Source organism: Prionailurus viverrinus, chromosome B1, assembly GCF_022837055.1.
Source record: "Prionailurus viverrinus isolate Anna chromosome B1, UM_Priviv_1.0, whole genome shotgun sequence".
NCBI lineage: Eukaryota > Metazoa > Chordata > Mammalia > Carnivora > Felidae > Prionailurus > Prionailurus viverrinus.
In genome coordinates, this window is record NC_062564.1 from 40182597 (window position 1) to 40254685 (window position 72089).

Genomic DNA, 72089 nt, shown 5'->3' on the forward strand with positions numbered 1-72089 from the left:
CAAAAAGCATAAAAAGAAGCATAAAAAGAAGAAGTAACCCCTGAAGAAAAATTGTTAATACAGACAACAGAAGACTTTAAAGTAACTATAATTAGTATCCCTCCAAGTTATTATAGAAGATATGACATCCAAAAATAAGAATTAGAGTTCTTGGAAATCAAATATTCATCCATTAGCAAATATCCATCCATGATTCATCCATTAACAAACAAAACCTCACCTTGGTAGGTGGGCTGCATAGCAGAGAAGACAATGACTGACTATCAAATTAGTTAGGGGTACCATCAAGCTGACAATGTAAACAATTAAACAAGTAAAAAGTAATGAGAGAAGAGTTAATAAATTAATAAACATGGAAGACAGATCCTGGAATACCAAAATCCTTCTATTAGAAATTTCAAAAAGAGAGGAGAGAGAGAATAGAGGATAGGAAATAATAAAAGAGGTTAGAGAAGAAAATTTTCATGAGTTGAATAAAAACATTAATCATCAAGTGCCAAGATAAAAACAGAGAGGGAAAAAGAGAATGAGAGAGAGAGAGAGAGAGAGAGAGAGCCCTGTATTTAGACACATACAGCATTCAGGTGACATTTTTTCTTTTTTATTTCAGGTGACATTTCTAAAGTCCAAAGATAGTAAGAAAAGTCCAAGAGTTTCATCAAGGTAAAAATAGGAATCTATAGGAACAAGGAATAAGAATCAACTTTCATAAGCCATACAGAGAAAGACAGATACCATATGTTTTCACTCTTATGTGGATCCTGAGAAACTTAACAGAAACCCATGGGGGAGAGGGGAAGGAAAAAAAAAAAAAAGAGGTTAGAGTGGGAGAGAGCCAAAGCATAAGAGACTCTTAAAAACTGAGAACAAACTGAGGGTTGATGGGGGGGTGGGAGGGAGGGAAGGGTAGGTGATGGGCATTGAAGAGGGCATCTTTTGGCATGAGCGCTGGGTGTTGTATGGAAACCAATTTGACAATAAATTTCATATATTAAAAAAAAGAATAAACTTTCACAAAAAGAATCTAGAACATGGGATATTGTAGAATAATATCTTCACAATTCTGAGGATGAAAGATTTTGAACTCAAAATTCCATGCTCAACCCATGAGAGCAGAATACATTACAATTTCAGAAGTGCAAGGATTCAGAAAGGTAACCACTCTCAAAAGTTTCTGAAAGAATTGCTTGGAGATGTATTCCTCTGAGATAATGAAATAAATCAGGTAAAGAGGAAAACAGGAGAAAAAAAGTGGCAAACCAAGAAATGAGTAAACCAATTACTTGTTTATAATGTGGTTGTGGACAAAATGTATTGTCAATAAATTATTCAGAGGAAAGAGACACATAACATAAAAAATTAATAACCTGGAATTAGAATTTTGGATGATTTAGCAAAACATAAAAGGTGATAAAAGAAGAGGGGAAGGGAAAGTGCTAAAGGAACTGTTTCATTTCAAGAGTGGTGGCTATGGGCATTAAATTCTAACACCAATTAAAGAAATTTGAATATGTTTATTAATAAATTAATAGAAATGGATGCATAACTTTCAATCCAGTAAAGAGGAAGGAATAGACAAATACAGTCAGAGCTGAAAAGGAACAACAACAAAAAAAAGGACAAGAAAACATTACACAGAAAACACAAAACAAAATGGCATGGATAAGACTAACCATCTGGGTGGTAACAATACATGTGAAAGGTTAAACCCCAAGTCTCAGCTGTAAATTGTTTATGAGAAACATGCCCCAAACCAAATAGTCCAGAATGGATTAAGATTTAAATCTTGGAAAAAAGAACAATTACTTCAAGTTAAAATCAGAATTTGGCAGCAACAATTTTGGAGGGCAAAAAGCATCTGAACAGACTCTTCCTGATGAATCTTCGAGAGGGAGTTGGCAAGTTGGGTGACGAGTGCTCCCAGAGGGGCAGGGAGACACATGGAAACAAAGGAGGGCATCTTGGCAATGATTTTTTTTTTAATTCAACACCAAAAGCAAAGGCAACAAAAGCAAAAATAAGCAAGTGGGATTGCATCAAACTAAACTTCTCCACAGCAAAGAAAACCATGAGCAAAATGGAAAGACAGCCTACGAAATAGGAGAAAATATTTGGAAACCATGTATCTGATAAGAGGTTAGTATGCAAACTAACAAACTATACAAAAATTTCATATAACTCAACAGTAAAAAACCAAATGACCCAATTTAAAAATGGGTAAAGGATCTGAATAGACATGCTTCCAAAGAAGACATACAGATGGCCAGCAGGTACATTAAAAGGTGCTCAACATCAGGGAAATGCAAATCAAAACCACAGTGAGATATCACCTCACAGCTGTGTGAATGCCTGCCATAAGAAAGATGTGAAATAACAAATGTTGGCAAGGATGTAGAGAAGAGGAAACCCCTTTTCACGGTTGGTGGGAATTTAAGTTGGTACAGCCACTACAAAAAAAGTTACGGAGGTTTTTCAAGAAATGAAAACTAGAACTCCATGTGATCCATCCACTTCTGGGTGTATGCAAAGGAAACGAAATCATTTTCTCAAAGAAATATCTGCACTCCCATGTTCACTGCAGCATTATCCACAATAGCCAATGTATGAAAACAACCTGTGTCTGTTGATGGATGAGTGGATCAAGAAAATGTGATTACACACACACACACACACACACACACACACACAGAGGAATATAATTCAGCCTTAAATTCTGTCATTTACAACAACATAGATGAATGCAGAGGGCATTGTGCTAAGAAGAGAAACATCAGACAGAGAAAGACAAATACTGCATGGTTTCACTTACATGTGGACACTTAGAAAAGTGGTTGTTAGGGACTGATGGGGAGGGAAAATAGGGAGAGATTGGGAACAGTGTATAAGCTTTCAGTTATAAAATAAATAAGGTCTGGAGATCTTATGTAAAACATGGTGACTAGTTGATAACACTACATTGTATAATTAAAATTTGCTGAGAGTAGAACTTAAATGTTCTGAAGAAGAAGGAGGAGGAGGAAGAGAGAAGGAGGAGGAGGGAGAGGAGGGAGGAGGGGGCAGAGGGAGGAGGAGGAGGAAGAGAAAGAAAGGAAGAAAAGCAGAATGGAAAGCCTTGAGAGTACTGTTGAAATGGATTAGACAGGCTGTGAGGACATAAAAACCCATTATCAGAGAATGTTCAGTACTTCTATTTTCTAGGAAAAGATAATGCATTTTAATGACTGCACTCTTGGCAACGGATAACAGTGTTTCTATTGTAAGTTATTTTGATATGGCCCTTAGAGCAAGTCACAACTCACAGTAGGTTTTAGTTTTACCATCAGAAAAACTATACAGTGTTATGAATAAGCCACGAATACCACCTGCCTTAAAGGTTACCACATTCAAGAGACTGTTTTTAACAAATACCACATTTGTTGGGGGGAAGGGGAGGGGCTTTAGTTAACAGGCGTCTTGGAATCTTCACAATAACAAGTGATCTGTGCCAGACCTGTTGGACCAGTGTGATTCCCCAGAGGGTTGTTGAGATTTGCTCATACACATTGCTACAAAGGCATAACACACGGCACCAGTTTGCAAACTCAGGCAAAACCACCAAGGACACCAGTAGATTCAGGAGACCCAGGTGTGTGCACACAAACAACTTGACTCAGAGACTGCCTTGAATTCCTGGTGTGCATCCTTGGTCCTGCTTCCTGGGGGCATTAGTCCAGCAGCCCTAGCATGTCCTGGCTGTGATGTCAGACCTGGACCATATGATTCCATGAACGTTGGAGAAGCCAAGGCAGGGACCTGAGGGGGTTCTGCTTTACTTAAACCCAACTCCCTCCAGTGGCAATCATGAATTTACTGTGGGCAAACCCACATTTACCGGTGTTCAGTTTCCCTGAGGATGGCACTGACCCTTCCAAAAAGCTCATGCATTTGGGTACTGTATGTACATGCTAGCTGGATGTCAGTTCTAAGGTGTGATTTTGTCTTTATGGTATTTTAGATTGCTCTGGAGATGTGTTCCTAGTGGGAACTATGTAGCCACATCTTCAAAGCAGGAGTGAATATCAGAACAGAGCCTGTAACTGACACTATCAGAAAGAGCCACAGAAAGATTCGGTCCAGAACTTGGGCTACGAATTTCCAGTCTTGTACTACCTGCAAAAGAGAAAAAGATGCCTTCCATTCAATATGCAGGGCAACTGTTCTGAATTCATTTCAAGGGATTGAAAAACAGTAATATTTGGATTTACAGCACTTCATTTTTCAAATTCACCTAACACATCCCCTGCAACGTAGGCTCAGATTCTCCCCCGTGACTTCCGTAATAACAGTGCCCAAAGGAAACAGCCTGTGAACATTTTCATCAACAAAGAAGACATAAAATAGAAACAACTGAATCATTTATGCATTTGTAGAACAATATTGATCCAAATGGGAAAGGACTGATTTTTCCACAAATAAAAAGCCAGTATCTCTTACTAGGATCTTCCTGACCTCATATATGAAATGAATCATAAGCTTATAAATTAAGAATTTTCATGGCCAAATATTATAAGCCTTCTTTTCTTCCACTCCACATGTGGGTATGGCTGCTATTATCTCTGGAATGCCAGAAAACTGCGTGGAGAAGTGACCATGAGATGACAGGAATCTGCAAGGGAGAGGGAAGATCTAGTCCCTTTGGAGGAAGGGAAGTTGGGGGAGAGTGGGGAATAAGCCACTAAGAGCAAGGTCAAAGCAGCAACAAGTTGAGAGGCCAAGGAGGTCTGAAGGACAGGTGCCAGTTTTCCTCTTTTGAAGGAAAAGAAATGTCACATTTCTACTGTATGGGGTTTTTTGAAGATGGACTAGAACAGGACTTATAGAGAGGGGACATAGGTACTGATGTAGAACCAGAATGCATTCTGCACACATAGAGGTTTAGGAATAAAACCTTGGGGAAAAACACAAAAAAGATGTGTTTAAAGTGTCGATCTTAAGTGGTGGGATTATTAATTATTTTAAATCTGTTTATACTTTTTGTATTTTCCAAATTCTGTACCCTGATCATGTGTTACTTTTATCATTTTTAAAAAAGCTAGTTGAGTCTTTGAATTCAAATTTTTAAAAGATAGAGAAACAACAACGAACAACCCTTAAGAATAGCTAAAGAGGCACCTGGGTGGCTAGTCGGTTAAGCCTCCAACTCTTGATTTTGGCTCAGGTCATGATCTCATGGTTGTGAGACTGAGCCCTACATCCGGCTCTACTCTGAGCATGGAGCCTACTTAAGCTTCTCTCTCTCCCTCTACCCCTCCCCTGTTTGTGCTCACTTGCAAGCATGTGCTCTCTCTCTCTCTAAAAAAAAAAAAAAAAAAAAAAAAAGAATAGCTGAAATGTTAGTTCTACAGCAATGGGTGAAAAACACAACAAATAGTAAGAGAATATGCTAGGTAGTATCTAGATGAAGTATAGACACATGTTTCCTTAAAAAATGTCTTCCATAATTTTGTTTATGGGATCAGGCTCTTAGCACTAATTTGCACTTATTTTAGAGTAAAATAATTGAACCCTACAAATTGTCTTAAAATTTGTTTTAAGCATCAGGTAAGATCTGAATCCAGAACTGTTTTGAGTATGAAATCCACACTCGTGCCACACTTTTTTTTTTAATGTTAGCCAAATAACCACACCCTTTTCCCTCACCAAAATATCTGTTGGAACACTGTATATTTACATTAATCCCGAAGTCTAATTCTGTTCTTTTATTTCCAAATACTATGGCTAGAAATAACCACCATTGAACTAAAAATGAGAGGTAAATTACCAGAGACCAGGATAACCAATTTAAAATGTAAAATTAAATTATTTTAAATAGGGGCGCCTGGGTGGCTCTGTCGGTTGAACGTCCGACTTCGGCTCAGGTCATGATCTCACAGTTCATGAGTTCAGGCCCCGAGTTGGGCTCCTTGATATCAGCACAGAGCCTGCTTCAGATCCTTTGTCCCCCTCTCTCTATCCCTCCCCTGCTCACTCTCTCTCTCTCAAAAATAAACATAAAACATTATTTTAAATAGAGTCAAGTCTAATTATAAGGGATGGTGCTTAATCTATACTTGCTTCTTTTTTGCCCATTCTGTTTCTGTGAACTGCTTCCTAAAGATCCATACTAAAATTTTTATTCATGTCAGGGCTTGTTTTACATTTTACACGTGAAATGCAGATAGCTAATAATGTCACATTTTAAAAATGACAGTATTTTATTGTAAATAGATGTGAGAATATTGGTTCTTGCACATTTCAATGGCAGCAGTGTAATGAATACCAGCGTACTCACCTGGTTGATAAAATGCTCTTTCTTCACATGCCTTGAAATGTATCTAATGGAATTAGCAGCCTTTTCCAAGAAAGCAACAAGAACTTTTTCTCCATCACTAATCTGTCTTTGTTTCCTTTTTTCTAGAACTTTACCTTTCACCACTGGTTGGCTCTCATCTTTGTCTGGGAAAGAGTAGCGATCCATGTGGTCCTTCATACAAAGCAATTTAGGAAGTTTTTGTAGAAAGAGTCTCTTAACCCAGGGGGCCATGGGATGGTAAGTCGAAGAAGATCTGTGGTGAACATTAATCACGAAAACAGTAACAATAATCGACAGGGTAACGAAAATCATTATGAACAGCAGGTACTCCCCAATGAGAGGAATGACTTTTGAGGAAGATGGGATTATCTCCTCAATTACTAGAAGAAAAACTGTCAGGGAAACCAGAACAGAGGTTGATAGCGAAAGCTTTTCTCCTTCATCAGAAGGCAAATAGAACACGAGCACTGTCAGAAAAGACAGCCCCAGGCAGGGGATTATCAGGAAGAGGGTGTAGAACAGGGGTAGGCGGCGCAGAACAAAAGAGTAAGTGATGAACGGATAGGAGTAGGTGCCATCTCTCCTGTTGCCCTTCATCCCTTTGGCATTGAGTATTTCCCATTCTCCATTATCGAAGAAGTCTTTTCTGTCAACATTTTCATTTATCAAAACGAGATCAACCATGGTACCATCGTAAGTCCAGGATCCAAACTTCATGGAGCAGTTCTGCCGGTCGAATGGAAAAAACGTGACGTCCATGGTGCATGAACTTTTGTAACTGGCTGGAGGGGTCCAAATGACGGTGCCATTAGATCTCACTATGACTTTGGTCATGAGGGAGCCTTCGAAACGTCCATCTGCACTGTGGTAAAAGCAGTTGGACACTAATGAGTTGGGGTTTTGCCCACTCCTCTACTATTTGTATTTATTACTTTACTATTACGGTGTCAAACAATATTTCAAAAAGAATCAGTTCTCTTCTTAAATCTATACATTTCTCTTAATCATTTTGCCAGAATCAGGCTTTGCCATCTCTAGTCCCAATCTAACCAGTGTATGTTTCTTCTGCGATACTTACTTTTCAAAGAGAACTATGTCAGGAAGCCAGAGAGATTCTGATGGAACTTTAATTGAACGAATTCCACCATATTCATCAGGGTTCCAACGTAACTTGTGGTCTGTCCACTCCTGCATTAAATTAGCATACCGAAATTTTAGTCTGAAAATTCAGTGTATTAGACTTTGGAATCTTCAAGTTTATGTGAATTTACTAATCCAGTGCTTTATTTAAAACAGGGAAATTCATCCATTTTAGATCTTATGATCTTATCTGTAGCTCAAGATACAGGTTGAGCCCAACTGGCCTCTGATCTTGCCCAGGCCCACACAGCCCTCCTACCTGGGATTTCCAAAATTGCCATATCTACTTCCCAATGGAGAGTCTGAGCAACAAACACCATTGATTGGTGATCTATTTTTTCAGCCTATTTTCTCTTAAGAAACAAAAGAAAAGCAATGATAGATCTAACTCAGTCTATTCTAGAAGAGTTGGCCCAGGAATATTTTAATCTCATGAAAATGGATACAAACAATTTTTAATATCGCTCGAGTCTTGGACAAACATCCACCCAGTATGTTAATATGAAACATCCAGTATGCACTGATTAGTCTTGATAACATAACTGTATCCCAATGAAAATATATTTTCCAAGAATTTCCTTTTAAGTTCTAATCTGAATTTATTTTGTGACCACTCAATTACAGTTTTAAATTATATTCCTAATATTGTTAGCCTCCAGATACTTACATATTTTTCCTCACATACTTACATATTTTTCCTCATAATACAATGAAATCATTTAGCATGCTTTACAGGAGCTAATGGACCCAGATTAACAAACCTGACCATTAATTGATTGGCTTATGAAGGTCAAGAGGATGATGTATGGATGATCCAATTACAGCAGAAGTGGACTTTCTTAAAAAGATTTTGGATCCAGAATCTTATGAAATCTGACCTGAAAATTAAATTCTTCTATCCCATTGTCCCTCATGTAGACAGTTGAGTAATGATGTAGGATAATATGAAACGACATTTCAGAAAGTTTCAAGGGTGTGCCTGCCCAGTGTGAGGCTTCCTGGAGCCCAGTGATGTCAATGTTGTCATTAAAAAATCAGGAGACAGCAGATGGGCAACTTCACTAGATGGTAACATATTGAAATATGCATGATGCCTGAAAAAGTATGAGACTGTACACTCCAGGTGAGACATTGTCTATCTGAGACAATATTTGTGAGGCTTGATCCTTGGAAAACAAATTTAAAAGGATATGGCTCATTAAAAAGCTACAAGCTAAAGGATAAAAGATTGTGTGACTATTTATGGAAACCCATGTATATGAAGATTGACAGTTTAAGAGCCCAAACTAATAAAGTATTTACCATGTTTACTTGGTACTCACAGGCTTCTCTCTTTTTACTCTTCCTCTGCCTGTTTTGAAAAGCAGGTGCATTTTCCTTCCTATGAATAATTTGTCTCCTGCTAAGGAGACTTGTACCACCAGCAGCAGGTCTGAATCTCAGAAATGTTCAAGGGAACCCAGAGTAGCATTTTTTGTTTTCCTCTCACTTGGCTTACTTCTCAAAAATTTACGTACAATAAAATTCACCCTTTTTGTGTATGGTGTTCTATGCAAACAGTTGTATAATCACTGATGCCATCAAGACACAAGAATGGCTCTGTTGCCCAAAAAGTGTTCCTCGTGTTGCTCCTTTGTAATCCACTCTCCCATTCCCAACCCCTGGAAACCACAGATCTAGTTTCTGATCCTATAATGTTGCCTGTGGTCATATAAATGAAATCATACAGGAGAGAGCCTTTCAATACAGATTGCTTTTATTGACCATAATGTATTTGGGATTCTTCTATGTTATATTAGTGCTTTGTTCATTTTTTGTGTGTGTGATTTGTTCATTTTTATTAGTGAGTAGTATTCCCTTGTATGAAAATACCACAATTTATTATCCTTCTCCAGGAAGGGTATTTGGATTCTTCCAGTTTAAAAAAATTTTTTTTTAAATGTTTATTTATTTTTGAGAGAGACAGAGACAAAGGGTGAGTGGGGGAGGGGCAGAGGGCGAGAGGGAGACACAGAATCTGAAGCAGGCTCCAGACTCTGAGATGTCAGCACAGAGCCTGACATGGGGCTTGAACTCACAAACTGTGAGATCATGACCTGAGCCAAAGTTGTATGCTTAACCGATTGAGCCACTCAGGAGCCCCTGGATTCTTCCAGTTTTTAATGATTACAAATTAAGTCCCTATAAATATTTTGTGCAGTTTTTTGAGTGAAAAACATTCTTTCTTTCTCTTGGTTAAATACCCAGGAGTGGGATGGTTGGGCCATATAATAAGAGTATCCATTTTTAAAAATATTTATTTATTTTTGAGAGAGAGAGAGTGGGAGAGGGTCAAAGAGAGAGGGGGATAGAGGCTCAGAAGCGAGCTATGCCCTGACAGCAGAGAGCCTGATGCAGGGCTCAAAACCATTAGCTATGAGATGGTGACCTGAGCCAAAGTTGTATGCTTAACGGACTGAGCCACCCAGGTGTCCTAGTAAGTGTATGTTTAACTTTATATGAAACTGCCAAACTGTGTTTCAGAGTGACTGTATCATTTAACATTCCCACTAGCAATGTATGAGAGTTCTAGTTCTTTAGTCTTCTCCAGTACTTGGTATTGCCTCAGTTTTTATTTTGATTATAATAGTTATGAAATGGTATCTCATTATGGTTCTTAATATGCATTTTCCTAATGACTAATGATGTTGAACATCTCTTAGTGTGCTTATTTGTCACCCATATATCTTATTTGGTGAAGTGGCTGTTAAATCTTTGGCATATTTTTTAATCAAGCTGTTTGTTTTCTTATTACTGAGTTTTTAGACTTCTTTTATATATTCTGGATAAGAGCCCTTCATCAAATATTTGATTTGCAAATATTTTCCCACAGTCTGTGGTTTCTTAATTCTCTAAACAGTGTCTTTCATAAGACGGATGTTCTACACTTTGATGAAGCTTATTTTACCAATTTTATTTTTTAGGAATTATGTCATATCTAAGAAATATTTGTCTAACTCACAAAGATTTCTCCTATATTTTCTTCTAGAAATTTTGCAGTTTTTTGGGTTTTACATTTAGATCTAAATCCTTATTTGGGGTTAATTTTTTTTATTGTGATGTGAATATAGAATGAGGTTTTTGAGTTTTTTCACATATGGATGTCCAATTGCTTCTGCACCTTTTGTTGAAAAGATTAAACATTCTCTATTGAATTACCTTTGCACATTTGTCAAAAATCAATTAACTGTATATGTGCGTGGGTCTATTTATGAGTTCTTTGTTCCATTTCATTAATCTGTGTCTCTCCTTTCCCTGGTACTACACTCTCTTAATCTCCATTGCTTTCTAGTAAGTTTTGAAATCATATAATGTGAGTCCTCCAACTGTATTCTCCTTTTTCAAAATTGTTTTGGCTATTTGAATTCCTTTGCTTTTCCATATAAATCTTTAAATCAGGGGCACCTGAATGGCTGGCTCAGTCAGTTAAGCAACCCACTCAGGTCAGGTCATAATCTCACAGTTCGTGAGTTCAAGCCCTGCATTGGACTCTCTGCTGTTAGCACGGAGCCCACTTCAGATCCTCTGTCCCCCTCTCTTTCTGCCTCTCCTCCACTCATTCTCTCTCTCTCTTTCTTTCTCTCAAAATAAATAAATAAACTTAAAAAAATTTAAATCAGTTTGTTGCTATCAACAAGAAAAATCCTTCTGAAATTTTAATTATGATTGACTTGAATCTATAGATTGATTGGGGGAGAACAGACATCATAATATGAGTTTTCTGATCCAGGGATATCATTTCTCTCTCCATTTATTTGGGTCTTCTTTGATGTTTTTAAATCAGTGTTTTGTAGTTTCAACTTACAGACCCCATACATATTTAGACTTATACCTAAGTATTTCATTTTTTTGGTTGGTTTTTTTGTTTTCTGTTTTTTAAGAGAGATATATAGCTGATAGCTATAAAGCTTATTGACTCTGTACTCAGGCTAAAACTAGCTTTATTCCATCTTTTCCTCTGGTAAAAAAAGAAAATGAAGATAATAAAAACAGAAAAGTTGGCCTTACTGGTAAAATATCTGACAAAAGGTGGAGGAATTATACAAATAAGCATGTTACACAGTGTTCAAGTTCGGTGACAAACGGGGAGAGAAATTATGGAATGAAGATGAACTGTAATAACAGAAGCCTTTGGCTGACTTCTACTTATGCAAGGCTTTGTTCGAGGAGGAAGTGGCATGTCAAGAGATCTTCACAGAAAGAGGAGAACAATGAACTAAGAAATAAAGTCGATATGTATTGCCTGCTGCCTCCAATTCACCTGCCCTTCTCCCGGTAAGAGCACCCCCCATTTCCTCATGGAGAACCACCTCACTGCACTGTCACCCACCAGCTGGGGGTGGATCTGACTCTTCTTTCTGGCCCAGAAATGGGGCTGTACCTCACACCTGCCCACTGTGATCAGGGACAGCAGGTAACCAAGTTGGAAACAATGATATACCATGCATCCTCTGGAACCACTGGAAAAGAGGCTGGCCTTTCTCTTTCTTGAAAGAGAACTTGAACTTGAACACAGGAAGCACTTTGAGGCTGGAGCTCATATGGCCACCTTGCTGCCATTAGAGGAGGGTTGAGATGAGAATGGGGTCAACCCAGAGGACGAGGAGCCCAGAGACACACAGAGGGAACGCTGGGCCCCAGGAATATTGCTTGAGTCCCTGGATCAAGCTGCATGTAAAGCTAGGCTTGTCCCTGGACTTTCCAGGTTGTGAAAGCCAATACGTTCTATTTTTGCTTATGCCAGTTTGGGTTGCGCTCTCTGTCACTTGCAACTAAAAGGTTCTCAGGTGATCCCTGGAGAATCTGAGCAGGTCTCAGGCAGGCAGTGAGTCCCAGGGACAGACACAAAGAGACAGATTGGCTGGGACTGTGCTTTTACGTGCTAGCTCCATCTTGAGCGGACGATGTTGGTGAGCTCAGCCACCAAGTCCAATCTCACTCTTCCTCCATTTGGAGCATAAAGATTGCTGGGAACAAACTTGCCTGCTTCTTGGATCCAGGTTCCTCTCTCCTCCAGGCACAGCTGTCTTTTCTTATGCCCGCTTCCACTTTGCAGAGAAGGTGGATAGCTACAATTCTGGGGCCCCTGCCTTCATGCAAACCCCACCAAACAAATAACTGGTTTTACAAACCATTCTAAGGGAACTGGGGCATGCCCTAGGGTGAGGGACTTTTCAGTCAGAAGGGTTTGTGTTGCTTAACTGGACCTCCAACCGCAAGATAAACATCTGTGGCCAGAGATAACAGAGTGGTAGTGGTTCATTGGGCTCACAGTTTGCAGGGAATTAATGCATTCCACAAGTACCCAAGGCTGAACACACCACTGCCATGTGCTCCCAGCCTGGGGCTGCCTCACACAAGAAGGCACTGCCGTTTGGGTATAATGATAGCGAACCACAGGATGGACAGGGGAGGTAGTTCTGAGCAGACCACCTTTAAAGCTGAGACCAAAAGGGAGGAAGCAGCCGTGAGTGGTGGTGTGGGTTAGGGAGAAGTAGGAGGGCGTGGGCTCCCACCTGGGGTAGGGGTGAACGAACGATGAGTAAGGGATGCGTTGAATCCTCAGGGAGCACATAAAGCGATCTACAGTGATTTAGGTTTTGTTTCTGACCAGTAAGGAGAAAGGGACTAGCTGGGACTCTTGGTGAATGCTGCTTACCTTGGAGTATCTGGAAGAGAAAGAGCACTGGACTAGAGTCAGAAGCCCTGAATCCTCCACTTGTACTGTCCTGTACTGTTTGTACCCCTTACGGGGTGTCCTTCTGTAACCAGACCTGGGGAATCAGAATGTTCTCCCTGACACATCCATCTGGAGAGCTTCCCTGGATTTCTACCAAAATGTGTGTCCATCCCGATGCTGACAGTGCCCCATGCCCCAGGAAGAAGAAGACATGTGCTGAGTCAGCAGTGTCAGGGTGAGGATTCAGAGCCCCCTACCCCCCCCCCCCCCCCCCACCCTCCGTCCTCTATCTTGCTAGAGAGGTCTGAGGCTTTCTGGTCACTTCCTGCTCTGTCTGAAATCCTGGGGGCAACTGGAGACTAATCTCCTGTCTCTCCCTTCTTATAGTAAGGGCTTAGAAATAATATCCTATGTTCATATAGCACGACCTGGCCAAGATTCTAAAAGCCCTTTACAAACATCAGCTCTACCTTGAAGTAGTCAGTTCCCAGGCTGAGAGCTGTGTCATTGCAGAAAACGGGAGAGCACGGGGTATGTCAGGGCCAAATATCAAAGTTAATCTGTGACTAAGAAAAAAATGGAAAAAAACTTTCTTAATTCTGAACAGTGCAATTTCAAATCCATATCATGTACATTCCCTTGTCCTTTCTTACATACATTATCTGAAATAGCAGTCATAAATATCTAGCTAGTATCCAGCACCAAATTTCATTTAAATGTAAGTCAAAGACATTTTTTTAATGTTTATTTATTTTTGAGAGAGAGAGAGAGAGAGAGAGAGAGAGAGCAGGGGAGGCACAGAGAGAGAGGGAGACACAGAATCCGAAGCAGGGTCCAGGCTCTGAGCTGTCAGCACAGAGCCCGACACGGGGCTTAAACTCACAGACCACAAGATTGTGACCTGAGCTGAAGTTGGACACTTAACTGACTGACACACCCAGGTGCTCCTAAAGACTTTTTTACTACAGAAATAATCTCCTAGTTATTCTTAGTTTAATACTAAGACCAGGAGGTAGTAAGGAACAAATAATGCCTTGATTTGTAGCCCCTGAGGCATCCCTGGGATCTTCAATTATCTTAAAGTCAGGTGTGAAATTCTTTTTTATTTATTTATTTATTTATTTGTTTGTTTTGAGAGAAAGAGAGAGAGAGAGAGACAGACAGACAGCATGAGTGGAGGAGGGGAAGAGAGAGAGAGAGAGAAACCCAAGCTGGCACTGTCAGCGCAGAGCTTGACATGGGGCTTGAACTCACAAACTGTGAGATCATGACCTGAGCCAAAATCAAGAGTCAGATTCTCAACCGACTGAGCCACCCAGGTGTGAAATTCTTAAAACCAAGCTAATGTTGATTCATTTATCCTTAAAGATAACAACATGACACATTATGTGTCCCACATTCCCATTATATCCATGAGGTGTTAAGGCTAAGAAACAGGATTTGTCATTAAGGATGAAAAAGCCTACAAAGGTGGCAGCAAGAAATGAAATTTATTGAGTCCCTACTACACGCCAGAGAAGGTACCAGTCACATTCACACATATGATCTCATTTAACCTCTTAACAACCCAGGAACTAGGCATTGCCTCTATTTTACAGATGAAGAGATTGAGGGTCAGAGAGACAAAATGACTTGCCCAAGTTTACAGAGCAGGATTTCTGATTCCTAACTCCTAATTCCTGCTCAGTTCTTACTCAGGGTCCACTTGACCAAGAAGACCAAGCTTGCCTCCTTTGCTAAAGCCAGAGTGAGGCTGTAGAGAAAAAAGGAAAAGAAGATGTTGAGGAAAGAAGGTCAGAGATAAATCCACAGACTTGAAAACATGCCATTGCAAGTTGTGGAAAATGATCAGACTTTGGGAAGATCTCCCTGACCTTTACAGCAAGGCTGTCCCTTCGATAGCAGGTTGGTTTCCGATTTCTTCTCAAAGACTAGCTCCAGGGATCTATCCCATAAAGCCTTCATGTGTTTGCTAAACTTTTTGTTGATCTAAAACAGGAATCAGCTGTTGGAGAAACAAGGCTAGTTTGAGATGTTGGCCTTGGCAGACATTCAGGTGGTTTTATTTTCCTCTGGAAGACAAGGGGGGTAGAACAGAAAACTCTTCTCAGCTACTCACTCAGAATCTTACTGTCCTATTGGTGCGTATGCCCAACAGTGACTAGCCCAGCATGTTACACTGTGCCCAGTGCATAGTAGGTGCTCAGTAAATGCTTCTTGGGTGAGTGAATTTGACATCTGTTGTCATAGTAATTATTCACATGATAATATTTAGGCCAAGGGCTCAACTCTTTATCAGTAAAGAAAGGGTGGTTTCATTTTTCCATTACCTTTAAGGTGCTTGCAGTGCAGTTTTCCTAAACTTGGCACTAAGTACTTTCTTGTGTAGTCTTAGTGAGTTGGTGTTAATAATCTATTTATGATTTATAGGGTTTTGATTACTCTCTGGAAGTAGGAAGGAGGGAGACAAATGAGTTTCCAAAATAAAATCAATAAAATAAAAATAGCTCCCCATAGAGGACTTTCTCAGGATGTCGCTAAATTTGTGCTTGACAAAGGTCTTTGGTTGAGAGGATGGAGGAAAAATGTCTAAATATACCAGAGGAAAGTAACGGAAATAGCAGACAAGACAGAAGAACTGCATTTAAAAAAAAACAAAAACAAAAGAACAAGCATTTCAGTTGTGGAAGCTGCCCTGAGATGTGATTTTCTCCTAAGTAGGTAGAATTTTATTCTCTCTGTGATATGAATCAGGGAGCATCTTTCCATGTCCGAGAGGGACAGGAGAAAAGGAGAGGCTTTTATCACTTTTGTCTTTATTTTGAGCGAGGTATACGGGGGTGACTGGAGAGAGTTTCCTGTCAGTTTGCTCTGGTGTGAGATTGGGGTAGTTCTGTGCTTGGGAAAAGCTCATGACTTCTGCACCTTTCTGGCTTGCAGAACTTCTATAGATCCTGTAAGACCTAACTTAAATATTTCCTCCCTTGGAAGCTCCCCCTGATTTTCTCCCTGTCTCACTGTCATTTGTGTAATGACATAGTACTTATGTAGATTTTCCTTATGGTGTTTATCATATTACAGTCATTATTTTTTACACAACTAACACTATGTCCTCTCCTTGAAGGCAGGGCTGTATTTTACTCTTCTTCTTCCCAGGGATCTAGCAGCGTGGCTGACATCTGGCAGGCTCTCAATAGACCCTGTGGAATGAATGGCAGATCGAGTGAATCTTTACTTCATTCTCTCCTAAATGCCCTTCTAGACCATCAGATGTCCCAGCGGTTGAGACATGGAAAGCCAAGGACTAGGAACTAGTCTCCCCAGGAGCAGCGCTAAGAGAAGAACTGGACATCTTCCATCAGCTCCCTCGTCTGAGGCAAGGGAGGATTTCTCCACGTTAGCCAGACTTCACTTAACAATGCCTAACCTTGGCCAAGTCAGTTCAATTCATCCTAGAACCTACCTCATAGGCGGCTGTGAGAATTACAGGAGTTCATTCCTATGACAACCCAAGCAGAACAACCCAGCACTTAGGAAGTGCTCAATAAATCTTAGGTATGATTATTAGCTACTCTGAAACTGAGATCTGTGTGTAACACCAATAGTAGCTTTTTTTTTTTAACATCATTTTTATCTTGTTTTTAACGTCTCTTTTCTTTTATCCTTTATCTTTCTTTTACCTTTTTAAAGAGCTAGGGGAGCCTGGTTGGCTCAGTCGGTGGAGTGTACAACTCTTGATCTCAAGTTGTGGGTTCGAGCCCCATGTTGGGTGTACAGATCACTTAAAAATAAAATCTTAAAAAAAAAGTGGGGCGCCGGTGTGACTTAGTTGGTTAAGCATCCAACTATTGATTTCGGCTCAGGTCATCAGACAGGTTTGTGATTTTGGGCCCTGTGTTGGGCTCCTTGTCAGGCTCTGTGCTGACAGAGCAGAGCCTGCTTAGGATTCTCTCTCTCCCTCTCTCTCTGCCCCTCCCCTACTCACACATGTGCACTTGTGCTCTCCCTCTTTCTCTCTCTCAAAATAAATAAACTGTAATAAATAAATAAGAATTTAAAAATTAAAAAATAAAAATGTAGATCACAGCCTGATGGAGTTAAGTGCCTCCTATTCCATGCAGCCTCCCTGCCTGCCACCATGCTGTAGAATTCATCTTTCCTTTTTGCTCCCATAGTGTTTGTGCCATACGTGGCATGTACATGACATTGCACTCCCAATCCAATCTGTGCGAGCAGGATAGCTATGATAATATTCTCTGTGGTTCAGGGGCGCCTGGGTGGCGCAGTCGGTTAAGCGTCCGACTTCAGCCAGGTCACGATCTCGCGGTCCGTGAGTTCGAGCCCCACGTCAGGCTCTGGGCTGATGGCTCGGAGCCTGGAGCCTGTTTCCGATTCTGTGTGTCTCCCTCTCTCTCTGCCCCTCCCCCGTTCATGCTCTGTCTCTCTCTGTCCCAAAAATAAATAAAAAACGTTGAAAAAAAAATTAAAAAAAAAATTCTCTGTGGTTCAATGAAATGCACAGAGGTTTCTCATACTTTGGCTTTTCCCACGATTTAGAAGCAGGGCTTAATGTTTAGTGCAGAGGCTGGATATAGCAGAGAAGACCGCAACTGGGGAAACCGAGATTCCAGCCAGATCAATCACTAGAACCTTCTGTCTCTGTAGGCAGGGGTAATGTGATACCTGCCTTGCTAATTCCGAGTGGTTGAGAAATGTAAATGAGAGAAGAGAGATGACAACCTTTTGCAAATTAAATGCAATGAAAGTCCATTATTCTCTGGCTAACATTAAATAGACAAGAAATAGCAAGTACTGGCGAGGATGTGGAAAAAAGGGAACCCTCATGCACTGTTGGTAGAAATGTAAACTAGTGCAGCCACTGTGGAAAACAGTGTGGAGGTTCCTCAAAAAATTAAAAATAGAAGTATCAGATGATCAGGTATTTACCCAAAGAAAATGAAAACACTAATTTAAAAAGATATATGCACCCCTATGTTTATTGCAACATTATTTACAATGGCCAAGATATGGAAACCCAAAGGTCAATCAATAAATGAATAGATAAAGAAGGTGTGGTATATATACACAATGTAATATTACTCAGCCATAAAAAAGAATGAGGTCTTGCTACATGGTGGACTTGAGAGTATAATGCTAAGTGAAATAAATCAGATGGAGAGAGACAAATACCATGTGATTTCACTTATATGTGGAATCTAAAAAACGAACAAACAAAAAAGCTGAAACAGATCCAGATCCAGAGAACAAAGTGATGGTTGCCTGAGGGGAAGGGGTGGGGGGGGGGGGGTTAGGCAAAAAGGGTGAAGCAGTGTAGGAGATACAGACTTCCAGTTATGGAATGAATAAGTCACGGGGATAAAAAGTACAGCATGGGGGATATGGTCAATGGTACTGTAATAGTTTTGCATGGTGACAGACGGTAGCTGCATTTGTGAACATAGCATAAGGTATAGGCTTGTCGGATTACGATGCTGTACACCTGAAACTAATGTGACACTGTGTGCCACTATACTTTATTGAGAAAAAGTCTAGTATTATTGCGACTTCTAAAAAATGGAACCTAAGTGAGCAGGCTGGCTTTTGTGAGTGTCAGCTTGCCCCACTCCTACGATTTCTCTTGCTCTGTTTTGGGTATTGGAGATTTTTAGGTTTTGACTCTGTGTTGACCTGGAAGCATCAGGTCACGATGATGCTGGTGGCCTAACTTTGCTGGAAGTCATTTCCAAAGTCGTGGCTAAGGTCAGAGGAGCTGTGACTTCTTGTTGTCTCTCACTGAAATGAGCTCATGTTTTCAAAACCTCAAGAAAAGTGAAAAGTACCAATATTAAAGGCTAAGAGCCCCTGGACCACTGTTTTATGTGAAAGATTAATAAAAGTTTAATCTCAAGGAGCAGTTGGAGGAGGGCATGTGTGTGAAGCAGTGAGAGGTTTTTTTGTTTTATTTCTGTTAACTTCTTAAACCTATCTGCATAGGTACATAGAAAAAATATGCTTATTTAAATCGTATTTTTTTAATGGAAGTCAAAAGACAGCTGGAGTAGCCATACTTATATCAAACTAGACTTTAAATTAAAGGCTGTAACAAGAGATAAAGAAGGTCATTATATAATAATTACAGGATCTATCCATCAAGAAGAACTAACAATTATAAATGTCTATGCGCCGAATACAGGAGCCCCCAAATATATAAAACAATTACTCACAAACATAAGGAACCTTATTGACAAGAATGTGGTAATTGCAGGGAACTTTAATACCCCACTTACAACAATGGATAGATCATCTAGACACACGGTCAATAAAGAAACAAAGGCCCTGAATGATACATTGGATCAGATGGACTTGACAGATATATTTAGAACTCTGCATCCCAAAGCAACAGAATATACTTTCTTCTCGAGTGCACATGGAACATTCTCCAAGATAGATCACATACTGGGTCACAAAACAGCCCTGCATAAATATACAAGAATTGATATCATACCATGCATACTTTCGGACCACAATGCAATGAAGCTTGAAATCAACCACAGGAAAAAGTCTGGAAAACCTCCAAAAGCATGGAGGTTAAAGAACACCCTACTAAAGACTGAATGGGTCAACCAGGCAATTAGAGAAAAAATTTAAAAATATATGGAAACAAACAAAAATGAAAATACAACAATCCAAACACTTTGGGATGCAGCAAAGGCAGTCCTGAGAGGAAAATACATTGCAATCCAGGCCTATCTCCAGAAACAAGAAAAATCCCAAATACAAAATCTAACGGCACACCTAAAGGAAATAGAAGCAGAGCAGCAAATACACCCTAAACCCAGCAGCAGAAGAGAAATAATAAAGATCAGAGCAGAAATAAACAATATAGAATTTAAAAAAAACTGTAGAGCACATCAATGAAACAAAGAGTTGGGTTTTTTAAAAAATTTTTTTAACGTTTATTTATTCTTGAGACAGAGAGAGACAGAGCATGAATGGGGGAGTGGCAGAGAGAGAGGGAGACACAGAATCCAAAGCAGGCTCCAGGCTCTGAGCCATCAGCCCAGAGCCCGACGCGGGGCTCTAACTCACAGACTGCAAGATCGTGACCTGAGTTGAAGTCGGACACTTAACTGACTGAGCCACCCAGGCACCCCAAGAGTTGGTTTTTTGAAAAAATAAACAAAATTGACAAACCTCTAGCCAGGCTTCTCAAAAAGAAAAGGGAGATGACCCAAATAGATAAAATCATGAATGAAAATGGAATTATTACAACCAATCCCTCAGAAATACAAGCAATTATCAGGGAATACTATGAAAAATTATATGCCAACAAACTGGACAACCTGGAAGAAATGGACAAATTCCTAAACACTCACACACTTCCAAAACTCAAACAGGAGGAAATAGAAAGCTTGAACAGACCCATAACCAGCGAAGAAATTGAATCAGTTATCAAAAATCTCCCAAGAAATAAGAGTCCAGGACCAGATGGCTTCCCAGGGGAATTCTACCAGACATTTAAAGCAGAGATAATACCTATCCTTCTCAAGCTATTCCAAAAAATAGAAAGGGAAGCAAAACTTCCAGAATCATTCTATGAAGCCAGTATTACTTTGATTCCTAAACCAGACAGAGATCCAGTAAAAAAAGAGAACTACAGGCCAATATCCCTGATGAATATGGATACAAAAATTCTCAATAAGATACTAGCAAATCAAATTCAACAGCTTATAAAAAGAATTATTCACCATGATCAAGTGGGATTCATTCCTGGGATGCAGGGCTGGTTCAACATTCACAAATCAACCAACGTGATACATCACATTAATAAAAGAAAAGATAAGAACCATTTGATCCTGTCAATCGATGCAGAAAAAGCATTTGACAAAATTCAGCATCCTTTCTTAATAAAAACCCTCGAGAAAGTCGGGATAGAAGGAACATACTTAAGCATCATGAAAGCCATTTATGAAAAGCCCACAGCTAATATCATCCTCAATGGGGAAAAACTAAGAGCTTTCCCCCTGAGATCAGGAACACGACAGGGATGTCCACTCTCACCGCTGTTGTTTAACATAGTGTTGGAAGTGCTAGCATCAGCAATCAGACAACAAAAGGAAATCAAAGGCATCAAAATTGGCAAAGATGAATTCAAGCTTTCACTTTTTGCAGATGACATGATAATATACATGAAGAACCCGATAGACTCCACCAAAAGTCTGCTAGAACTGATACATGAATTCAGCAAAGTTGCAGGATAGAAAATCAATGTACAGAAATCAGTTGCATTCTTATACACTAATAATGAAGCAACAGAAAGACAAATAAAGAAACTGATCCCATTCACAGTTGCACCAAGAAGCATAAAATACCTAGGAATAAATCTAACCAAAGATGTAAAAGATCTGTATGCTGAAAACTATAGAAAGCTTATGAAGGAAATTGAAGAAGATATAAAGAAATGGAAAAACATTCCGTGCTCATGGATTGGAAGAATAAATATTGTTAAAATGTCAATACTACCCAAAGCTATCTACACATTCAAGCAATCCCAATCAAAATTGCACCAGCATTCTTCTCGAAGCTAGAACAAGCAATCCTAAAATTCATATGGAACCACAAAAGGCCCCGAATAGCCAAAGGAATTTTGAAGAAGAAGACCAAAGCAGGAGGCATCACAATCCCAGACTTTAGCCTCTACTACAAAGTTGTTATCATCAAGACAGCATGGCATTGGCACAAAAACAGACACATAGACCAATGGAATAGAATAGAAACCCCAGAACTAGACCCACAAAAGTATGGCCAACTCATCTTTGACAAAGCAGGAAAGAATATCCAATGGAAAAAAGACAGTCTCTTTAACAAATGGTGCTGGGAGAACTGGACAGCAACATGCAGAAGAATGAAACTAGACCACTTTCTTACACCATTCACAAAAATAAACTCAAAATGGATAAAGGACCTGAATGTGAGACAGGAAACCATCAAAACACTAGAGGAGAAAGCAGGAAAAGACCTCTCTGACCTCAGCCGCAGCAATTTCTTACTTGACACATCCCCCAAAGGCAAGGGAATTAAAAGCAAAAATGAACTATTGGGACCTCATGAAGATAAAAAGCTTCTGCACAGCAAAGGAAACAATCAACAAGACTAAAAGGCAACCAATGGAATGGGAAAAGATATTTGCAAATGACATATCAGACAAAGGGCTAGTATCCAAAATCTATAAAGAGCTCACCAAACTCCACACCCAAAAAACAAATAATCCAGTGAAGAAATGGGCAGAAAACATGAATAGACACTTCTCTAAAGAAGACATCCAGATGGCCAACAGGCACATGAAAAGACGCTCAACATCGCTCCTCATCAGGGAAATACAAATCAAAACCACACTCAAATATCACCTCATGCCAGTCAGAGTGGCCAAAATGAACAAATCAGGAGACTATAGATGCTGGAGAGGATGTGGAGAAACAGGAACCCTCTTGCACTGTTGGTGGGAATGCAAATTGGTGCAGCCACTCTGGAAAACAGTGTGGAGGTTCCTCAAAAAATTAAAAATAGACCTACCCTATGACCCAGCAATAGCACTGCTAGGACTTTACCCAAGGGGTACAGGAGTACTGATGCATAGGGGCACTTGTACCCCAATGTTTATAGCAGCACTCTCAACAATAGCCAAATTATGGAAAGAGCCTAAATGTCCATCAACTGATGAATGGATAAAAAAATTGTGGTTTATATACACAATGGAGTACTACGTGGCAATGAGAAAGTATGAAATATGGCCCTTTGTAGCAATGTGGATGGAACTGGAGAGTGTGATGCTAAGTGAAATAAGCCATACAGAGAAAGACAGATACCATATGTTTTCACTCTTATGTGGATCCTGAGAAACTTAACAGAAACCCATGGGGGAGGGGAAGGAAAAAAAATGAGGTTAGAGTGGGAGAGAGCCAAAGCATAAGAGACCCTTAAAAACTGAGAATAAACTGAGGGGTGATGGGGGGGTGGGAGGGAGGGAAGGGTAGGTGATCGGCATTGAGAGGGCATCTTTTGGGATGAGCACTGGGTGTTGTATGGAAATCAATTTGACAATAAATTTCATATATTAAAAAAAAATTTATGATTTAGAAAGTTTTAAAAATAAATAAATAAATAAATAATATTTTTATATCCACATTACTGGCTTATTATTTTCTCCTGGATTTAAAATTCTTTTTTCATGTTTATTTATTTATTTTGAGAGAGAAAGAGAGAAGCAGAGCACAAGCAGAGGAGGGGCAGAGAGAGAGGGAGAGAGAGAAAATCCCAAGCAGGCTCCGAGCTGCCAGCACACAGCCTGGCTCAGGGCTCAAACTCACAAACCGTGAGATCATGACCTGAGCCGAAGTCAAGAGCCAGGTGCTTAACTGATTGAACCACCCAGGCGCCCCTCTTCTGGCCATTTTTTATTTGCATGTAAAATAATACGCAGATTCGTTTCATAACTTGCTAACATACCTACCAGTTTAAAAATTGGAAGACTAGAGACTAGTAAAAATGGTAGTAATTCTGTAGCTCTGACTAAAGTTTTTGGGTGGGAGATATGTAATGACACTAAATGAAGACAAGGGAATCTTCCTACAATCTCCACCCACTGTTCCTATAAACCATTAGCAGAACTGAACAATGTCTCCTGAACTTGAATAGGTAATTAACTTACTTTAATATAAACAAACAAAAAATATTATGTATGTATGTTAACATCAAGTGAGATATTTAGGACATCCTCACCAGGAAGATTTGAAGTCTGGGAAAATAAGCCATAGCTGGACATTCAGTGAAAAACGAGTAATTGCTAATAACAATAACAACAAAAAACAACCAATGAAACCAAACTTCTCACCTCCTTTCAAAGAAGTGTCAGTATTTTGTCCTTTATGTCACATATGCAAAAGTAGGCTTTGAAGGGTAGTTATTCCCTGACAACTTTGGGTCAAGCCCCTCTGAACAGATGCTTAGGAAACAGGCTGTAATCAAGCTAAAAGCAATCATCTAAGCAGAGAGCTAAAAATAATTCAAAATGCCTTTTTTAGGGGTGTCTGGGGGGCTCAGTCGGTTAGGCCTCCGACTCTTGATCTCAGCTCAGGTCTTAATCTCCTGGTCGTGAGTTCAAGCAGGGGTGAGGGAGTGCCTTGGTGGCTAAGTCTTAAGTGTCTATTTCTGCTTGGATCATGATCTCGGAGTTGTGAGATTGAGCCTCACGTCTCCATGCTGGGTGTGGAGCCTGCTTTCTCTCTCTCTCTCTCTCTCTCTCTCTCTCTCCCCTCCTTGTGTTCCCTCTTTTAAAAACAAATGCCTTTTGGGGCACGTGGGTGGCTCAGTCAGTTAAGCGTCCGACTTCAGCTCAGGTCATGATCTTGTGGTTCATGAGTTCGAGCCCCATGTCAGGCTCCGTGCTGACAGCTCAGAGCCTGAAGCCTGCTTGGGATTCTGTGTCTCCCTCTCTCTCTGCCCCTGCCCCACTCATGCTCTGTCTCTCTCACTCTCAAAAACAAACATTAAAAAATTAAAAACAAAAAACAAATGCCTTTTTAGTTATACCAGGAAAATATGTATTCATTATTTTGTTTCAGGCTTTACTTTGTTCTGAAATTCACTTTGTTCTGTCCTACCTGTTTTCTCTTTCTAGAAAGGGAGCGAGAGGAAACATTAGGGGAAGAGTCATCCTGTGGAGGACCAGTGGGGATGAAGGACAGTTTAAGATCCCTGGTTGCCTGCTCCAGTTGCAGTGCCCTAAACGGAGGGGGGAGGGGTGCAGGAAGCAGGGGGGTGGGGTGAGGGAACTGCGCTCTGCAATCTTTCCCCACTTACTCCAAGTAGCCAGGGAGTGGGCCCAGGCCTCCGTGTCAGAGTCTGCTTGGGGCATGCTTTTGAGCCTCCAGGACCAGCTCTCCCACTCTTGCAAAAGGAAATGAAAAGTAATAGACCCTTCCTAACCATTCCCAGATATCTTACTGAGGAACCCAATATGCTGTGTAAGATAATTATTTTTCAAATATTATTTAGAGTCTTTCTAAATAGAAAAGAATGTAAATAATTAGGTTAGCAGATATCATGCTTGGATTGACAGTTACCTGTTTGAGCCACACATTTGTTGTCATCAGTTGATTCTTTTCATCCTAAGAAAATGGCAATTAGAAAAATGTAAATTCAAATTAAGTGAAGTCTTTGAGATTTATTTTGTCAGAAAGACCTCCCTTTGCTTAAAATAAAAAATAATAATTAAAGCAAATAGCAGCTCATTATGGTGATCACATAACCCAGGGGTGCCTGTGTGTCTTAGTTGGTTGAGTGTCTGACTCTTGATTTCAGCTCAGGTCATGATTCCAGGGTCGTGGGACCAAGTCCTGCATCAGGCTCTGTGCTGTGTGTGGAGTCTGCTTGGGATTCTCTCTTTTTCTCCCTCTGCCCCTCTTCCTGACTTGCTCTCTCTCTCTCTCTCTCAAATAAAAAAAATTTTTTTAATTGCATAACCCAGAGAGTATGGTAAGGCCGCAAAGTAAAAATGAATATTAGTTAAATCAGAGATCGGTTTTGCATGATTTTCTAGAAGGAATCCTTGGGCATTGAGTCAGCTGAGGTAGGTGAGTGTGCAACTGGTAGGGCAGGGGATTTAGGAAACAGGAGACGATTATTCTGGGACTTCGGGGACCGCACCAGAATGACTTTGCAGAACTGGCTTAACGTTCACTGGTTTCCCAGGAACGAAATCATGTCAGAAGTGGGAGCCCAACAGGAAAATGAGCAGAGAATGTTAAGGTCCGGGTGGTGTCAGGGGAACAGGTGGAATCCTGAGGGGATTCAGGAGGGTGATGAGTCACCAGGCGCTCACGGGGGTGCTGGCAGCATCTGCCCTCTCTCCCTGTAGACACCCCTGCCAGCCCTCACGCAGTTCGGGTGACACCGAATCAGCCCAGGGGACACTAATGAGCCCTTGGCTCAGTTCTCTCTTCTCTCCATCTCCTCTGTTCTCCCTGGGTGCTCATCCTGGTTCTCAGCAAACCCGCCAGGGACAATGTCTGTCTTAACAACCATATCCATCCCCCAGCAAAGAGGTGCACACTCATAGTGCCGCAATGAAAATTTACTCCCCAGCACTTCTCATTCCTTCCTTGGGTCATTTCACTGGCCTCTTGGGGCAGATTTTCTCTCACAGTAAGTTATTTTTAAAATTGAAATGGTAGACATGGGGAAAGAAAACAAAATAAAGTCTTAGATTCACAAACAGGTTAAGGAATGCATGTTCTTTTTAGCTTAGTGCCAAGGATTACTCACCACATCCACGAGCTGAGATATTTTCAATCCAAAATATACTTTTATGGTGTCATTAGAATTTAATACAGGACGAACCCATTTCTGATAACCTTGGAATAAGCGTCTGAGGAGGGCGTCTTCATTTTCAGCAATTGAACTGAATCCTGCAGCAGCTGTAAGATCATGAGCGAAACCTGAATTAATGGGAAAAGTATAATGGCTGGTTTAGCATCCTGTGGCCTGAACCTTCAGGTGTTCAGCAAAGGCAGCTTTGCATATACAGGGGTTCCCTAACCATTCCCCATGCCCACAACACATGGCTGAAAGTAGATTCTATGCTTTACCCAGAGCTTTGCTCTCTCATGGGATTTTCCCACCATGAGGTCAGCACCTTGATCCCCAAACAATCACCCACAGCCACCCCCTTACCCTTGACCTCACATCTCACCTGAGATGCCACCTCCTTACAGACATGGTCTCTGCCCCTGTGCTATCGTCCACTACTGCACCCTCTCTGGCTCCATCATGTCCTTACCACAATGTGTTGTATACCTGTCATCATCTGTCCTTCCCTTGAGCTCCATGATGGCAGACATGGTATCCATTTTATTTGATGATGTTTATCCAGCACCTAGACTAGTGCCAGCCCACAGCACATACTTATTTTATTTTATATCTATTTAATGAATAATCCAATGACAGGAATATGTCAGGGCCATTTTTCATGCATTTGGCACGTATCCATTGAGCACACATATCCACTGAGCACCTACCACATCCCCTGTGCTGTTCTTTTTCCTTCCTCCTGAGGAAGTCTTCCCTTACAAAGACCTTCCCTGGTCAAGAACCAGGTTCTAACACTCCTCTCTGCCCCTACATGTCTGAGAGCCCAAGAAACACCCCAACTTCAAGCTTTGACCCTCAGGCTGAAGAAATGGTCTAGGAAAGCAGTCTAGAGATACGTTTTGTTTCTTTTCAGTGTTATGCTATCAAACATAAAACATGGCAGCTTTATTGTTGCTGTTTTTTTTTTAAGTTTACTTATTTACTTTGAGAGAGAATGAGCATGGGAGAAGCAGAGAGCGAGGGGGAGAAAGAATCCCAAGCAGGTGCCATGCTCAGTGCAGAGCCCCACAGGGGGCTCAAACTCATGAACCATGAGATCAAAAGTTGGATGCTTAATGGACTGTGCCATCCAGGTGCTGTTATTATTGCTGTTTTAGATATAGCCCCTTTCTTCATATATCCAGTGCCCTATTAATCTCCTACAACAACTCATTCTGCGCTGTATGGCTTACCGTAGGAAACCTTTTCTTCTGCTGAGTGACACATGATGGGCAATGATCATGTACCAGACACCCCGAAGTTTACCCAGTAAAACCCAAAGATTCTTAGCAGGAAGAAGAGCAAACATTCCTAGAATGTACACGAGAACTTCACTTTACTAAGGGAGTAGCAATTCAAAATGCACCCTTTTGTTTAAAAAATTGAACCATAAATAGCCTACAGTAGTATATTAATTTCAGGTATACAACATAATGATTGAACAATTATGTACAATACTCAGTGCTCATCATAGTAAGTGCAATTACGATTTGTCACCAAACAATGTTATTACTGTCTTATTGACTATATTCCCTATGCTGTACTTTTCATCTCTGTGACTTAATTTATTTTTTATTTATTGTTGTAACTGGAAGTTTGAAACCCACTCGTAATGCTCCTAGGGGTAAACAGAGGTGTCAATAAGATGGGTTACATACTCGGGCTGCTCCCACCCCTTTCTCTTATGTTCCAAAAAGTATATGAAAATGCAAATGAGTGATGGAGAGAGCTTATGTTTGTACTTAGTTATCTGAAAAGCTAACTGTTCTCAGGGAGCCTGGGCGGCTCAGTCGGTTAAGCATTGGACTCTTGATTTCGGCTCAGGTCGTGATCTCACATGATCTTTGTGCACAGCACAAAGCCTCTTTGGGATTCTCTCTCTCCGTCTCTCTCTGCCCCTTCCCCCTTCCCTCCCCCTCGCTCTCTCAAAATAAAAAAATAAACTGGAAAAAAAAAGCTAACTGTTCTCAAACTTTGATACTTCAGTTCTTAACAAGCAGAGCAGCACGAAGGAGCAGGTCAGCTGGGTGGCTGCCAGGACAGCACTCTGCAAAACCTTACTGGAAGTGGAGGGAAGGTAGGAGTTGAAATTCCCCGAAGCCTCCTGAGGGATGGAGTGTTCACCTGCTCAGGCTAAACTTCACGAATTCCCTACCCCACATCTGGTCTTAACTTCCTTCAAAATACATCATAACTCTGATTCTTTCCCACCATCTCCACTGGTACCACCTGAGTCACAAGTTCCATCATCTCTCTTGGATTCTTGTGCTCCTTCTTCCTGCCTTCCACTCTTGCCCCTTTTACAGTTCATTTCCTGCTCAGCAGATGGAACCAGATCTTAAAGGCAGAAGAGGTTTATGTAACTTCCTGCCCAAATCCTACAAATGGCTTCCCATCAAACGCAGACAGACATCTCACATCCTTGCCATGGTTTCCCAGGCTCTTGTATAGCCCCTACCCTCTCCCACTCTGCCCTCACCCCTCCTCCCCAGAGCTTCAGGTCCATCTGCTCTTCCAAGAACATGCCTGTAGGCTTCTGTTTGGGGAAGACTCTTGCCCTGAAGAGGAATCCATGCTCATTCCTTCATTTTGTCCCATCTTTGCTCAAATGTCATCTCCTTGAAAGGTCCTTCTGGGTTACACAATCTAAAATCCCTCCTCACACTTTATCCCCTTAATGATGCTTTATCTTGCATGGGAGCACTGGAACATATTATATGTTTCTTTGTCTATTGTCTGTCTGCCCCATTGGAAAATGCCAGCTTCATGAAACCTTTCTTACTTCTGTCTCCCAGCTCCATGGGGCCTGGCACATCATGGCTGCTGAGCACACCCTTGTGCAGCAACATAGTGAGCTACTTTGCTGAGTGGTGTTTGGAGAATTTGGGCCAGAGCTGAATTTATCTGGAGGGGAGAGAAGCAGGGAGGTCACAGCTGTCCTCCCTCGGCCTCCCCTGGCAGGAGAATATTGTTGGGTGGGCACCATGACAGTGACTGCTGGTTCCCTGCTCAACAGCCACTTACCCTTTCTTTTTCAGTAACGGATGCTATGTTTATTCAGAATTGAATGGTGCCAGGTTAAAATGTTCCCTTCTCAGGCCCCTTACAGCTAGGGATGGCCATACGACATATACATGCCACTTAAATCCAAACAGAAGCCACAGGGTGAGGTTTGTAGGAAATACTGTTGAAGAGGATGGACTTGGTCCAATATGCACATTTCACCTTTCATCTTTCACCCTTTGCTCCCTTTTCTTCCTGCCTAGAGGTAGAACATGGCATCTAGGGATATGGCCACCCAGGCATCTCACAAGCCTGATGAAAGCTACACACATAAGATGGCGAATAGAAGGGCAGACAGAGCGCGGGACCCTGATAGCACTATAGGACCATCAACCAGCCCAGGACCGCTCGCCTCCAAATTTCTTGGTGTGTGAGAAAAACAACCTTCCCTTTTGGATAGGCTCTTATGGCCATTGTTACACGAATCTGAGTGTAGTCCTAGTGGCCAAGAACCCAACGGCACTGCCCTTCCCTAAAAGCCCTTGTGTCCCAGTTCAGCCCAGTGAGAACAATTTACTTAAGACACCACCTCACAATGGATGGAGACACTCCAGGAAGGGTGAGAACAACTGAATAACGTCTGAACCAACGCACACACACACACACACACACACATACACGGACTTCTTAGCTTGGACAACTCTAAGCCATTATAATTCTGAGAACAGAAATTGTACTTTTGAACTCCCTTTCCTGGAAGGAAAATCTTACTGTCAGTTTGCAGGGAGGTAGACTTACACATTATGACCTTGACAATCCCCAGCTGTTGCCACCCTCAAAGCTGTACCCTCTGTAAGAATGATTAGATCCTGCTCTTTGTCGGGATCTAAAGGGAAATAAGCAGATTTGCTCTTTGAGGGAACTTCGTATGTTTTGACCCATGTTGCCAATGTCAGAGGGTGAGCTGTTGTCTGAATCAAGGCACAAAAAGCATAAATCTGTACTGGCCGTTATGGACTAAATACTTGTATGCCTTCAAATTCCTGTGTTGAAGTCCTAACCCCCAATGTGACTATATTTGGAGACAGAGCCTATAAGGAGGTATCTAAGGCTAAATGAAGTCATCAGTGTGGGGCCCTAAATCAATAGGACTGGTGTCCTTATAAGAAGCGGAAGAGACATGAGAGCGCTCTCTCTCCCCATGCAAGCACGAGGAAAAGCCAGGTAAAGACACTGCCAGAAGACAGCTATTTACAAGCCAGGAAGAGAATTCTCACAGAGACCATTTTTGCTGACACCTTGATCATGGACTTCTAGGCTCCAGAACCGTGAGAAAATAAATTGCTGTTCAGCCACACAGTCTGTGGTATTTTGTTATGGCAGACTGAGCTGACTAGACCCAAACAGATCTTACAAAAAAAAAAAAAAGCCAAAGTTTTAATGCTTTCTGCCTAAATCTTCAACCTTCCTGAACTTCCCCAAATAAAAGTTGAGGTCATTGATGTTACTGAAGCAGATGTAGACGATAGCTCTGGAAATTTTCTAGTTTGTCCTTGCAAAATAGAACATTATAACGAAAGGAAATTGTTTCCACTGTTGATTCTTTGAGACTAGCGACTCAAGAAATACTTTGTGATATTTGGGGAAAGAACAAATGAAGGAGTTAACACACAAAAGCTCCAATGGCACTTTCTGTGCACAGAGGGAGGAGGAGGCAGAGTGACCCCAGCTCACTGATCTAGAGGATGTAGAATCGCAGATGTTCTCAGGATTTCTAGGACAAGGGGTATCTGTTTTAAGGAATATCTGGATCCCTGAAAATCTGTGTGTAAACCAGTTTTGTAAATGGACTTGTATTTTAAATAAATTAGACAAGATCAATATTCTAAGATACATCTCAGCAATGCACTGACAAGTCAACAAACTGCTCTTGGAAGCTGAGTGACTCCCTGAGTGGGTGCTTGCATTTCCCAAAGCCCGCTTTATGAAGGAGGGATGGGAGAACATTTGTATTCATAAATAATACCAGCACTAAATAAGAAGGACAAGTGAAATGATGACGAAGTGAAGACAATGGAGCTAGAAAGGACTTTGAAGATGTTCTAAGTCCCTCATTCTACAGATGAAGATCCTGGGGTGCCAAGAGGGGCAGTGACTTACTCAGGGTCAACCTAGTTAATGAGTGGCAGATGTGTTCATGTCTTTGAACATAAATTTGTTGTTATTGCTTTTTTTTTGTTACTGTGTTGTTGTTAGCATTGTATTTACCAAAATACTTTACTTTAAAGCGATCTATTGCCAGGAAGAATGATATTCTAAAACCAGGTCGCAGATAATATTTGTTTGATGGTGTAGACAGACACTCAATGTTGGTGATGGTATTCCATAATCCAACTCAATCTCCCTCTACTGCAGTTGGGACCTGGCAGCTGGCTTGGCCCTGGTGTCCCTTGAATGGGCACTGAGGTCACTCTCCTTAGAGATGAACACCCAATGCTTTATAGTGGGAGCAATCCTGCTTCAGACTTGACCATGGTCCCCTCCCTTTCTTTGCATTAAGTCTTGCTTTGCACCCCTTACACACACACACCCCCCCACAGACTCATACTCAAACACACACACTTAGTCTAATGCACATCTTCAGAGGATGTGTGCTGCCTGTTACAGCTTGTCACCATTTCTTTTGGTAAAAAGGAATTTCATTGCTCCCTTAAATCCTGATTCTCCCCCTTTATTTTTCTCCTCTCCCTATTTAATCTTTGTCTCATTTTCTTTGTCAAAATATTTCTCTTGGGACGATGTAAGCAACTCTGCAGGTGGAAGGCAAGAAGAGGGAGAGCACATGCAAGTGATCAGACAGGTGGGGAGCTCTCTGCCTGATTCCAGTAATTTCCTCCATGTGGAACTCAGGCTGGGAAAGTGCTCTAGGAGGGCACTCTGCTCTTGGCTCTGGACATGGAGTCTCTTGCCAAACTCGTCACTCGTTAGAACAAGAATCCAACAAATATTTATTTAACATTGAGAGCCACTGGACTCAGATTTAGATATATGAGTTTTGGTCTTGTTTCCAAACCAGGCAATCTTCATTAAGCAAGGCATTTAAATTCTCCCAATAACAATAAAATGGTGGATGATTGGTAAGCCCCTACCAACTCACACATGCTTTATGTCCATGAAACACCCATAAAATATGACCTATTAATGCCCAATATTTACTATTCTGAAGACACAAAAAAGAGCCAATGTTTAAGATGTGCCATTGATTGGAGGACATCGCTCCTGGCTGCCATTTACTGCAACAGAAGAGGCATCTGGGTAAAGATAACTGAAGCTATGAAGGGATTAGACAGGACTCACTACCCATGAGGAGGTTAGGGCTCTCTCAACCCCTATAAGTGGAATCATGAGAGATTTGGATGAGGTATCCAGTTCCAACTTGAGGCAAAGAAATTTTCTTTGAAACTTATAACTTGACATTCTGGCCTCTTTATTCTTCTTGACCATGTTTCTTTTCCTTTCTTCAGGCTCTCAGACTTTCTGGTCTCTCCTCACCCAATTATCAAAACCCACGTTCTGGGACATCTGGGTGGCTCAGTCAGTTGAGTGTCCAACTCTTGATTTCAGCTCAGGTCATGATCTCATGGTTCATGAGATCAAGCCCTGCATCGGGCTGTCTGCTGTCAGTGCTGAGCCCACTTTGGATCCTCTGTTTCCATCGCTCTCTGCCCCTGCCTTACTCATGCTTTCTCTCTCTCTCTCTCAAAAATCAACATTAAAAAAAAAACACTTTCTGCAAAGTTTTGACAAGTTCATGCACGCTGAGGTATAAATAACTGATAAGACTTAATCAGTGAAAATTCACATGCTTATTTATGGTTTTATTGAAGACAACATCATTGTTTATTCTTAGCTAAGAGAGTAAAAAAGTTATTAAGACTTTTAAACCTTAGCAAATATGGTTGGGAGAGACACATTTTTTTTGTTTTGACACTTTTTGGTATATTTTGGTTTTGTCCTTCTATTGTCACCAGCCTGTCCAAAAAAATCATACCACAAATAGGCTGGCTTCTGCTGTCAACACATAGAGCTCAGCCTCAGGGTGAAATCAAATAATAAATATTGAATGGATTCTTGCTAGCGTGAGAATTTATTAGAATGATTTTGTTTTTCCCCCTCTCTCAATCCCATGCTGGAATCATTCCTAGGATACAGGACACCCTCAGTAAATATTTATTGAATGAATAAACACATGTCACCATGTGGTAAGAATGATGGGAAGATGAGTAAGAGACAGTCCCCTGTTTCTGGGAGCAGACACAAACCCACAAAGCATGAATTCGCAACAGAAGAGATGTCACATGCCCATACACAATTATTCTTTCCACCAAAGCCAGAAATATAAAAATGAGGGGTTGCCCCTTGTGATTTGGAAAAGGTAGTTTTGTGTAACAAAAAGAAGCCATTTCCTTTGCAATGAAAAGTAAAGTTACAAAACTTAAGGAAAGGTGCTACTGATCTGAAAATAGAAATAGATGCCAATGGATCTCGAAATATCCACAAATGTGAGAGTTACTACAAGTTATTACATAGATTGATTATAGATCTGTGACAGACATCTATAGCACAGTATAAATTCCCAAACTCTTGCAGCCTATGCAATGGAGAATGAGTACCAGTCTCCCCTCTAATTCCAGTTTTCTTATGTAACCATCATTGTGTGAGGAAGAGGATCATAGGTGAACTAAGAGGGTTTACGCCAACTCCCCCCACTTACCAGTGAGCGACTTCCCTAGGGAAAGAATGGTAAGAACCCATTCTTTCACAGTAAATAGGATAGTGCATTAAAGAAGAAAAAACATCAGACACATGTGTATTAATTGTATGCTAAAACACACAGAAGTTGATGATTATTTTTACGACTGACCAACTGCATTTCAGACTTTGCAGGAACCAAATTTAGTGATATTTGAAAGTGGGTGTGATGCCCTCTGCACTTAAAAACTACTGGTTTTGAGTCCCCAGTATGAGGAAAGGCTACATTTTTAAAGATATGATAATGTTCAGGTATGTTCGTGCCTAGATTTGCAATCTAGGATTTATTCAATCTAGGATTTATTTCAGAACTTGGGCAGATCTCAGTGCCTCTGGCTCTCCATCTGAAAATAGCAGTAGTCAAGCATGGCAAAAATACTAGCGAGAAATGAATACAAATTGCTAATGGGGCAACAGTGTGTTCTTGCCATCTGGCTCCTGGCTCTAAATGGTTTCCGCTGCAATGGGAAAAGATTTGTGTTCTGAAGTTACATAAAAAGGGAACTGATTCCCAAACCCAGATAACTGGCAGGTGCAAATGACCATCTCCCCTAAACTTTTCAGTTATTTTCTTCCTCTTTCCATTTCTCTTCTGTCTGTCTGTCTCTCCCTCTCTCCTTTTACGTGCCCTCTTCCTTTATTAAGAATTCCCCTACTTTCAGGTAGATAGTAGTCACAGAAAACTCACACATGTTCATAGACATTTGATGCATACTTTTGCTTCATTGTGATATACAAACATACTAAATATATCTACACACAAATTAAACTTTGTAGATAGGTCTACAGGATAGATGGGATAAAATATACACACAGATATAGTGATTATTAGTAGATATGATATAAAAATGTTGATGTAGTAAATTGCTGTGCCAAATATTTTAACAATTCTGAGTAGCATCCAGGGCATTGGGTAACATTTTTCCTGCTTTTATATCTTCCAACCAAGTTCATGATTCAAAAGCAAAAGCACAGTAAATGACAACAGCGTAAACATTATGGAATTCATAGGTGTGATGATTTCTTTAGCAATATACAGATTTCCTAGAATTACTCATTGGAGCCACATTTTAAAAGTTATCCTAAGATACCTATACATTACATTTTATCATCCTAACATTATGAATACCGTATTTCCACCTCCCTGGCTTAAATAGTTTTGCGGTGATGAAGTTTTAATTTACTCTAACTTGAGCTTACCTGAGGGAATGACACCAAGGACAATGAGCAGCAGGATGAAGGCTGGCAGCATCATGATGTCAGGCTAGGAAAGATAATTTCTTCCTTTATAACAATATAGCATTTCCATCAGAAAGGGAGGTTTTGAAAAGAAAATGCAGTAGTTCAAAATCCGAAGTGGAACCCGAGGGGGAGACACCTGAAGTGGGAATAAGACCGTCTCACACCATCTCACGTCAGTGTGATGGTTCTTAAACTACACTTCATTGATTTCCAGTGAGCTGTCAGAGCGTGTAAGTCTAAAACGTATCTCTGGGTCCTAACTCCTGACTTATTAATCTGCTCTCTCACAAGGAGATGCAGGGCAAAAGGGAAAGGATGAGGCTGGACCACTTCTGAATGTTCTGTGGTATTTTGCTCACGGTTGGAGATCTGAGCAAAGGAGAAAAACTACATTTTATCACATGCGTCACGGAAGTTAGTGAGAAGTTTCTCATACATATTATTCCTCTATTGTCTCTTTATTTTGGACTTGGAGCTTAGGAATAATGACTATGAGGGGGTTAAGAGGTATAAAATTCCAGTTATAAGTCACGGGGAGGTAATGTACAGCATGGTGACTATAGTTTGTAATACTATTGCATATTTGAGAGTTGCTAGAAGAGTAGATCTTAGAAGTTCTCATCACAAGAAAAAAGATTCGTAACTATGTGTGCTGATGGATGGCAACTAGCCTTATTGTGACCACTTGCAATATGTCCAAATATCGACACCTGAAACTGATATAATGTTGGATGTCTATTATACCTCAATTGACAAAAAAGAATAATGAATATATCCTGTGCCTCTCATGACTAATGTGTTCTAATGTCAGAGGATCCTCTGACGTTCCCTTGGGCCCACCAGATCCACCTTATCTTCTACAGGAGAGAGTGTGGTCGGAGCTTGGTCTGGTTGTTTCCCTAATGGAACTTGGAGGCTGATAATGCCACTCTTTCTTTGATTCACCTTCTTCACAGTAGATCAGATTTTCATCTAGTTCAGTGGTGTCCACACCCAGAGGACCCCTCATAAATTCAAATCTAATGAATGGACAACTGTAAGTTAGGGCTGGATACAGGAGAGGGCCAGGTGGGAGCAGGTACCTGGATGGGGACCAGGTGATGGAGTCCCAGGCTCCAGGGCACTGAGGAACTCCACTTGGGCAATACCGAGTCCATCTTTGGCCCTCCATCTTGTTTTTGCCTCTGGGAACAGGTGGCAACATGTTAGATAACTAGTAAAGAGCCCTTCTGGGCACAGCTGACACCGTCTTAGGTAACTAATAGAGGGTCCCTCTGGGGCACAGCTGGAGCTATATTAGATAACTATTAGCCCCTGTGGCGGGCTGGTGTGCCACCTGAGATAACTACCCTGTGGCCACACCACCGTGCCCCTCACTCCATAAAATCTGGGGATTAAGGTCTGGATGGCTGCACAGAATAGGAGTGGAGATAGCTTCATAGTGCCCTGGATGGTTGGTCCATTCGCTCTCCTGATTGTCCTTGCCAGTAAGCTACACTGAAGAAAAAACTGTGCAAACGGTATGGCGTGGCTTGCTTCAGTTTTCAGTACGAAAGTGCCTCTCAGTCTGTAGGATACATTACTGACCGTCCTCCACTTTCTAACACTGATTTCATCCAATTAAAAATTTTCTTGATGTTCTCTTACTAAGCCCCCACTATGTGCCATCAGCAATTATCAAACCCCAGGCCCTGCTCAGTAATATGTAATCAAAACAGCCCTGGCTGAGGAGGTAGGACTCTGCTCCTCTCTGAGAACCCCTGAGGACGAGGCTCTGTTCTTTTGTTCCTGTATCTCCACTTTCTCTCCAGTGCCTATCACAGGAAATGCTTGAGAGTGTTGCTTGGAAGAAAGGAGGAAGAAGGAAGCAATCAGACATTGATTTCCTTTGCATCTGATTTCCTATCCATTGTGTTCCAGGTCTGCTGTGAATTTACAACTGTCTCGGGTGTAAATTAGCCACTAACCCAGAGGTGCAGGAAGTGTCACCTTTCTTTATTTCAATGAATCAAATAAAATGAAGCTTGCCCTTCCACTGAGCAGGCAGAAAAAAATCAGTCTCAGTCATTACAGGAGCTCCCTCCTCTCATCTAGGGTAGCGAAAGAAATGGGAAGGCTTATGTGGTCCCCAAAATACAGGGCGGGCCCTGCAGACTCTAGTCATCTGGACCACGGCAGGTGGGTCGGTGGCCGGCCCACATGGTCCTCTGGAAGTGGCAGTTGTGCTCCCCTCGGCTCGGTTCTGCCAGAACCGGAGGTCTGGGTGATAGAACGCCCCCTTTCTGAGCCTCCACACGGCCACTGCCACCTGAGGACGGCCACCTCCATCGGTGCCACCATGGCAGCGTGGTCCTGGCTGCTGCAGGGATAGCCAGCCTCTGGCCCCTTCTGCAGTTTTTTGCAAAGTTCTCACCCTTCTCCCCTACAGCTTCCCCTGTACTCATCTTGTCTCCCTCCCACTCTAGAAACCTCAAATAATCTTCTCAGTGAGTTTAGACTTTTAGTGAAAGCAGACATCAAATAAACAGGAAGAGAAGTTGTCTTTATGCAGCTTCTGCTGTGAGTCCCTGGAAACATAAGGAGCCCTGGAAAATATAGGAAAGAAACACACAAAGAACAAAACACAAATCCTTATCTCAAAAAATCATCCCATTTTGAACATGTGTGCATGTTCCCTCACCTGTCCTATAAACAGCAATAAACATGAGCTGACAGCTGCCTGGGCTTTGGTGTTGGGTCTATCAAATCAGAAATAATCAGAGGTCTGGGATGCCTGGGTGGCTCAGTCAGGTAAGCGTCTGACTCTAGGTTTCAGCTTAGGTCATGAGTTCATGATTCGTGAGTTCAAGCCCCACATCAGACTCTGCACTGACCGTGTGGAGCCTGCTTGGGATTCTCTCTGTCCCTCTCTCTCTCTGCCCTTCCCCTGCTTGTGCTCTCTCACTCAAAATAAATAAATAACTTCAGAAAAATTACTTAAAAAAAAAAAAGAAATAATTAGAGGTCTCCATTATCAACAGAGGACAAGTTTACATTCTAGGACCCCAAGCAAAACCTCTGCTCCTCCATCACTGACCCAATGTGCAACCTGTGAAGAGTAAGCTGGCTCATTGTGAGGCTCTGGAATGCTCTCCAGACCACTTCCATAGGACATGTACACACGGCAGTCACAAAAACAAAACTAAAGGTGAGAGAAAGCAGATTGCTTTCAACTGAAGATTTGAAAAGTTACAATCAGTATTTATTTATTTATTTAGATTTTTTTTTTTTTTAAAGATTTTATTTCTTTAGAGGCATCTGGGTGGCTCAGATGGTTAAGCATCAGACTTCAGCTCAGGTCATGATCTCACAGTTCGTGAGTTCAAGCCCTGTGTCTGGCTCTGTGCTGACAGCTCAGGGTCTGAAGCCTGCTTCAGATTCTGTGTCTCCCTCTCTTTCTGTTCCTTCCCTGCTCACGCTCTCTCTCTCTCTCTCTCTCAAAAATAAACATTTTTTAAAAATTTAAAAATAAAATATATTAAAAAAATTTTTATTTCTTTAAGTGATCTCTACAACTTGCAACCTTGAGATCAAGCGTTGCATCATGCTCTACCAACTGAGCCAGCCAAGCACCACTGATCAGCATTTTAAAAAGTTTATTTATTTATTTATTTATTATTTATTGAGAGAGAGAGAGAGAGAATTCTTTGGGTTTAAAACGTATTAACTCAAAAGGCCTGGAGAGAGAGCACTTTAATACAAAAGGGTTGACTGCTTTCCTTCCACTGCTCTCTTGTGTGTGACATCCTCCCAATAGGCATCGCTCTCAGAGATTTGAAGTTCATGGCTTTTAAATACATGTTAAATTATTTCCTGAGATCCAGCCTTGAGCCAAGGGGCTCCTGGAAAGGCTTTGCATTTCTCCAGCGTTGGTGTTAACAGCGAATAGGACCCAGAGAAAGGACTTGCGACGATGGACATGCGGTACAGGACTTGGGGGCCCCCTGGTGGACTGTAGATCATACTGCAGTCTTAGGTCAACAGTCTCCGTTTTTAAAGGTTGTACGCTTTAGATGCTATTCGTTCCTTAAATTTTAAATTAAAATAATAAACTAAAATAAACACAGGCTGCCCAAATCCAAAACTACGCATCAGAAGGCAATGGGTGTTGGTCTAACAGCTCCACGCATCCTCAGACAGCTCCCAGCAAGTTGGGGCAAGCCCCCTGCAGTAGCCGCAGACTCCAGGCCTGGAAGGAGTTGATGCCCGCCACTGCGCGGGAACCAGGCTTGGGAAAGCTGGGAGCGCCCACCGCCGGGAACGTTGGCGGTCACTGTGGGAAGGACGGCTTGCATGGAGAAACCACCGCTACGCTTACCACACACGTCAGGGGTTCCCAAATCGGTCTGTGCTTTCCCAATCATTTGGGGGAACTTCTGAGAAACACACATTCCTGGATGCTTTCCCCAGGAATTCTGGATCCGTGGGTCTAGAATGCGGCCCACATGGTTTTGAAGAGAAGCCAGGTTTACTGCCACAGACCACGGACTGGCATTGTCCTCCAAGTTAAGCTGCCACAAGGACCGGGAGGAAACACTTGATGACAGTGGGACAAACCACAAGAAACCATCAGGCAGGGAGGAGGGCTGGGGGGGGGGGGGGGTGGGCGGGGCAGCTCCAGGAGACCCCAGGGTCTCGCATCCCCAGGAGGACTGCCACCTGTAGGGAGGGAGGGGGACTGCTCCTGTTCTGTTGCAGAGAGGATTAGAGAAGACAGTATGGGCGACACAAACTTCCACACTTTACCAAGTGGTCAGAACAAAAGGCAGGAAGTCTTTACAGGGTAAAGAAAGAAGACCAAGGAGGAGTCAAAAGGAAATATCTTATTTGGGGTAAGGGGGTGGGCAGGCATGACTGGGGTCAAGCAGAGGATTTGCAGGGACCCCAAAGTCATTTAGGTCTCCTCTTGCTGCTGTGGCTCCCTGGCGGGAGCGGCTCCATCTTGAAACCTAGAAATTTACTTCAACACTTGTAATTTCATTCTCCACTCGTTCCTTTTCTGAGACTTTACTGTGTCCTGTTGGCAAGATGCCTTTTTCCTTCACCATAGTCATGTCACCACCACCTTTTTTTCACCACTTTTTCCTGGTCAGGGGAACCGTCCAGCCGTTCCTGGTCAGACTGGCCAGGCCTGAGGTTTGGGTTTCTGACCCTAACCTTTGGGAGGCATTTCGTCCTGGACTCATCTTCAGCAGGGGCACTGGTTTCGTGCTAGACAGCAAGTAGTCAGGCGGCCTGGCTTTCCCGGCCTAGGAGGGTTTACGTCACAGCCTGCTGTGGCTCTAGCTTGTTCTACAAAAGTAGTTCAATTAAGGGAGCTCCGCGTTAGCCTCTCCTGGTGGGACGCTGGCCAGGCAGGCTGCTGCCAGGCTGGGCTTCTGCTTCCAGGTGAGCGATCCTGTGTGCCCACCACATCTGCCGGAAGCGGAAGTGAGAGCGTGCTGGGGTCAAATGGTTGAGGCCAAATCTGTAAACGGGAGGAACCGGGATCCCCGGGGAAGGAATCCGGGCTGAATTTGAATCCCTCAGGAGTCAGAGGGACTTAGGAACAGAGCAGGTGGTAGAGAAGACAGTTGGAAGGCAGCAGGAAAAGAGTCTTGGATTTCAACCGTGAGTGCGCCCAGCTGGAAGCTCAAAGGTCTGTTTTATTGAGGGCCAGACAGGTGGTATGTGTGTTGTCCTAATTAGCATGGTTGGGCAGGGGCTTGGTTGCAAGTAATTAATCTTTAATTATCTATAAAAGGATGGTGGTGTGTGGGAAGAACACTAGCCTCAGAGTCAGGAACCCTGAGTTTCGCCCCTAATTAATTGAGTGACCTTGGATAAATAACTTTTACTGGCGTTAGATTCCTCATCTGGCCAGTAAAAAAGCTGGATTAGATCAGGTCTCATTGTTCCCTTGGGGAACTTTTAAAAGATATTGATGCCTGGGTATTGCACCCAGAGATACTGATTTTATTTCTTAAATTATTTATTTATTTATTTAAATTTTTTTTTTTAATGTTTTAATTTATTTTTGAGAGTGAGAGCATGAGCAGGGCAGGGACAGAGAGAGACGGAGTGGAAGATCTGAAGTGGGCTCTGTGCTGAAAGCAGAAAGCCCGATGTGGGGCTTGAACTCACAAACTGTGAGATCATGACTTGAGCCAATGTCGGTTGCTCAACCAACTGAGCTACCCAGATGCCCCAAAGATTTTTTAAGTAATCTTTACACCCAACATGGGCTTGAACTCACAACCCCTAGATGGAGAGTCTCATGCTCCACTGAGCCATCCAGACACCCTTGAGATGCTGATTTTAATTGGTCTATCGTGAAGCCCAGCAATCATATATTTTTTAAGCTCTCCAGGTAATTCTCTGTAGCCAGAGTGTCAAACTCTGAATCCTTTATTTATTTATTTATTTATTTATTTATTTATTTATTAAAAAAAATTTTTTTAATGCTTATTTATTCTTGAGACAGAGACAGAGTGTGAACAGGGGAGGGGCAGAGAGAGAGGGAGTCACAGAATCCGAAACAGGCTCCAGGCTCTGAGCTGTCAGCACAGAGCCCGACACAGGGCTTGAACCCATGAACTGTGAGATCATGACCTGAGCCGAAGTCGGACGCCCAACCGACTGAGCCACCCAGGTGCCCCAAACTCTGAATCCTTTAAATTTGAAAAATCTATGAGCCTGTGTTATAACTAGGGTGACCAACCATCTGATTTGCCCAGGACTGTCCCAGCTTTAAAACTGAAAGTCTCCTGTCCCAGAATATCCCTCAGGGTTGAGCCATGTTCCACATCATTCCCCCCTTACATCAGTACAAAAAGGAAGTAGAAGGGTATGCTTGCAACTCTGTGTGTGTGTGTGTGTGTGTGTGTGTGTGTGTGTGTATGTTGTGTGTGTCTTTACCAGGCCAGCTGGTAAGCTTTATGACTCTACCATTCACCTGCTACATAATTGCCATGTGTACAGTTAAGTACACATTTGGGTAAAACCTACCTTGCGTGGATTTCTAAAGATTATAGGTCAACCATTCTGGCTATTTCCTGTTCTCCAACCCAATGCTTTAAGAAAGCATGCTTTTATTTTTTCTTTCTCACTCTAGTAAAACAAAATAAAATTAAGAGCAGAACAGTTGTTTTTTTTTTTTTAATATTTATTTTTGAGAGAGAGATAGAGAGACAAAGAAATAGATTGGGCAGAGAGAGGGAGACACAGAATCCAAAGCAGGATCCAGGCTCTGAGCTGTCAGCCCAGAGCCCAATGTGGGGCTTGAACTCACCAACCACCAGATCATGACCTGAGGCCAAAATCAGAAACTTAACTGACTGAGTCACCCAGGAGCCTCAAGAGCAGAACAGTTTTAAGAAAACATCCATTCATCCAACAGGTATCCATTCAACCTTTACCTGCTGATACCTCTCTCTCTCCACTCTGTATCCAATCCCCCACAAAGTCATATTTTCTCTGTCTTCAAAACATATCTCTTCTGTCTCCACTTCAATTACCTTAGTGCTGTGGTTTTTAGATTTGAGGGGCATTTGAATCACCTGGTAGGATTGATAAAACTGTAATTCCAGAGCCCAGAGTTTCTGATTCAGGAGGTCTGAGGTGGGACCGAATGTACACATTTCCAACAAGGTCCCAGGTTACCCACCGCATTCCACGGCGATGCATGGAGATCAGCAGGGTGGGATGTTGGACTCCAGGAGAAGAATGTGACTCTTGGGCTATGGGATTTTTTTTTTAATGTTTATTTTTATTATTTTTGAGAGACAGTGAGAGAGAGAGAGAGAGAGAGAGAGAGAGCATGAGCAGGGAAGGAACAGAGACACTGAATCTGAAGCAGGCTCCAGTCTCTGAGCTGTCAGCACAGAGCCCAATATGGGGCTTGAACTCACGAACCATGAGATTATGACCTGAGCTGGAGTTGGATGCTTAACCAACTGAGCCACACAGCCCCTCCCCCCAAATCATAATCATTTTTAAGCATACAGTTTGGTAGTGTTAAGTACATTGACATTGTTATGCAACCATCGCCACCATCCATCCCCAGAACTCTTTTAATCTTGCAAAACTGATATTCTATACCCATTAAACAATAACCCCCATTGTCCCCTCCTCCCAGCCCCTGGCAACCAAGCATTCTACTTTCTGTCTCTGAATCTGATTATTCTAGGGACTTTACATAGGTGGAAGCATACTCCTATATTTGTATTTGTCTTCATGACTAGCTTATTTCACTTAACAGTGTTCTCAGGGTTCATCTATGTTGTAACATGTGTCAGAATTTCCTTCCTTTTTAAGGCTGTGTGATATTCCAGTGTGTGTGTGTGTGTGTGTGTGTGTGTGTGTGTGTGATTTTGTTTACCCATTCATCTATTGATGGCCACTTGAGTTGCTTCCACCTTTTGTGAATAATGTTGCTGTGGACGTGGGTGTACAAATATCTCTTTGAATCTCAGCTTTCAATTATTTTGGGCATATACCCAGAAGTGGAAATCCTGGATCATATGGTAATTCTACTTTTTATTTTTTATTTTTTTGAAGAAACATCATACTGTTTTCCATAGTTGTTGTGCCATTTTACATTCCCACTTGCAGTGCACAAAGGTTCTACTTTCTCTGCATCCTCACCATTTGTTATTTTCTGTTTGTTTGGGTTTTGATAGTAGCCATGCTGGGCTGTGGAGCTTCTAAACTTCATGATTATGAAAATTTATGAGATTGCAGTTTTTAAAACTCTTCAATGGGAACTTTATGGAGGAGAGAAGATGGATATTTCTTTGAAACAGAAATCTTCTGACCTATGTTTTGATGATATTTCATCTACTCCCTTTACCTTCACTCTTCTTTCTTTTTTTTTTTTTCTTTTATTCTCCTCTGTCTCTATGCATTCCTCATTGGCTCTTATCCAATCCCCCATCTTATGGAACAGTCATCTTACCCATGTGGCAAGCTGTTTCCCTCTCAAAACTACAGGAATCTCTTTTTGAGCCAAAAGTCAGAATGAACTAAATTCTCAATCAGGTTTTTTTTTTTTTAAGTTTATTGATTTTGTATTTTGAGAGAGAGAGAGAGAGCAATGGAGGGGCAGAGAGAAAGAGATAAGCATGGAGCCTGAAACAGGGTTCGATCCCATGAACTGTGAGATCGTGACCCGAGTTGAAATCAAGAGTTGGACACTTAACTGACTGAGGCACCCAGGTGCCCCTTGATCAGGTTTTAAACAGTAGAAGTTTGGGTGAGTTCTTGGGTGCTTCTTAAAACACACCCATCTTTTTCCAAATGACAGCAATTGTACTTTGGTTTATTAAAGGAGTAAAAAGGCATGATAATATGGGCATTCAAGGTGTTACTTTTTTTCCTTGCAGCTGTTGACAACAATTTATCATTTGATTCTAGTTCAGAGACACAGACATTAGAATTGCTTGCCCTTTGCATTGAGCAAGAAAGTAAGATGTGCATATCAGAAAAACAAAGATGGCAGCTCACAGAAACAAAAACTGAGGTTGTTCTTCCTCCTCATGATTAATATATTTTTTATTTTTTGTGAGTTGTGGATTTTAGAAATAGGCAGAGGACTCAACTGACCACTGAGAATGAGACTGAGAACATTGAGATGTTTGTCCCTACAGATCTAGAAGTAGAGCTCACAACATTGGAGGAAAGGGTCTGCCTGGAGGAGCCACATCAGTAGGCTTTCAAGAGATGAGGAGACCAGACCAGAGAGACCTCCTCCCACAACTCCCATATTTGTTGGCCCCCAGGAGTGATATAACAAACATTCAAATAATTGGAATTTGAGGGTCATGGAATGAATTCTCAATTTCCATATGCCATCTACTGACATAATTATATGTATGTTTATATACATATTATATATACATAATAATATTAAATATATATTTATGCACTGCTGATTAAATACCAATATAGGTGTTAAAAAGATAATATTATCCATTGAATATAGGCTCTAGCAAGTTGCTCTAGACAAATATAACCATGATAGAACAATCTTCCATGCTTAGAAGATTATCCTCTTAGACTAAACAGCCTCATAAGTGACACTCATGAAGGAGGAAAGACACCATGTCCCAGGGATACCAGCTAAATCACCTTGGAGATGAGCGGGGAATCATGTCACAGACAGGTCGTCCTTAAATGTGAACATTGTTTATGTCAGCACAGTCCCTCTCGGTCATGACAAAGGCATGTAGGTTTACAGAGAGTAAAGCAGGAAAATGTCTGGCTTATCCAACAATGTGAAGACCCTGTTTAAGCATTGCTGCTATTCAGACTTCAGTATTCAGAATGAATCAAAAAGAATCTTTTGAAAACTGGTTTTGGGGTCATCATTTGTGTGTAATACACAAAAATGGTAAGATAGGATCCTGTCTTTGATGAAGATTACAGTCTGTAATTGCCAACACTTTCTTGTTGCAATGGACAAAGCTCCAAATCACATTTGCTTAGAATAAAAAGCTGGAGGGGCACTTAATGGAGTCATTCTAGGGGAGTTTATGCAGTCAAATGAGGATGTAAATGTACAGGCTCAGGAAGGCTGGGAACCAGGACTCTGAGCACCATGAAGACCAGAACTAGGGACTCAAAGTCACCAGGGATTCCTTCCTCTGGGTAGTGTTTTAGTATGTCCTGGTGTAGATGGGTTTCTCCACATGGCACCTGGTACATCCAGCAGCACATAAGCCTTTCACCTAGTCCCTGACCACAGAGGTAAGGGAGCTTTTCTCTCAACTTTGAAAATGTCAAAAAAGCTCTTTCCTCCCCTTTTCTATGTTGCCATAATGGGGCTCATGAATGGTGGATGCTCTCAAGAGCATTGACAGTGCTGAAGAAAGGTAAATGCCAGGTTGTTATTGGGCCATGCTCCAAGGTCATCGTCAAGTTTCTAGCTGTGATGATGAAACATGGTTACGTTGGCAAATTTGAAATCATTGATGATCGCAGGGCTAGGGAAGTCATTGGGGATGATCGCAGGGCTAGGGAATCTCACACGCAGGTTAAACAGGTATGGAGTGGTGGCCCCAGATTTGATATATGACTCAAAGATCTATCGAGGTGGCAGAGTGATCTGCTCCTATCCCACCGGTTTGGTTTCATTGTGCTAGTGGCCTTAGAAGGGATCATGGACTGTCGGGAGGTGGGACAACAATGCACAGGAGGGAAAATCCTGGGATTCTTTTTTCTAGGGATGTGGTATGTATGTGAAAATAAAATGCCTCAATGGAAAAAAGAATAAAAGGTGGGAATGCAAACTGATGCAGCTGCTCTGGAAAACAATATGGAGGTTCCTCAGAAAACTAAAAATAGAACTACCCTACCACCCAGCAATTGCACTACTAGGCGTTTATCCACGGGATACAGGTGTGTTGTTTCAAAGGGACACATGCACCCCAATGTTTATAGCAGCACTATCAACAATGGCCAAAGTATGGAAAGAGCCCAAATGTCTATCGATGGATGAATGGATAAAGAAGATGTGGTGTGTGTGTGTGTGTATATATATATATACATATATATATACACACATACACACATATATATATACACACACACACACACACACACACACATATACATACAATGGAGTATTGGCAATCAAAAAGAATGAAATCTTGTCATTTGCAACCATGTGGATGGAACTGGTTGGTATTATGCTAAGTGAAATTACTCAGAGAAAGACAAAAATCATATGACTTCACTCATATGAAGTCTTTAAGAGACAAAACAGGTGAATATAAGGGGAAGGAAACAAAAATAATATAAAAACAGCGAGGGGGACAAAACATAAGAGACTCTTAAATATGGAGAACAAACTGAGGGTTATTGGACGGGTTGTAGGAGGGGGGATGGGCTAAATGGGTAAGGGGCACTAAGGAATCTACTCCTGAAATCATTGTTGCCCTATATGCTAACTAATTTGGATGTAAATTGAAAAAAAAAATTTTTTTTTAAAGAGACAAAATAAATCCAATCAAAAAATTTATGCAATGACTAAAAAAAAAAATCTCAAAAAAGAATTTTGGTCACTGGTCACTGTGGCCAGAGATGAAGTATTCTGATGGACTCAACGTGGATTCTGTGTTCCCTCTGTAGCTAAGGAACTTAGGTAGGATCCTTTGTGAGAAGGAGAAAGAATATGGTATCAGACAAAATCAAGTCACCACGCAGGCAGTGTGGCAAGATGAGACTCACAGACATAAAGCAGTAGTGAAAGTATGTCATAATGGGCCAAAGAAGTGTGCAATCAATATAGGACTAGGGGCCATCTTCCAGCCCGCATGTGCCTTGCTCACTGCCACCACACCCCACTATGGTTCTTTGGCTGTGCAGGCACTGCAGAAACACCGGGTAGTCTTTGAGATCCAAGAATTGAATCACAGAAAACATTTAACTAGGGAATTCCCAGGTTCCTCTTTCTTTCTATAAAACAGTAACCACAAAGGAGATGTTACAACTCTTAGATTTGATTCAGAAGGTTTTGTTAAACATACTCCTTGATCTCACCAACTCTGCAATCCTTTGTGAGTTCTCTGCGGCCTGCCTCCAGGCAGAAGATGTCCTGGACACCAAAATATTAGCATAAAATTTGCATTTTGTTACCTTCCTTTCTTATATCTGATAGCTTCTACACACACTGCACCCAGTGGTTATCATAGAGTCATGGAGTTAATATATTACTGTTCCCTTCTCAGCTGCTTATCAGTAAGGGAGTGTTGGAGGTTGTATGGGGTAGAGACAAGTGGGAGCTGGGTCCTTGGGTTTTGAGTACTGACTGTCATATCTGATCAGTTTAATTCAGTGGTTCTTAACCAGGGGACATTCTGTCTTCCATTGGACATGTGGCAGTGTTTGAAGACATTTTGGTTGTCACACTGGGAAGAGGGGTGCTCCTGACATTCAATGGGTGGAGGTCAGGGATGCTACTAAATACCCTACTGAACACAGGAGAGCCCTGCAACAAAGAATTCTCCTGCTCCAAATGTCCACGTGCTGCGGTTAAGTTCTGGGTCTAATCCAACATACCGTAGGAGTCCAGTTCTCTGGAGAGTTAAGGATGGGCGTAGGAGAAAGTGAAAAGAATGTATTAGATGTTCTAAAAAGTGGCAACGAGAAGGCACCCATGGATCTTCTTTCTTCCTCAGCCTGTAGCCTAAGGACATCAGCAGCATTTAAGTGGAAACAGAAGGGTGTCTTCATAAACACTCCCATTCTACCAAACTCTAGAGACACAGCAGTAGCCTTGGGCCAAACAATTCCCTTCTACAGCCCCAGGTGAGCTTCACCAATCTAGAAAGAAATCCCAGTTATTCCACACCCCTTCTCTGGGTGTAGGGGCCTTGACTTGCCCTTGTCCCAGGCTGGCAGGGCTGGCTGTTAATGAGAAACTTACTTTTCTCTGGTGGAAGTGCTTAACAGTTTGATTTTTACATTAAGCCTTTGGTGAGAAATCCCAGTATTCACATATTTTGTGTATTTTAAACTAACTTGACTCTAATTGTTAATGTTGCCAATTCCCATGGAAAGAAAATGTAAGATTATATGCCAGCTCTTATCACTGGAAATTTCACCATGGGACACAAATCATGAGAACAGGATGTATTTCAACAAGGAAGAACACTGAGAAAAATACCAGTTAGATATAATTATATTTCATCAAAGACACAATAGAATTGAAGGGGAAGAGATGAAGGAGGCTTGTTATAATCATGTAGCCTTGAGGAGGACTTACCACAAAGAAAACATGCATTTAGGAATGATAATTAAACTGTTGTACCGAGGATATAAGGTTCCATCCATCCATCCATCCATCCATTTAATTTATTCTGATTTTCTGCTCTGTTCAGTAAAAGGCACAGTACTAAAGGCTCAAAGGACAAGACAATGGAGAGGGTGACGATCCCCCACCCTCAAAGAATTTACAATGGCCTCTAAAGCAAGCTCTGTGCTTGCAATGACGACTTCTACTGTCCTGTATGGGAGTTCCAATCTCACTTTATCATGTTCCTGATTCATAAATTGAGCCAGGTTTCACTCACTCATATGGTGATTGGAGAAAATGGGAAATAAAAGGCTGAGAAATTCCATTTTGACTGGAATGTAAACTGTGCATCTATTTTGTGCTCCAGGGAGCACCATTACATAGCATACACTTGGATCTGTGACTCCTGGCAGTGTGCAAGAACATGGTTTTTCTTGTACCGGATATTTGAGGACCAAGGGATTTTAGAGAAGTCTGCTATCTTTGGGGATATGGGAGGGGAGTTTCTCTAAGATTTATTATTTTTTTATTAAAGTATAACCTACACCAAGGAAAGGATATAAATGTTAAATATACAACTCAGTGAAATTTTGCATAGCTATACACTCAGATAACCACCACCCAGATGTAGATATAGACATCTCCAACCTCCTTCTGCCCCCAAAGTTTTCACTTTCCAGAGCCACTTCCCAGACTATACTCCCTCTCAGAACCATTATTCCAATTTTATCATCATAAGTTCATTTTACTAGTCGTGAACTTCATATATACAGACTATATAATGAACTATGTACTATGTAATATGTACTCTTGTTATGTTGTCTGCTCCTTTGCCCCTATGCTCACATCTGTAAGTCCTCCATATTGATGCATTCAGCAGTAGTCCGATCTCTTTATTGCTGTGTAACGTTCTATTGGCGGAAAACCCTCCCAATTGATTTGTGCGTTCTCTTGCTGATGGGCATTTGGGTTGTTTGCACTTTGGAGTTCTGCTATGAACATTCTTATACATGTCTTTTGGTGGATAAGTGTGCTTATTACTCTTGCTATACATCTAAGAGTGGAATGTGATAGTATTTTTAGATTCTAAAAATGTTCCTTGATAAAACACACTAATTTTTAATCTGAATGTGTGTACAGATATTTATTAAAGGGAGATCTATCCGCAGCCCACAGAAAATGGGTTTTTAATTGTGACTGGCCCCAGTCTGGGGACTTGTTTTAAAATCATACAAGGGGTGCGCCTGGGTGGCTCAGTCGGTTAAGCGGCCGACTTCGGCTCAGGTCATGATCTCACGGTCCGTGAGTTCGAGCCCCGTGTCGGGCTCTGTGCTGACAGCTCGGAGCCTGGAGCCTGTTTCAGATTCTGTGTCTCCCTCTCTCTGACCCTCCCACGTTCATGCTCTGTCTCTCTCTGTCTCAAAAATAAATAAACGTTAAAAAAAATTTTTTTTAATCATACAAGGAACAACATCAACATTTATGCTGCTTAGTGAACATGATAGGAGTTTGGTGTACTTTGTTCGTTAAAGTTGGTTAGAAGAACACGTATGTGTATACATGGAGTTGCCCTGGAAAGAATGTGTTTCTTTTGAAAATTACATCTGGACGCCAGTGGGACAACATGTTGAAGAGCCTTGAGGTTCTGCTGATCTATTATCCTGGAAAACATTTGTGAAACTTTGTGAAGGCAGAAACTATAGGTCTTGGTGGCCAATCGGATGGGGAATGTGAGGAGAGGCACACAGATCAGCCTGAGGTGTCCATCCAGATGTGAATGATTATGCTGGTAAGAGAACCAAGAAGGGACACCATTTCAGCTCAGGGCATGATCCCAGGGTCATGGGATTGAGCCTTGTGTCGGGTTCCTTGCAGAGCATGAAGCCTGCTTAAGATTCTCTCTCTCTGCCCTTCCCTCCTCCCTAAAGTTAAAAAAAAAAAGAGAGAGAGAGAAAGAGAAATAAGAAAGTCAAGAGAAAGAAGAGCAGCATCACCCTCCTGAGCAGCATATGTATCACAAGCCTGTGCTGATATGTAAACAAAATATATCTTCGTTATTTCTCCATAACCAATTTGAATTTTCACTTGAGACATTGCCTTCTGGGTAACAGGAAAGTATGCCTGCGCTTTAAGATTGCCAAAGAATAGCATGTCAGTCCCTTGTGGATGATTTGATTTCTTGAGCAAATGCTCCGTTTCCACCTTCCACTCCCTACTGCCTTGTCTCCAAGAGGCATCTAAGATACAGAATGATGGAATTGGCTGGATTGTCAGGGGTCATGATGATCTCATAGAGGTAAAGTTGATTATAAAGTGTATAATCATATAAATTATAGAAAGAATGGTTTGTTTACTTAAAACAAAAAATGCAAGGATAGCCAGGAAGCCCCTGAAAAAGAACAATGGGGGTGGGGAAAACAGGAAAATGCTATAAAATCCCCATAAATAAATCAGTGTGGTATTGGGAAATAAATAGACACACAGACCGAGGAACAGACTAGAAAATCTAGAGAAAGATCCAATTGCATATGGAAACTTAGCATCTAATAAAGGAACATTTCAAATCAGTGGGGGAAAGGCATTTTAATAGGTGGTTTTAGGATAAGGATAGCCATGTGGAAAAAGATAAAATAAGATTCATTCTTCACATGGTACATATGAATTCCAAGTGGATCAGAGACTTCAATGTGAAAAATTGAACTCTACCACTGCGAGAAGAAAACATAGGCGAATTCTTGTGTAATGTGTGCAGACTTCCCTAAGGCTTTGAGTCCAGAAGCAATGAGAAAAGAGATTAACAAATGTGACTACATAAAAAAAAAAAGTTTGCATGGCAAAAAATACCATAAGCAAAGTATAACAGCCTGGGGAAAAATTACAGACAAAAGAATTTTTTCCTAATATATAAATAGTTTCTAAATTAAAGAAGAAAAAGACCACAAATCTATAGAAACACAGACTAGAGAAATGAATAGACAAGTCACAGAAAATGAAATCCAAATGGCCTTTAATCGTCTTCTCAACCTCGCCTGCAATTAAAACTCATCGGGATACCACGTCTCTCACACAGCAGATTGACAAAAGCCAAAATGTCTGACATTTTTTTTATTAAAAAAATTTTTTAACCTTTATTCATTTTTGAGAGACAGAGAGAGTGTGTGAGTGGGGGAGCGGCAGAGAGAGGGAGACACAGAGTTGGAAGCAGGCTTCAGGCTCTGAGCTGTCAGCACAGAACCTGTTGTGGGGCTAGAACCAATGAACGGCAAGATCATGACCTGAGTCAAAGTCCAACGCTTAACTGACTGAGCTACCCAGGCACCCCTCTGACAATATATCCTATTGGCCAAGCTGTGGGAAAATGGGAATTCTTATACACTGCTAGTGGGAGTGCAAAATGGCATAATTCCTATGGAAGGAAATTTGGCAATATCTAGCATAATTACATATGCATTTATGCACTGACCTGGATTTCCCACTTTTAGGTGTCTATCCCAAAGACAGTGTAGCAAAAATAGGAAAAGATACATGCACAAGGGAGGCTGCTCTTGCACCACCGATTAACAAGAGATTGGCAACAAACCAACTGTCCATCAATAGGGGTCTGGTTGAATTACTTACATTTTCAAAATGGAGAGGTATTTAACGGAAAGTGAAAGGAACAGTAAATATTTCGATATACTAGTACTGCATTGTTATTTTTGGATTATATTGATCAGTGGAAAGTATAAGTGAAGAACTGTTAATATACCATTTCGGTGATAAAGGGGAGGAATATGAATATATATACATGCATACACATATATAGGTATATATAAACTTTTATGATTAAAAATGGAAAAATAAACCGTAGAGAAGGGGGAGAAATGTTACCCATAGGGAAAAAAAGGGTAGCATAGGGTTGAGAAAATAGGTATAGAAGGTGAGACTTCTCGGACTGTACCTTGTCTGGTAGATTTGATTTTGAAACAAGTTAACTATTTTGTACAATTATAAAAAAGTTAAATTTACAAAGGAAAAAAATTCCTAAAAATTGAAAGCAGCTAAACAAATGGATCTAACAGTGTGTTGAGTTGGCCCCATAATGCACAGAAGTCAGGTATTTCAAGGGGCTTTAATCCAGAGTAATTTGATTGTGCATCCATAGTGAGACAGAGAGAAGTACCCCCCCTCAACCTAAACCATAAAAAACACAAACACAACCTGTTTTCAGTAATCATATTGTTGACAATGGTGTTGGTATTATTTTGAGATTGTTATATGTGGATTACAAGATGAAGCAAACCAGTAATTATAGTGGTATCATTGGGGGGAGGGGAGGAAAGAGATACAGATGTAAGAATACAAAACAATGTTAAGTAAAAAAAAAATGTGCTCCTGAATTTTTTTAATTTTTTTTTTAAGTTTACTTATTCATTTTGAGAGAAAGGGAGGGTGAGTGAAGGAGGAGCAGAGGGGAGACAGAGTCCCAAGCAGTCTCCATGCTGTCAGTGCAGAGCCCGATGTGGGGCTCAAACTCATGAACCATGAGATCATGACCTGAGCTAGAGTCAGACACTTAACCAAATAAGGCACCCAGGCTCCCCAGTGCGCTCCTGAATTTAATTTTACAGTATAAATATGAATTCGTTGTATATTTTATCTTTTTAGAATCTATTTCTTTTTTTTTTTTAAGTTTATGTATTTTGAGAGAGTGAGAGTGGGGGAGGGGCAGAGAGAGAGGGAGAAGGAGAGAATCCCAAGCAGGTTCTGCACTGTCATCACAAAGCCTGATGTGAGGCTTGAACTCACAAAACCTTGAGATCATGACCTGAGCCAAAGTCAGTCACTTAACCAACAGGGACACCCAGGCGTCCCTTTGTCGAATGTATTTCTTAATTCTGTCCGCTGAAAAGATCTAGAAACAACGATCATTCCATGAAAAGCAGGTAAACCTTGCACCCATATTGTGACATTGGAATAAAATGTCCTGCTAAAAGGAACCAGGAGAGAGTTCATTTATCCAGCCTTTCCTAATCAAGTTGTACCTAATGATAAGCAAATAATTGATGAGGGGACATTTTTCTTTAAAGAAGTAATGTAGCTAATAAATGAAGAAGGAGTACAAGAATGTCATAATTTTGCAACACCTAATTAATTGCTCTAGGAGGTGATCACCAACACCTGCTCACATCACTAACAGAGTATGCCTCTTTGCCAGAAAGTCCAGTCTGAATCTGAATAAGCCCCAAATTTAACCACAAGCTTGGAGGAATACAGAAGACCCAGGAGCATGTTAAATCACCCCTTCAACGTATGACCAGCAAAACCAGAGACTTTAGGTTTCTTCAACAAATAAACTACAAGGGGAGAAAATGTGAGGAGAGGGAACCAATAGATTTTTTTTTTTTAATGGGAAACTTATGAACAAATTGCAATATGTGGATCTTAATTGGATCATGAGTCAAACTGTAAAACAATTAAGGGCAATCAGGACAATTTGAATACTGGTTGGATATTTAATGATTTGGGGGGGCTGTAGGTGGGGTATAGTTGAAACATGATTGATCTTGGGTTGATAACTGTTGAAACTGAGTGATGAGTACACAAAGAATCATTATACTCTTCTGCTTACTTTTGCAGATGTTTAGAATTTTCCATAATAAACAATTGTTTTTGAAAGCCCACTCTGGACAGGGAAAATGGAATATTATCTTCCTTTTTACATTCCTGCTACAACAATCCTAACCTTCCCGGAGGCAAACGGATGCTCAGAAACTGCACACAGGATTGTAATAGAGAAAAGCAACTGACATATTTCCAAAAATATTATCCCCATTTCAGAAAATTTATTTTTGGTGGAAAATGCCAAGTTTCATCTTATGTGTGTTGACATTGAGATTCCCAGTCCCAGCAGGAGTTGAAAATGCAAGACTCCTGCCTGGGAGACATATCAGGGCTGACACTGTAGCTGACATCACCAGTAGAAAAAGTATGGGCAGAAAAGGAAAAGACCAGGACTTGGGTAGAGTTTTCCTTCCTTCCTTCCTTCCTTCCTTCCTTCCTTCCTTCCTTCCCTCATTGAAAAATATATGAGATAAGTACGTATGAGGTATTGGAACCTGGGGGTGGAAAGTGAGGTTTATTGAGGAAGAAAGGCACCTCAACAAAGATGTGAAAGCATTAAGTTCTGTAATCAAGGTACACAAAAGATGTAGTGGATACACAGAAGACCTTTTCAGTTTGTCTGAAGGACAAATGGTCATGTTTCAGAAACCAGAGCAAAAAGTGAAGCTGAGACCAGTAGCCATGTCTCAGTTCTGGATAATTAAGATGTTTTTCTTCCTGGTGAAAGGAACGTTCTTTTTCTGCTAACTTCCTTCCTTGCTGCCTCCTGCTTTTGAATACAGTATGAGAGGATTATATTCGGAGCAACTGCAGCTATCTTGTGACTAGTAGCAAACAAGCATGAGAACAAAATATCAATGTATTGAAGAGGCTTGAAAGTGCCTGGGTCCTTGATGGCATTGCTGAACTGCTAAGCAAACCCTAAACAGTCTACCTCTGGACTTGTTGAGTAAATAATAAATGTTATTAGAGTGAAGACACTGTTCAGTTGAATACTCTATGACTTGCAATGACGTGAACTCCCAACCGATGCAGTGTCTCTTCCCTACCAAACCATGAATTACTTGGAGAAGCAGTACAGCATAATGGTTCCAATGAGCCTGTGGTGATGTTTATGAGACTACTAATGACACCAATGAAAGATTGGTGTGGGCAGAGGCCAGACTCCAAAAGAGTGAGTGGGTGGTAAATGTTACCTTCTAGGACGTCCTCGACACGCTGAGGAAGAGTATAAAAAGAGGTCAGGGTCAAAGCCAAAGATGGGTGGAGTGAGAAGGTAGGGGGTAAATGAATGTCCTTGCCCTCTGGGTGTTCCCTCTCTGGTCTCCTTTTGCCGGGTCCCTTCTCCCACCACACAGATGATGTCTCAGACTGGGCTGCCTCCTGCTTTTATAGCAGCTACAGACACTTTCCTGTCACGAAAAGAGAAAAAGCAATGGCGTCTTGAGAGAGGAGTAGAATCAAGGAAAGAGTTTTGTGTTTTGTTTTGTTTTGTTTTGTTTTTTTAGGGTGGGAAGATTTGAGCATGTTTGTGGACCAGAGGGAGGGAGAAACTGAAGGTAGAGAGAAAAGGGGGTAATTCAATGGAGCAAGATTGAGGAGGTATAAAGAATCCAGAGACATAGAGAAAAGGAGGATTTTTTCTTGTGTGGGGGGGGGGAAAGGCAAATTGAAGAGAACCTACAGAGAAACGTTGAGGGGAAGGAAATTCAGAGACTGTTCCTAACCCACTCAGCTCAGAAAGTGAGTAGTTTTGGTGAGATGAAAGTGAGATTAAACAGAACTTGGTCTCTGGTGGCCTCACGAGTGCTGTTTCCCTGTGGCATCCCCAGGGTCAAGGGCTCAGACTTCGGCCCTCTGTTTTAGAAATGAATTCTGTCCGTATGAGCAGACTTGCTTAGGTTGTGAGCACTTGTCCTATACTAACCTAGTTAGTCACTCCTGGACCTGAGACTTGAGCTCTGTTGGCAAGACCCTCAGCATTATAAGTTTCACTGTCGCTATTTTCAGAATGATTTGGAAAGTAATACTTATGTCAAAGTGCTGCTGTTATAATCAAACCTGGTCATTCGTGTGTGTTACCTTTGAAAACAGTGCTCAGGAAAATGTTAACTGTTATTATTTATTTAACATTTATTTATTTTTGAGGGAGTGAGAAAGAGCGTGAATGGGGGAGATGGAGACAGAGGGAGACAGAGGATCCGACGCAGACTCTACGCTGTGAGCACAGAGCCCAATGCAGGGCTCGAGCCCACGAACTGCGAGATTATATCCTGAGCTGAAATCAAGAGTCAGCCGCTTAACCGACTGAGCCACCCAAATCTTAACTATTATATCTTATTTATTCCACAAAGTCATTGAGCAACTACTATGTACCCAGCGCTGAGCTGGGTGCTAGGATACATGTCATACTTGTCTTCAAGATGCTCTTGTTAATGCCACCAGGGGAATAAACATATGCAGCGGGTAAAAGTTTCCATTTGAGAAACTCCAGAGAATCTGGAGTAAAATGCATCTAGGGAATAAAGCCAGAATGGTACTTAATTTTTGTTTCAGGAAACATAACTACCAAGTGGTGGACCCATGTGGTCAGCTCTAGAAAACAAAATCAGAACATTGGTCTGTGAATGTAGAATCAGGGCAAATAAATTCCTGTCCACCCAAAACCTCAGGACATGACCTTGTTGGGAAAAGGAGTCTTTCCAGATGTGATTAGTTAAGTTAAAATGAGGTCATACTGGATTAGAATAGGCCCTACATCCAAAGTTTGTGTCTTTTTGTTTTTAAGTTTATTTATTTATTTTTGAGAGAGAGAGAGAGAGGGAGAGCGTGCGCACACACACACACACACACACACACACACGCACAAGTGGAGGAAGGGCAGAGAGAGACAGGCAGACACACAATCTGAAGCAGGCTCCAGGCTCTGAGCTGTTGGGACCCAACATGGGGCTTGAACCCACAAACTGAGATCATGACCTGAGCCTAAGTTGGCTGCTTAACCAACTGAGCCACCTAAGCGCCCCCTAAAGTTTGTGTCTTGGTAAGAAGAGGAGAGGTCACACAGAGAGACGGAAAAGAATCAGACGCAGATGGGAAGGACGCAACTACAAGCCAGGGAATACCTAAAACCACCAGAAAGGGGAAGAGGAAGGCAGGAGCCTCCCCTGGGGGGAAAACAGCCCTGCTAACACTTGGATTTCTGACTTGTAGCTTCTACAGCTGTGCCAGAATGCGAGAAGGCATTGTTAAGCCACCTAGTTTGTGGCCATTTGTTATGGCAGCCACAGGAAACTAATGTAAAAGGCCTGTGGTTTCTGTCCTGGAAGCCAACTGGTGAGCTTTATTATGCGGTTCTACCTGCCAAAACCACCACACTCCTCCTGTTGGCTGATTAAGGCACCTTCTCCCTGCACAGAGCTGGCGCTTTACCCTCCTTTTTGAGGACTTCAGGCTGACCCATCCCTCCAGCTCTTTCTTTTTTTCTTACAGAGTTCAATACAACAGATGCACTTTCATATAAATCGCCAGTCAGGCATTTCCAGAACAGAACGTCTGGGGTTCTCAGATAGGAACTTTTATAATTGCCTTTAGATTCTTTTTGAATTCACTCAGAATTCTGGGGATGTCCTACTCACATCCTCTTGTGTTGGTCATGGGGCATCAGCGTAAGAGGGATGCCTTCAGAAGGGAGGGGTTCTGGAAAGAGTGGCTGGGTGGGGTCAGGCCAAGATGACTAGAGAATAAGCCTCTTTCTGGCTTCTACTGGATGAATATTGGTTAAGAGACTTGGCCACATTCTTGTGGGAAGACAGTGACTCCATCGGTTTCAATTCTTCCCCTTGTGATTCCTCCCCACATTCTGTGTCATTTGGATTTAAAAATAAATTGTGTCCCAATAAATAGCCGAAAGAAGCATGAGCCCTTTCCCTGGCTGCACTCCACGCCCTGTCAGAGTGCAAACTTGCTGCCAGCGCTTTCCTCAGCAGCAGGTGTGTCCCCTGATGGACAGCTGTCGGGGTCAAGCCGGTGTCAGAGCTATTCCTGTCTGTGGTGGTCTTCTTTCCTTGGGGTGCCAGCCCCGCAGGTCACAGATTACATGATAGAAATACTTGGAGTTCCAGGATAGCCTTTGCCCACAGCAGGCAGGGCTCGAACTCATGAAACTGCGAGATTATGACCTGAACCGAAACCAAGAGTCAGACCCTTAACCAACTGAGCCACCCCAGTGCCCTGAGAACTACTTTTTAATGTACTTATTTTTTAGTATTTAGCTCTTAACACCATTATATTGAAACCTTTTGTTTACTGCTGACACATGGGATGTGCTCAGAAAAACTTGGTTTTCTCTCCCATTGTCCTTTTAAATGTATTCTTTTAGGGGAAATTGTCCTTGGCCTTGGAGGGGAAATTGGGCAGACCCCTGATTTCTCTGCTGACTCTTAAATAAAAGACAGCTCTCTGGTCACTATAGGTGCTCAGAAATGAGAATGCTCAGCCGAATGTGTTGGTCACATGCTTCAGCCTTCACTCAAGGTGAAGACTGCCCTGTGTACTCCCACCCCCGGCGCTAAAGTGGATAGGGAGGCTGCTCTTAGGGAAGGGTCTGTGATTTCAGACCAGTCAGGGAAGAGAAGGAGGGAGGAGGAGAGGTAAAGGGATAGGGCTGTCCTCACTTGGCCAGCCGGTGCTGGCTTAGCTGGGTGCAGGGCTGTGCTCCGCTCCAGGGGAGGCTTGGACGTTAGAGGGAAGAGCCAGAGCCACTGACTGCTGAGACCCGTCTGGCCCCAAGAAGGAAGCCCTGTGCCTTGCAGCACATAATTAGTGCTGAAATCAAAGTGTTAGCGCCACTGGGCTCAGCCCCAAAAGCAGAGCAGATGGAGGTAGAGAAGAGCAGCAGGAAGGGACTCTTTTCGTCCTCTCCTGCGTTCAGCAAGCCCTGCACAGAGCACGGCCATTGTGCATGCTCGCTAAGGGCTGGGCAGCAGGGTGAGGAGAGCAAGGCACTCGCCCCAGACACAAACTCTAAGGGGCCCCCAAGAACTCAGCAGGCAAGATAAAGAACCTCTTAACGCAATTAGTTAAAAAATCAAAATTAATGGAAAAAATCCATGATGAACAAAATGTTACTAATTTTTTCCTTTTGCCTCAGGCTCCAATGTGGTTAGCAGAGCTTTTTCAGATCCTGTCTTTATATAAAATTTTGATATTTTTCTCATCATGGATGTTTTTCATTGATTTTGGGCTTTAGAATTATTGCATTAAAATGTACTCATTTAATGGGGTTCCTGGGTGACTCAATCTTGGTTTTGGCTCAGGTTATGATCTCACAGTTTGGGAGTTCAAGCTCCACAGTGGCCTCTGCACTGACAGCATGGAGCCTGCTTGGGATTCTCTCTCCCTCTCTTTCTCACCCTCCCTCCCTGGCTTGCTCTCTCTCTCTCTCTCAAAAATTAAAAATAAAAATATTACTCATCTTAAATTGCATTCAACTATACACACACACACACGTTAAAGGTTAAAAAATGGCCATCTATACTCTAGTTAGCAGTAATGTTTTTTTTAAATGTTTATTTATTTTTGAGAGAGAGAGAGAAAGAGAGCACAAGTGGGGAAGGGGGAGAGAGAGAGAGGAAGACATAGAATCTGAAGCAGATTCCAGGCTTTGAGCTGTCAGCAAAGAACCTGACAGGGCTTGAACCCACGAATCATGAGATCATGACCTGAGCTGAAGTTGGATGCTCAACCCACTGAGCCACCCAAGCACCCCAGCAGTAATGTTTTTGATGAGGGACCATAAGACAAGATGAGGGCTATGTGTGATATTCCTCAGGAACTCCTGGCTGCCCAAGAACAAAGGAAAGGACAGAAAACAAAAGGTTAAACTGATACAGTCTCCATCAATTTACAAATATCTCACCAATAGCCTAATCTCCAGGAACTCCCTACTATCTTAATGATAATGCTTTGCTAGAGGGGAAAACAACCTTAGTCTGACAATAGCTAGGCTTCAAGTAATCTGTAAATCCTCTTTAGCGTATGGAAATCCCTTTAAGAAACTTTCTCTTGACTTTACTTCCCTCAACTCCACAGTATATAAGCAGTCACTCTTCATAACCCCAGTGCAGCTCTTTCTGCCCACAGGTCCTGTCCCCGTGCTTTAATAAAATCATCTTTTTGCACCAAAGACATCTTTAAAAATTTCTTTCTTGGCCTTTGGCTCTGAATCCTGCCATCACCCCAAAACACCATCACTTTGGTGTCATTTTCCTGGTTTTGTTATTGTACTATAGCTATATGTCCACTTTGGGGGAATACCATTGTTTGGAACTTCATGTGAATCCATAATTATTTAAGAATTAAAAATTTAAATATGAATTATTTGTATAAACTATTTTTTTTGGCACTCAGCTCAGTGTTGTGCCTAAGACAGGTGCCTTGCCTGCCTGCTCTTGTCCTGGCCCTGCTTGCTCTGCCATAACCACTGCTCTCAGAATGATGGGGAACATCAACAAAGAATCTCATCTCACTCAGTAAATTTACCAAAGCTTCATGTTTCCTTTTGGGCTGGCCATGTGGCCTGTGGCCCACGAACACACCCACTTGCCCTAGACTCCCCTAATTCTGTCTGGACTGCACTCTCCTCCCCTGTGTGTGCCTTTGTCTCTCAGTGAGCATCCTATGCGCAATGTGCAGTCATGAGCAACCATGGGGTAAGCTTTTCTTTTTTGTTCTTGGAGCAGTCCAGTCCAATGTCAGTAAAGATTCCTCATGGTATAAGCAAATAATTTCCTGACCCATGTCAATTTAGTTATGTCAGGGTCTATAGTTTTAACAAGTGTCAAGATGACACTTGATGTGGAAGCCCAAGTAGAGAAGGATGCTCGATGCCAGTTCTTGACTTTGAGTGACTGTTAGAATCTTCTAATCAGCGTCACCTGCGAACATTATCGCAATGTCAATTCTCAGGGCCCACCCTGGACCTATGAATCAGAGACCCTGGGAGTGGCCTATCAACCCGTGTTTTTGTTTTTTTCATGTTTATTTATTTTTTAGAGAAAGAGAGTGTGAACAGGGGAAGGGCAGAGAGAGAGGAGACACAGAATCCAAAGCAGGCTCCAGTCTCTGAGCTGTCAGCACAGAGCCCCACGCAGGGCTTGAGCTCACGAACCATGAGATCATGACCTGAGCCCAAGTCGGATGCTTAACTGACTGAGCCACCCAAGTAACCCCCGTGTTTGAAAAGCCCTATAGATGATTTTGGCACATGCTGGAGTTGGAGAACCACTGATGTTAAAAATATATAGACTGTTGGACTCACCCAGAGATTCCGATTTTACTGGTCTGAGCTAAAGTCCTGATACTCTGAGGAAAGTTCCTCGGGTAATTCCAGTGAATACTGGGGTGGAAGGTGGAGAGCTACTTCTGTGTCCTTCCAGGTCTGATTAGTTGCATCTCTGTTCCTGGTTCTCCAGCAGTGTTTTTCTCAGGGGGAGGGGGGGGGGGCGGTTCAGAGAAACCAAAGATCTTCCCTAACTGTAGTCTCCGGAGTGAAGAGGAAATAAAATGCTTCATGACTAAATACCTTAGCCTCCTGGGAGGCTCCTTGGATATTAGTTCCCATATTCTTTTTCTTTTTCCTCCCAACTCCCACAGGGCATCTAAAGCCTCACGAATGTAAAGGAACAATTGTTCTCAACCTGGTCTGGAAGAGGGATAGTCCATATTGATAGAATTCACATCTCCTGGGGATATCATTTATTCCTGACAAAATGCTTAAGAAGTTGTCTCATTAAATTCAGAAAAGATGAAGTCATGTTCTGAGAAACCAGTCACCCGCTCAGCTGAGAGTCACATGTCTAGTGATGTTTAACCAAACTCTGACCTTTCCGAATCTGCCTAATATAATCATCAACATTTTCTCACCCCGAAGTGTAACCCTACCACATGCGAACTACGGTGCCAAACAGCTGCCCTCTTATTAACAGCATCAAAAGAAAACCTTTACGTGTGCTTCTTACTTGCTCTGAAAAGCTTACTAATACAAACTATGTAAACATGACAGTCACTCAACACAATTTTATGCAATGCAAACAATACAGGAAGTATAAATAGGAATGATAGTGCTCCGCAGAACTCCATTTCCTAACCAAACAATTCTAGTGCGGAGTGTGTCCTTCCGGCCATTTCCTATTGTTTAAAAACAAAACTCAACCAAGTACATGTGAAGATTTAATTGGCTTTTTCCAGTGATTCACAAATCGGGTGCATCCCATCTAGCAAGCAGAGGGGAGCTCCCAAGGCGTTGTACAAAATAGGAGGTTTTTGTGGGAAAGAAGGTGGGGCAAAGTGTTAACAGCAAAATAAAGAAAGGATTGTTTCAGGCAAAGTCATCTTCCCCTAAGGGAAGGGAAGAGGGGGGTCATAGGTAGCATACCTCATTTTCCTTTGGGGGTGATGAAAGGAGCCCACGTGACAGATTACCTCATTGGTACTGACCAGAAAAATTCCAGGTTGATTGGTTTAAAATTCCATTCCTGGAGAAGCTGAAGTTGACAGTGTGGTTAAGTCTTGGTTTGCTGTCCTGGGGGCAAGTGACTCCATCTTGTCCTGTAGTCTTTGTTTTTTCAACACTATTCACTCATTCACTCATGAATATCCAATCACCTATACTGTCTCAGTCTGAGTGCAGGGGATACAACTGTGAATGAGACCAACATGATTTTTTACCTCATGGATCTGTTAGAAAGAAGATCACAGGCCCCAGATGGCATAACCAGGGCCTAAGGGTGCAAGAACACCTGGCTCGGGGAGGGAAGGGGGGGTGGTCCCAAACAGAAGATTCAGCCACTCACTCACCAAAGTCAAAGAGACAATTGGTGGTGAAGCCAGAAGGGAATGTATTTCCATGAGCTCAACACTGGAAAGACAGTGGACTAGCGTCTCAAAGACTGTCTCCCAAGTGCTGAAAATACTTCCAGGTTTATATAAGGAAAATGTGGGGCAAATGTCGGTGGGTACGTGCAGGTGGGCAGTGAAGATCATGTCTGTTGATCCTTGTCTTGGAGTCAATCACATGGGGTCTTGCTGGCTCAGGCAGTCCTGATTGCTTGAGGGGTAGTTTCGTCCCCATCACGGGATGCTTTGCCTGCTGGGTCCTTTGCCTGACTTAAGAGATAAGCTGGAAAGAACTTAATCAGTTACAAAGAACAGACTGAGGTCAAGATGGAGGCAGTTAAAGTCCTCTCTCAGCATCACTTAGTCCAAGTCACCAAACCAGAGTTTCCTACCCAACCTAATTGCACTTTTAAACTCCTCCAGGAATGTAGTCAGGAATTTTCTGGTCGGCATCAGTGAGGTAATCTGTCACATGGGCCTCCTCCATCCCCCAAAAGGAGATGAGGTGTGTGATAGCTCCCCCGGTTGTTTCCCCTAGAAGAAAGTGAGCTTGCCTGAAACTTTCTTTTCTTTAGCTGATGACCTCCTCACCCCACCCTCCTTCCTATAAAAACCTTCCGAGTCTGTACACCGTCGCCGGAGCTCCCTCCTACTTGCGGGTAGGATGCTGCCCCACCCATGAATGGCTTGAAAAAGCCAATTAGATCTTCAAAGGGACTTGGCTGAATTTTGTTTTTTAACTTATCTGACATAAATATAAATACAATCTCGCATACATAGTTAGTTATTAATCAAGAAACTAATTCCTGTCTCGGCTCTCTTTTCCTGCTGTGGATTGACTGAGGAAGAGCAAAAAAGCCTCCTTTATCTGCTCCTTATGGAGGAGGAAGTTTCTAGGGACCAGAAGAGAGAGCCTGGCTGGGGGAGGGAGGTAGGAAGGGTAGGAGGTGGGGAAGGGAGAGTTCTCCACTCTGAGAGAAGGAAGGGGCATTGAGGCCACTGGAGGTAGCAGTGACCAAGACCTCCTGCACCCAGCACTCCTTGGGGGCCTGATTTCAAGATGGCAGGATACTAGATGTGTCCATTTGGAGGCTTGGTACAAGGTCCCTGTGCCCTGCTGGGCATCAGAGCCACCGACCTTTGAAATAGACAGCTAGAGGCTGGGCACTGGACACCTGGCTGGGTGGACTCAAGGACAGAGCTACTTCCTCAAATCCTCTGGATTGATAAACACCCCAGGACTCCTGCATGGCCTTGAGACAATAAAAATAGACACTGTGTATCCTATCATTCTAGTTAGTGGAGACTGGGAGCGGATGTAATTTGATTTAGGAAAATAAAACAACGTTTTCTGCATCTAGGTGGTATGAAGCAAATTTATCTCTATCACACACACACCACACATATATACACACTCATTCATGCTGGTAACATTCCTCAGTTTCATCTATTGACTCCTAATTCTGCATTATTCTTTTCAAAGCACAGAGAATATAACTGGCCCGGAAGCCTTTTCTTGCCAAAGATGTCTCGTGATTAATTAGTTGGAACTATGCAGCCAGTCCTCAGTAAGAATGCTGAGGTGGTTTTCTTGAAAATGAGCTGATCTTATGCCATTTACAAAGCCAGGATGGCCTGGCAATATTTGTGACTGTGTGAGGCAGCTTAATGTGGTCAAACAGCTTCCTGAAGGTGTAAATTTCCACAGGGTACTCCCAGGGTCCCTTTGGAAGGTCACAGGGTCACTAAAGGGGTGGAGGGGTGAGGTAGATTGAGCAATTAAAGCAATTAAATCCATTCATTGCTCAATTGACTAAAACAATTCTGCTTTTATTTTTAATTTATTTTTAAAGTTTATTTATTTGTTTTGAAAGAATCCGTGCAAGTTGGGGAGGGGCAGAGGAAAGAGAGAGAATCCCAAGCAGGTTCTGCACTGTCAACACAGAGCCCAATGCGATGCTCGAAGCCTCATGAACTGTGAGATCATGACCTGAACCAAAACCGAGAATCTAACACTTAACCAAATGAGCCACCCAGGCGCCCCAGCAATTCTGCTTTTAAGAAGATAAATGAGGGGAGCCTGGGTGACTCAGTTAAGCATCTGACTTTGGCTCAGGTCATGATCTCACAGTTCAAGTCCCATATCGGGCTCTGTGCAGACAGCTCAGAGCCTGGAGCCTGCTTCATTTTCTGTGTCTCCCTTTCTCTCTGCCCCTCCCCTGCTCACGTTCTCTCTCTCTCTCTCTCTCTCCCTCTCTGAAATAAATAAACATTAAAAAAGATTTTTTAAAAAGATAAAAGGAAAGACAAATCAGTGTCATTGGAGTATAATTTACACGTGATAAATTGTACCATTTTAAGTGTAAAGTCTGATGAGTTTTAACAAATATGTATATCACCACCACAATCAACATACAGAACCATTTCCATTATCCCCAAAATGAACCAAGGTTCCCTCAGCCACTTTTCAGTAAGCACTCTGGCCCCTGCCCCAGGCAACCACTGATCTGCTTTCTGTCTTTATAGATCCATTCTGCCTTTTCTAAATTTCCATGTAAGTGGAATCATACAGTATAGACTCTTTTGTTTCTGGCTTCTTGCACTCAGCATAATTATTTTGAGATTCACCATTGATCTGTGTGTATCAGTACTTCATTTACTTTTTATTGCTGAGTTATATTCCATTGAATGGATGTACCACAGTTTGCTTCTTTATTCACCTGTTGATGGTCATTTGGGGTGTTTCCAGTTTTTGGCAGTTATAAATAAAGCAAGGCATCTCTGCTTTTACATACTTTATGTATTCAGGTTTGTGTACCATTTCAGTTGAAAAAAACATATGGCTTTTTCCTCCTTTGGAGGAGGGGAAAAAAAGGAAGGGAGGGAGGGAGGAAGGAAGCCACCAGCGAAATAGAAAAAGCTTAGTCTTTGGAGGCAAGACAGAGCTGGGCTTGAAGGCTGGCTCTGTTTCTGGTTACATCAGCTAAGAAATGACGATACCTTTTAATGTGTCAGTTCTTTTATTTGTAAAATGAGGACACTACCACATGGGGTTACTGAGAGGGTGAAATCCAATGAGATCGCATATGTAAAGTGGGAAGCTGGTGCTCCAATATGGTATTTCTCTCCCATCTTCCTGCCTGGGAGAGAAAGACCAGCTGGAAGAGCTCTCTGGCCCCTGTTAGCTCAGCAGAGCAGATGTACATGAGTAATTTCTAATCAGTGTCACTCTGAGACTGCCTGTGAGCTGAGATGATTCAGTCCAAGGGCATATCATCGGGTGCAAACTGTGTTCCACGGACGTTTGGCCATTTCTAATCATGTTCTAAATAACTCTTTTTTGAATTGATTGACTATTCAAAGCCCTAAAGTATCCTGGGTTATCTTTAGCTTTGTATGGGGATGTTAGATAAAATGAAGAGAATCTGAATTTGCCACTGGGTTAGTAATGGAAAGTTCCTACCAGCTAACTGCTAGGAAGTTTCTGGAGAAATAGGCTCATCAGACACTGGAGCGGAGTTAATGAGCTTTGCAGTATAGCAGACTGTGCTGGGAAAGGCAACAGCTTTGTCTAAGCCCTGTGCCACAGATTCTAAAGGCCTGTGCTGTCAGATATCGCTCTGTGGGAGTCAGAGACAATGAGCTGCTGAAACATGCAGTCACTTGAAAAATAGCCACCTGAAGCACCTGGAGAAACAAAAGAGCTCAGGAAGGTCATGTCATATCTAATGAGCACAGAGACCTAGGCCAAAAGCGAGAAGATTTGAGTCTTGTGGTAATCCTGCTTCTAGTTCTTGCAAATCCCTTTGGGGGTTTGGTTTCTTCATCTGTGATGAAGGGGTTGGACTAAGGTCGCTTTGAGCTCTCACATCCTATAATTTTGTGATACCAATTAATCCGTGGCTGTTAGGTGCTGGGAACTGGGCTACCAGATCAAGTTTCTGATGCTCATCAAACCCCACATGAAGTAATTCTCATAAAAGTACAAGCCGGGAGGATTTGAGATGCAAAAGACAAAAGTAATTGAAACTGGGGCCCGGGGATGAGGAAAGGAGATGGAAATGGTCAGTTCAGTTTTTGACATGCTGTGTTCCAGGTAAGGGTAAGGCACTACCATATACATTCTTCACGGCATCTGGAATATAAGCCTGCAGTTTAGATGAAGTTACAGCTGCAGAAGTAGAACGTGGATCGGGGATCGTTAGCAAACCAGTTTCAACAGATATTTGAGTGGCTAGTAATGCAAACATTCATCCATGTAATAATCAACAAACATTTACTTGACATCTATTATATGTCAAGTACCACACTATGTACTGCGGAAGAACCAGAAAGAACGGAGACACAGACTTGTTTTCAGGAATTTGCAATACAAGCAGCATTTGGATAAAACAAGGATTATGCTACAGGACAGCATAAGGTGAACAGTCTAAGAGAAATAACAGTGTTTGGGGATTCAAAGGAGACATGTAGGACGGGGCACCAGGGGAGGCTGCATGAGGGAAGTAGCATTCGAAATCAGCTTTGAAGAAAGACTAGGACTTGACTGGTGGAAACAGGGGCTGGGAACGGCATTCCAGGGAGAGGAAACAGTGCAAGTGGATATTATCTCACAGACTAGCAAGGTTTGGAGCGTCTCTCCTACTAGCAAGAAGCCTAGCTGTTATGTGAGCTGTGTATAAAGGAACGGTGGGAATTAAGCTTTGGGTAGATGGAAGTTGTATTAGGGAATGCAGATGGTGAAGAGTTTCCTTGTTTTGGTAGGTTGTAGAAGGGCCCCAGGTCCCTGCTCCAAGTAGGTCTGTGTAGTAATCCGAGCTTGGCCTTAACAGGTGGTGCTGGGCAGGACAGATGGAGTCTGAGATAAGGGCCAGGTGAATTTCTGAGTTAGGAAGAGCCCAGAGGGAGTAAAGGCTGAAGGGAGAGAATGAAAGTCTAGACTTGATCTTAGAGACACTCAACGTGGCAGGGCCAAGGAACAAGGCAGGGCATCCAGAAGCTGGAGAAGTTCACTTACGTGTTCCCAAGCCCAGAAACAAGTGATTGAGGAGGAGAAGCAGACGGGAACCTGTCCGGTCTGCAAAGCCTTCCACGTGTCCCATCAGATTCAGCAGAATACAGACCTATGGCCCTCTGGAAAGAGTTGTGGGTGGATTCAGGGATCTGGATCATCTGTGAGGCCTTGGTTTTTCATCCATAAAATGGAGAGTTTATTAGGAAGATCAGTGAGTTAAAATATATAAAGTAGTTGATGCTTCATTCCTACCTGCTGAGTCAGAATTATAACAGCTTTATAAATGCATGAAGTCTGTTCTATACAAAATCAAGTCATGTCTTTGGTGATATCAACAGGCTAGCAAACACAGTGCAACAGCCCCCGTAACAGTGTTTTCACATGATTGCACCCTACTGAAATGTCCCCAAGAAAGCAGCCAGGTGGCTGGAATCTAAAAGAAGGGAAATTTTTGATTTCGAACCAGAGTGAATTTTATTCTGAAACCAGGAGCTTAGGTTTTCTGACCTTTCCCATCTTTTAATCTTCTATTTTGTATTCAAAACGGATTTTTGAATGTTCCCATTCCACAAAACAGTGTGCCCTTTCCAGTCTCCTTTGCCCTGACATGGTGAGAAAAGGGAGAAGCCCAGTAACGAGCTGATGTTTGCAAAGGGCTTTGGAAAGTCGTGGCTGGAACAGGCTACACAAACACAGGATATTACCTCTGAACTGCTGCTTGCAGAAGGGAGAGGCGGGAGGAGTGCTCGCCCCGGGTTCTGCCTCCCAGCGGGGGCGGGCAGGGGAGCAGGAAATGACCCGCAACTTCCCAGAGCGCAGGAGAGAGCCCAGCAGTGAGGGGCTGAGGCTTCGAACCCTCTAGGTCAAGGAGCCGCCCACGCTTCCCAGACTGCATTGGAGGGAAGCAAAGCCTCCTTGGCAACTCAGTTATAAAGATGAAGGCATTTTTGCAAATAAATTTGTTGGCTAGAAGGCTTGCAAGAGGTAAGCAGGGATCCTGGCAGCGCACCCTCTCCTACTGCGAGTCCTGTGTACGCAAACTTCCTGAGGCCATCTTGACAGGCGTCAAAGGGAAAGCCGGACCTTCTGTCTCCCTGCCCACGCTGATTTTGACATGCGAGGTCACAAGTCACCCAGAGAACTACACTGTGTTGCCCACCTTCCAGAACTTTGAATCTAAAGCAAAAACAGCACACAGGCCCTCTTCAAATTCTTTTAACAGTTCTCCTGGGGGCAGGGCAAAGACCCACCCCCCTCCTCATTAACCAACACCCCCTCCCCCACAAGTTATGTCTTCTAGGGCTCCATATCCCTCAGGTTGTAGCAGGTTGAGGTTTTGGAAATTTTTTTAAGGAGAGATTTATCTAAATTAAGGTTCTATCGGGGCACCTGGGTGGCTCAGTGGGCTGAGTACCCAACTCTTGGTTTTGGCTCAGGTCATGATCTCCCAGTTCGTGGGTTCCAGCCCGGCGTGGGGAGTCTGCGCTGACAGCGTGGAGCCTGCATGGTATCTCTCGCTCCCTCTCTCCCTCTGCCCCTCCCTGGGTTGCTCTCTCTCTCAAAAATTAAAAAAAAAAAAAATTAAAAATTTAAGAAACAAACCCCATTATTAAAAAAAATAAAATAAAAAATAAATTAAGGGCTATCAATGGAGACTTCTCTTTCCCCGGCTTTTGTGGGAGTTACTTTCGGAAAAGATTCAAAACGGATTTCCGCCTGTCCACCAGTGCTTATTGAGGATCTACTGCACACAAAACACCACACCAGGCATCATGAGAAGGCTGCAGAATGGAGACGATTTTGGTGATGCTTGTAATCTAGTAAAGGAGACAAACATAACAAATTACAAGCATCTGGAGGACAACGGTCATACAAGAACATGGAGGATAAAAATGGACTTTTTCTCTAAGGAGGATCAAGAGAGGGACTTTGATGTAGGTTGGTATTGCTGTGGCCCTTAGAGGAAGAATAGTGCTTCAGCAAGTGACTGTGGGCGTGGAAGGGCCATCCGGGGCCAAGACCCCAAAAGGGAATATGTAGGAAATTGTGAATATGTAGGTGTGATTGCAGTAGTCCTAAGAGGAAGCTGTGGTGGGAGGTAGCTATGAATGGTAGCTTCGGATAACAGGCTGAAGGGTTCAGGGTGCCTCGGTGGCTCAGTCGACTCTTGATTTTGGCTCAGGTCACGATCCCAAGGTCATGGAATTGCGCTCCACACTGAGGTTTGGGCTCCGCACTGAGCATTGAGCCTACTTAAGATTGTCTCTCTCTTGGGGCACCTGGGGGGTTCAGTCCATTGAGTATCTGACTTTGGCTCAGGTCATGATCTCTCAGTTCGTGAGTTTGAGCCCCATGTCGGGGTTAGCTGCTGTCAGCATGTAGCTTGCTTCAGATCCTCAGTCCTCCTCTGCTCTCTCTCTCTCTATCTGAAATAAACATGGAAAAAAATCTTTAAGATTCTCTCTCTCTCTCTCTCTCTCTCTCCCTCTACCCTTCCCTGTTCACTCTTGCTCTGTCTCTTGCTCTCTCTAAATAAAAAATACATACATACATACGGGATAAAGGGTTTGGGCTTATTTCTTTGTGAATGAGGGAACACTGAGTGTTTTGTTTGTTTTTAATTTTTGTTTTTTAAAGTTTATTTACTTATTTTGAAAGAGAGAGAAAGTATGAGAGGGCAGGGGAGAGAGAGAATCTCAAGCAGGCTCCTTACTGTCAGCACAGAGCCTGATGTGGGGCTCGAACTCACAAACCATGAGATCAGACCCGAGCTGAAGTTGGTTGCTTAACACAACTGAGCCATCAGATGCCCCACTTTGAGTGTTTTTTGAAGTGTGAGTAACACTATTCGAATGAGTGCATGGAGCACGGAGCAGGGAGGCCAGTTAGGAGGCTGTTACAAGAGTCCAGGAGAGAGCAGATGAGGTTCTAAACCATGGGGATTGAATTCCTAGGGTTCCTGTTCATTCCTCACTCTTCTCAGGTGAGTCTCAGGGAGCCAAGAGAGGTAGAGTGGAGATACAATGGCTCTGTCTATGCCAAGAGAAGTGCCGGACCCAAGCACCATCCGAGAGACACACGTGTGGTGACTATGGCAGTTGTCACA

At 42.2% G+C, this 72089-nt stretch overlaps 1 protein-coding gene across 2 annotated transcripts; it reads right to left on the reverse strand.

Annotated features, from left to right (window-relative positions):
* Nucleotides 1-4014: 4014 nt before the first annotated feature.
* On the reverse strand, nucleotides 4015-35667 carry CHRNB3 (cholinergic receptor nicotinic beta 3 subunit). 2 transcript variants are annotated; one of them, XM_047856422.1, is made up of 6 exons: nucleotides 35613-35664; nucleotides 26514-26665; nucleotides 25313-25357; nucleotides 7410-7519; nucleotides 6311-7193; nucleotides 4015-4149 (listed from the first exon to the last, which is right to left on the reverse strand). In XM_047856422.1, exons 1-6 carry the CDS (start codon nucleotides 35662-35664, stop codon nucleotides 4015-4017), a joined length of 1377 nt encoding a protein of 458 aa, XP_047712378.1. The 2 variants fall into 2 exon arrangements, with proteins under 2 accessions (XP_047712378.1, XP_047712377.1); XM_047856421.1 differs by lacking the exon at nucleotides 4015-4149 and having other exon boundaries at nucleotides 6173-7193; nucleotides 26514-26686; nucleotides 35613-35667.
* Between the last annotated feature and the right edge of the window lie 36422 nt (nucleotides 35668-72089).

Bases quoted from the DNA above. Each gene is read 5' to 3' on its own strand.
- CHRNB3 (XM_047856421.1), bottom strand. From the start codon at position 35,667: ATGATGCTGCCAGCCTTCATCCTGCTGCTCATTGTCCTTGGTGTCATT. The intron at 25,358-26,513 runs GTGAGTAATCCT...CCATTTTCTTAG, and splicing joins TATCTCAGCTCGTGGATGTG to GATGAAAAGAATCAACTGAT. The intron at 7,520-25,312 runs GTAACTGTCAAT...AATTTAATGCAG, and splicing joins CAAATGTGTGGCTCAAACAG to GAGTGGACAGACCACAAGTT.